General features: G+C 42.6%; 4 protein-coding genes and 1 long non-coding RNA gene across 5 annotated transcripts; 2 read left to right on the top strand and 3 right to left on the bottom strand.

The window, feature by feature from the left end:
- The first annotated feature begins 26343 nt into the window (after window positions 1-26343).
- On the top strand, window positions 26344-27898 carry LOC121772279. Its single transcript, XR_006044306.1, has 2 exons — window positions 26344-27457; window positions 27571-27898. It is a non-coding gene; the product is annotated as an uncharacterized LOC121772279 (long non-coding RNA).
- An 807-nt stretch (window positions 27899-28705) lies between these two features.
- Window positions 28706-29668, bottom strand: LOC121770421. Its single transcript, XM_042167151.1, has one exon. It carries the CDS (start codon window positions 29666-29668, stop codon window positions 28706-28708), a length of 963 nt encoding a protein of 320 aa, XP_042023085.1.
- A 16313-nt stretch (window positions 29669-45981) lies between these two features.
- On the top strand, window positions 45982-48548 carry LOC121770420. Its single transcript, XM_042167150.1, has 3 exons — window positions 45982-46330; window positions 46870-47666; window positions 47778-48548. The coding sequence occupies exons 1-3, from the start codon at window positions 45982-45984 to the stop codon at window positions 48546-48548; spliced, it is 1917 nt and encodes a 638-aa protein (XP_042023084.1).
- Window positions 48549-57748: 9200 nt separating this feature from the next.
- On the bottom strand, window positions 57749-60382 carry LOC121769979. Its single transcript, XM_042166764.1, has 5 exons — window positions 60177-60382; window positions 59486-59604; window positions 58516-58573; window positions 58301-58378; window positions 57749-58119 (listed from the first exon to the last, which is right to left on the bottom strand). The coding sequence occupies exons 1-5, from the start codon at window positions 60328-60330 to the stop codon at window positions 57926-57928; spliced, it is 603 nt and encodes a 200-aa protein (XP_042022698.1). The 5' UTR covers window positions 60331-60382; the 3' UTR covers window positions 57749-57925.
- Window positions 60383-68159: 7777 nt separating this feature from the next.
- On the bottom strand, window positions 68160-70168 carry LOC121770419. The gene is made up of 3 exons (XM_042167149.1): window positions 69425-70168; window positions 68662-69276; window positions 68160-68258 (listed from the first exon to the last, which is right to left on the bottom strand). The coding sequence occupies exons 1-3, from the start codon at window positions 70166-70168 to the stop codon at window positions 68160-68162; spliced, it is 1458 nt and encodes a 485-aa protein (XP_042023083.1).
- Window positions 70169-72089: the final 1921 nt, after the last annotated feature.

The following is a 72089-nucleotide window of genomic DNA, read 5'->3' as shown; positions in this document are numbered from 1 at the left end:
AATACATCTCCTGATTACTTGGTCAGCTCCCATCTTCCACAAGTAAGGATCGTCCCAAAAATAATACTTAGCCTCACTCTTAAGCTTCATCTTCGGGGCACGAGAAATTTCTTGTGAACTAGGCATTTCTCCTGTGACCAAGTAATTTGCTAGGTCTGCGAACCATGGTTCAGCATTCAGCTGACACTTCCCTTTCTCAGGATCTCCTGGACCTGTTATCGCCATTATTGCCTCCCAACTGATGGGTCTAGGAGATTCGCCTATGCAGTATAGGTGTTCCTCAGAGAAGGCCTCTGGTATAGCTTCCTCAGATTCTCCCTGGAAGATCCAACTCAGATGGTCAGCCACTTTATTCTCCGTCCCCTTTTTGTCTCTCACCTCCCAGTCAAACTCTTGCAGAAGTAACACCCACCGGATTAACCTTGGCTTTGATTCTTTCTTTGCCAGTAAATACTTTATAGCCGCGTGGTCGGTAAAAACTATCACTCTCGACCCCAGTAAGTATGGTCGAAATTTCTCAAATGAATACACGACTGCTAACATTTCCTTCTCCGTGGTGTCATAGTTTTTCTGGGCCTGGTTGAGTGTCTTCTATGCATAGAAGATCACGTAACTTTTTCCATCAATCCTTATACCTAGTACTGCCCCCACTGCGAAGTCGCTTGCATCACACATTATTTCAAACGGCTGACTCCAGTCGGGTGCCCTGATGATTGGGGCAGACACCAGTTTATCTTTCAATAATTGAAATGCCTTTTTACACTCTTCGTTGAAGACGAAATCAACATCATTGTGCAAAAGATGGGTAAGTGGCTGAGCAATCTTCGCGAAATCCTTTATGAATCTTCTATAAAAACCTGCATGCCCTAGGAACCCCCTGACTTCTTTCTGATTCGTAGGGTAAGGCAATTTCGAAATAACATCGACCTTTGCTTTGTCCACCTGTATGCTCTTCTCCGAGACTACATGGCCCAGGACGATTCCCTTGGGTACCATGAAGTGACACTTTTCGAAGTTAAGGACCAAATTCTTCTTCTAACATCTCCTCAACACTACGTCCATGTTTGCCAAACAGGAATCGAAAGAGTTCCCATATATAGTGAAGTCATCCATGAAGATCTCAATACAAACCTCCAGTAGATCTGAGAAGATACTCATCATGCAGCGTTGAAAAGTGCCTGGCGCATTGCACAGACAAAACGACATTCTTCTATAAGCGTGCGTGCCAAAGGGACACGTAAACGTAGTCTTCTATTGGTCTTCGGGATCTACATAGATCTGGAAGTATCCACTGTACCCGTCAAGGAAACAAAAGTACTACTTCTCGGCCAGTCTCTCCAGCATCTGATCAATGAAGGGTAATGGGAAATGATCCTTCTTGGTTGCTTCATTCAGCTTCCTGTAGTCTATGCACATCCTCCATCTAGTGACACGTCGGGTGGGTACTAATTCATTCTTGTCATTCTTAACTAACTGAATTCCTGACTTTTTGGGCACCATGTGAACTGAACTTACCCATTCACTATCTGGAATGGGGTAAATGATACACAGAGAAAGCAGCTTCAAAACGTCCTTTAGAACTTCCTCCCTCATGTTTGGATTCAGCTTACGTTGCGGGTCCCTATATGCCTTTGCACCTTCTTCCAACCTGATGTGGTGCATGCAAAGATCAGGGCTGATCCCTACTAGGTCTGAGAGAGTCCATCCTATTGCCTTCTTGTTCCTTCTGATTACCTCCAGTTATTCCTTTTCCTGTTCCTTGGTCTAGTTGTTGTTGACGATTACTGGAAAAGTCTCATTTTCTTCCAGATAGGCATGCTTGAGGCCCGGTGGGAGCGTTTTCAGTTCCTTCTTGGGGGTACTTGATTCCTGGGGCAAGGGATTTTTTTCTATCGCATCAGTTGTCATTCCCTTTTCAGACCCCCAAAGAATTTTCCACACTAGCCTCATGGGCTAATCCCCTTGACCTGGCTGACCTCGGATATTTACAAAACTCCGAAATAGCTTCGACTAGCTCCTCATCCGTTAATTCCTTTGTGTGCATTGCCTCACACCAACCAACTACCTCTCTGTCAATAGAGTGACTTAACTCCGAATTATCAATCTGCTCCTGCATCAACTCAGTCTCAAGATATTCCTGGACCAGGGGGTTAATAACATCGACAACATGCAAATTTTCAACATCTAATGGTTTCTTCATTGTTTCATCTATGCTAAATGTATATTTTTCCCCATTATAGTCCAGGCATATGGTTCCATCAAAGACATCGATAATGGTCTTAGCGGTACGCAAAAAAGGTCTACCTAGAAGCACGCCGCTAGACTCAGAGGATTCATTATCACTCATTTTAATAACATGGAAATCGGCCGGATACAGAAAATCATGGACCTTGACTATGACATTTTCTAAAACTCCCTCTGGACAAATGCATGACCTATCCGCTAATTGGATTACCACCATCGTATCCACCATTCCTACTCCTACCAACTTTTTGTATATGGAAAGTGGTAAAACATTTATCGACGCCCCTAAGTCACACATAACATGCTCAATTCTGACATCACCAATGAAAATGGGTAAGGTGAACATACCTGGGTCAGTGCATTTCGAAGGCATCCTGCGTTTCTGAATCACTGCTGACACGTTCTCTCCAATTAGGATCTTCCCACTAGGTCTTGTCTTTCCAGCTATGAACTCCTTAATTAATTTGCTGAAGACCGGCAATTTCAAAGCCTGTAAGAACGGTAGGTTTATCTCCAACCTTCCAAAGATATCCATAAAATCCACCGGTTCAACCTTCTTCTTCTTAGCCTCTCCACCGGTTTATCTCCAACTTTCCAAAGATATCCATAAAGCTCGCCCGTTTCCTTCCTCAATACTTTATTTTCTGCTTCTAGCTTTGGGTCTAGGAAAAATGGTTCAGCCACACTAGGTAGCGATTTTCCCAGGTCACCTTCCCGAAGGTCATCTCCTCTTACGGTACTCCCTATCTTCGAATTTACAGGTTCAGGAACTGAGTTCTTCCCTTCCTTGCCTTCCGCGGGAGGTGTTCCTTCATTCATCTTCATCACCGGACCTTCATAACCTCACCCAGATCTTAAAGTGATTTGACTGATGTTAGCTCTATCTGGTGGCCATACTGAGGCAGGAATCTTTCCTTAGTTCCCTTGCATCTCGTTCAAGGAGGTTGCGATCTAGGGCAATTGCCAACATGTCCATTGCTGCCTTCTGCTCCAACTGAGCATCCTGAAGCTTATGTACCACGTCATTGTTGGATTGCATGTTATTCTGCATATGCTGTTGAGAACTGACTAGATCATGCACCATTTCATCTAGATTCCTTTGTGGCTTAGAATTGGGTTCGCCGGGATTTTGTCCTGAACCCAGGTTTGGTCCACTCCCTTGGTTCTGACGAAAGTTTCCCTGACCTCCTGAACTGTTGTTGAACTGATTTCCTGGCTCTTGGTTCCCCTGATAACCGGGTTGGGAATTCTGATAATTTCCTGGGTAGTTCCTTTGGTGTGGAGTACATAAGAGCTCCCATGGTGGTTTTGATTCCTGTTCCCCCAATTAGAATGATCGCCGTGATTCCGGTTGTTCCAGTTGTTCTGCGCCTCCTGATTTCTCCCAGACCAGTTAGTCTGCCTTTCTGGTTGGTGTGTAAACTGGGTGTTCTATTGTGGAGGTGGCTGGGTCGGGTCATTGTCAGACCATCTAAAATTGGGATGGGTTCTCCATGGTGCATCCTTCTATTTCCCTTGATTCCAACTCCCATCTGGATTCCAACTCCCCATCGAATTCACCTGGGCCTGGTAATCCCCCTCTTGAGGGCCATAGTATTGCTGCGGTGGAGCTTCTCCTGGACCCTGAGTTTTCTCTTTCTCTCGTGAGGCTGGCGGGTTGGTCTTCTCGATTGCACTCAAGAGTGCTTTCTCAAGCATATCTATTCTCGCCTCGACCCTTTCGTCATCTTGCTCCCTCAGCACATTCGCTGACCCTCTCCTCATAATGTTCCTCGGGTTGTCGTACGCCTTTTTGGCCTCTATCAACCTTCCCAAGATCTCTCTTGCTTCACTTCCCTTTTTCTTTGTAAAATTTTCCCCGCTCGAGGAATTCATCAGATCCTTTGATTCAGGGGTTGGTCCTTCATAGAACAAATTGTAAATTTCTGCTTTGATCATTCTGTGATTCGAGCAAGCATCTAATAATCCCTTGAATCGTGACCAATATTGACTCAGAGATTCATCGTACTCCTGCTTACACTCCACGATTTCCTTCTTGAGGGCGTTTGTCTTGTTTGAAAGGAAAAAATAATCCAGAAACTCCAACTTGAAATCTCTCCATGTACGGATGAAATCCTGAGGCAGCTTCAGCAGCCATGTGTTAGCCTCTCCCCTTCAGGGCGAATGGAATTGCGCGTAGGCGATAATCTTCCTCCGTTGCATCGTTGGGCCTTTTCTGAATACTACACAGCTTACTAAAATCATTTAGGAATTAGTATGGACACTCATTCCTATGCCCGGAGAACGTCGGTAGAATGCCAAGCACATTTGTCTCAATATCGATGGACCTCTGATGCTGATTCGTGACTATAGCTTGGGCTGGCTCACCATCTAGATGGCAGTGAGAGAACCGATCTCAGGATCTAAATCGACTACCTGTGCCATGTCTCCGATCTCGTTCTCTTCTGTATCTGTTTCTGAAGACGACTTGGGATCCTCCCTTCCTGACGAACTCCAATCGTCGTTACTTCTTGAACTGAATGGAAATGGATCTCCCATAGATAATCCCGATCTGGTGGTGACCGTAGATGCTGTCTCCTTGACCTGCCAAGTAAATCGATCGTTCCTCCACCCAGATGAGTTACCCCAATGTCCAAACCGTGAGCTTCTGCTCATAAACTGAAAATAAAGAAAAAAGAAAAATCAAAACTATATACGCCAAAATCTCTAAACACAGTCATAAACTACGCCATCCATCCCTGGCAACGGCGCCATTTGAAAGCTTGGTATTAGAGAAAGTGTGTGTGCTTTTGTGCTAGGTCAAGCTTCTCAAGCCCAGAGAACCCGCTAGATCACTTGGTCTATGAATTCAGAGGATCCCGGGAGTCTCGGTCGTCGGACACACAATGATCCCACGAAGACGGATGCGTAAGAAGGCATTTAAGAGACTCTGGAAAGTGGGTTGGCTACTGCCACACAATTTTGGGTTGAGAAAATTATAACTAGGCTGGGGAATGAAAATTGGCTGACACTAGACCTAGGAAACAACGAACATCATGCAAACATGAAACATCGTCACGACTTCAATAACTCAAACGAACTTCCTCGACCTAGTAAACAACTTCCTAATCTAGCTAAACAGAGATCAAACGAGCAGTGGGGACCATTTCCCAAAACAGTAAAGTACGGATGAAAAGCTGCAAATAACTAATTCTGAAATTAACAAACAACGATCTGCATCTTATCACCTGATTCAAGCTCGAACATGGAGAAAACAGAGTAACAACAGATTCACACAGAACAACATAATTCGGACGTTGGAAACTGATGATTAATGAGAAATCGAACAGATCTACATCTACTAGACTAAGTAAACAGAAACACAGAAACGAGCCATAAGATTCATGCACAATCAACCAACTCTGCTTCAGATCCACACGTCGGATGCTTAATCCACTCCGAATCCAAGCAATCCGAACCCAACTACGATCAAATACAACTTCATGAACTACGATTCAACAAATCCACTCCGATCAACGACAAACCAACCACGATTCAACTCCAATTCACCAGATCAAGTGCGAACACGCTAATTAGTGCTTGAACTATTTCTCTTGAGAAAAGAATGCATGCATCCTATTGGGTAGCACTTATATCTTAGTCTCGGCTTATAGGATTTTCTAAATCCTACCTCAGGCTTCACTACTTCGTAGGATTTGATTATTCACTTTACTAATTCCGGGGAAATTCTGTTTTCTCAAAAATAACCACTTGGGAACTTAATTAATAAAGTATGGATTCATGGAAAAATCATTTTCTAAATCTTTTCTTTGAATTTTCTTAAGGCCGCCCATGGCGTCGCGGGGCGATTCCAGTCGGCCCTTCACGTCACTCGCTTCCACACTTTCCCATTTTCGAAACTTAGTAACTTAGTTGGGAATTAATTTAATTGAGCTGCAAGCTCAATTCCTTAAATCAATTCCGTTCCAACATGATTTATTTCCAAGCCCAACAATACAATCTCGGCCCAGCATAACAATAATTAAAATCGGTCCATTTACTAATTAGAGCTAAACCACTTAATTTGCATAGTATTTCTACACACAAGTCTCAGCCCACTTTTGATTAAGTCCTTGGATCAATCTAATTTATTTACTAAGGGACCACATATACTCCCATCCGTCGGACTCTCTTTCTCCCTCAACATCTTTATTTTCTTTTCCTCTTCTTCTCAATTTCAAATCCAATCTACTTTTCCCCAAATCACATTCTTCAAAATTCCTCAAAATCCTTCTTTCTCCACTATCGGTTTTCCCTCTCTAATACTTCCTCATTCAACAAAATTTTGGAAGAAAACCCCAAGTGAAGGGGGAGGTCAGCGGCACCGCTCCTCGCGCTACTCCGGCGAAATCGATAATCCTCCGCGTCGCCGGACCACTACTCCGGCGATTACTCCCTCCTCCACCGTTTCTCCTTCGTTTTACTTTTCCAATTTTCCCTAAATTAGAAATGTACAATAGGTTCTTCTCCTACCTTTCCTCGGCGAAATCGCCACTCCCGACGGTCTCACGCGGTCGTCGGCTCTGCCGGCGTCTTCCTCCCTGACGATTCGGGTCTCCTTTCTCTCACTTAACGCTACAATCAAGAATAGAGAAGCAGCGGCGTCCGCGCTCCACTTCGTCGCCGCACGCCTACAGCTGCTCTACGGAACCCGTTCAAGGTTCCGTTGATACTCGCCGACTTTGGTGTTTGAGAAGTATATGTGAAATCTTTTCTTGGCTTATTGGTGATGTTCAAGCTGTGATCTTGCGAGGATTTGCTTACTGTGTCAACTTATCGGGGTTTCGGCAGAAACTCTATATCGTGGTTCTTGGCAGAATGATTGTTGAGACTATGCCTAGGTGATACTTGCTCATGTTGTTGTGGAGGAATCGTATTGCTATCTTAAGTTCTTGCGCTATCTATTTGCTCTATATGCTCTATATGATGCATAGATGGTGTGGGGTGAGGTTTACCTTGCTCGGTGATTCCTTTCGGTTGCGGGGTGGTGGGCCTCGATAGGGGCGCGAATTCGGACCAAGTTATATTGAAGATAACCAAACCGATAAGATCAGTTAGCAAATGTTGTTGCCACTTGATCGATTCGAACTCGCTCTCGCTCGTTTCCTACCAATGTAATTTGTAAACTCCCAATTTTGCACTACTTTAACAGTAAATCGGCAAGTTCGGGGTCGATCCCACAGAGAAGTTGGTATGTAGAGTGTGTGAGTAGTGAACAGGGGGTTGGATGCTGCCACACTTTAACTTGGGAGTTTTTAACTGCTATTTTTACTCTAGACATAATTAAATTTTGCTAACTTGATCAAAGGAACTTTAACTACTGGGTCAAGTGAATTGCAGGTGACAGCGGAAAAGTAAATGCGCGGATTAAAATAAAACAACTTCAATTAAAATTAAACTAAGTACAGCGTAAATTTGAAACTAAGCTAATACTTCGGAAAATAAGAAAGCAAGGAAAACCGAGAAGAATCTCGGCGAGAAATTTAGGAATACGCCGACAGATAACAAGTATTCTGCAACGCTTCTTTGATTGCACTTTCTAACTACGCATTACTTTATCTAAGCTAAGCTATTCTAGACAACCGGTCTACTAAAACAAAGACTTAGACTTTGTTAAGTTTGTTAATACATTTAAATATGCAATAAACAACCATTAAATGTAAAACATAACAACATTATGAGAAAAAATAATCTGTTGCATTTATTGGAAAATAACAATTAGAGTTTTACAGTATCCAATCACTCGAAGGGTGATTTCTAGTATACACAACCCTAACAGTGTCCCCTTCTCAAAAAGTCGTCCTTGATAACAGATTGCTGCGCACCATCCAGCTCATAGCCTCGCATGTCCTTCTTCTGATACCCAGTGATACCCTCCTTAACTGGTTGACTACTCCCCTTGATCAACTTCCCCGATTTTTGGCCTTTTATCGCCTTTTGTACTTGCTTGATCAGTTCGGCCTTGCTGCCTTGGTCAAGCGGCATTTTTGCACAATTAACACTTGTTTTGCGCGATAAACCGATCAAGTAGTATACATTTTACCCTTAAACCGATGCATGAAATGAGCCTTATCAAACTGCTCACACTTAAAACATACTTGTCCTCAAGTATATAAAAAAAGAAAAGAAAAAGATAAGGCAAATTTCGGGCATGGTTTACTCATTTCACAAGTAAAAGAAGACGAAACAAAAAACAAGACTCAAAACCAAAAACACATATTTACATGTATGCATTAGACCGAATATATTTTCAACAATCATACCCGTGGTTGAGGTCAATTCATTTACCAGTAGCTTATGTTTCCTCTTTTTCGCGTTTGCTTGATCAAGGTGTCAGTTTGTCAATATTGCTCAATCTAAACCATTATTGGATTCACTCAGTCGCTCATTTCTCACCAGAGATGTTAGGACTGTTCACTCGGTATTGCCACAATTTTAATACCTTGAATCGGACTACACAAGATAGTTCCTTACGGTCTTTGTTTTTGGTTGTAAAGGGGCTTAAGGGTAGTAACGTATTAGGGTAGGGTCCTAGGGGTTCTATGTTTAAAATAAAAATTTTAAATTGTAAAAAGAAAAGACACATGAGTCAAAAGATCAAAGTTATGACTAGACTTGCTGGATCAAGTGGGGATATTTATTTTTCTACTAGATACTTACTTTGGTCAAAAAACGTCCTTTAGCCTTTTAAATTTTTGGCTTATTTTCTAACATTCGATTTCCCGGGTCAGATTACAACTTTTTCCTGCCCTTTTCTTTTTCTCAAATTTTTCTCGACATTTTTTTTTGACTTGGTCAACCTAATCCTCTAACTTGATCAACCCGGCTACCCTTTATTTCGACTATTCTATTGCTATCCCCTTTTGTTTCCTTTGAAAACCATCATTTCTTTGACCCTCTTTCCTCATGTGATATGAAACTTGAGTTCAGTTTTAAGGCTTCAAAGAACGGGTAAGAGTGTATGGGCTCAAAGTGGTTAACTAAGGGGTGCCTGATTAACGAGGCGGGTTCGTGGAACGAAGGAAAAGAAACGGCTCAAATGGCTAAGTCCTAGTGCCATTAGTCCTTACTACTTGTGCAATTTTCATCTCAATATTAAAAGTCAGCCTCTTGTAAAATTTTCTTTTGTAAAAATAGTAGAAAGTGTTCTAATTTTGGCTTATAACTCACATATAGAGAGGCTTCACAGTTGGTTTAGAAATTGAGCGTTTCATCATACTTGCGTCGTTCAAATTGATCAAGTTTTTGCAATCAAGTTTTTACATATGAGCATACTGAATCCTTTTTCTAACTCTTCCAAGAAGTAATCAAGTCTTCCATTTATCCAATTTCATGCATATTGCCTATTTCATTACTAACTGGAATTTGTAATTTTTTTTGAAAAATTTTAGCATGTATGATTCTACTGTAACTAACCCGTCCCTCGTCCCCACTGCATATGAACTCGTCCTCGAGGGACTGGATGCAGTGGAAAAAAAGGGTTAAGCACAGACAACGACACAATAATAACAAGGCAAAACAGACAATAACTTTCATAAACTTCTCACACTTAGTCCATACACAGGACTAAGTGTGAGAACGGAGTCAAAACAAAATTTACACAAAGAACTGAGTTAGGGGTGATACTACCGCCTTCTAGATGGTTGAATCAGGGGATGTTGCATGCCTTCCTTATTGCCTCCATTACACAGGCCTTCCTTATTGCCTCTAAGGCGGTTGCGTTCATCGGAGCTCCTCCTCCTTGGTATCTTTCCCTTTATCTCCTTTGCGCAGAGAAGCATGCTGGGCAACGTTTAGCAAACCCCCATACCTTGGTTGGTATGGTGGCCCTTCTTGGGGGGAGGAAGAATACTTTCTTCCCCCTTCCTCTTGCTCTCTTCCTCTGCTCTCGCCTGGCTGACCTCCACAGTCTTGCTTGCTTCTATGACTGCTCGGGTCCCTTGGGTCGTTTGTCTCTCTTTTTTTTATATCCACCTGCCGCCTCAAAACCTCAGCTTCCTTCAGCAGTTGGTCCATTGTCCGGCGGCGCGTCCTTCCTGGGGCAGAGTCATCCTCCACAGTCGAAAAGAGGTTCCATTATGCCTCCCTCCTTCGTAGTAGGTGATCACTGGGGGAAAAGAGAGAACCCTCTTCTGGTGGTGGCGAAGCGGGGTACTTAGACCGAGAAATTCCTAGGCGAGCCTTGAGGGCGGTGTAAACCTCCACGGGGTCAGTGCCGGTGGGAAAACTTCTGAGTACGGAGTCCACACGCCTTATGTAAACTGGGTTTACACATTGGAGCGGACCGATGAATCTAGGAGGCGGTAATGGGGTTCCGGTGGTTAGTGGGGTAAGGTTAGGGTTTCCTGGGCTGGGTGGTGACAAGGATCTCCGATTATAACTGTTGATACCGGCTCCTGAAGAAAAAGGGGAAGTATTGAGTTGAGTGTTCGGCATCTCTTTCTGGTGATTCCTTGGAGGTGATTTGAATTTGGAGAGAATTAGATGAGGACATCACAAATGTTCTGGCAACAGTTGATGAAAAGTGGGATCAGAGAGACCCCTTTTATTTTGAAGTTCCGACTGTTGAGATCCCTGCCTGTTTGAGATCTTTGCGACTCTGCGCATACGGGCGCGCCTTATCAGAATGCCAGGTGGCAAAGCTTCTCCAATACGCTTCCTCCATCTCTCCAAGTCTTCCCTTCATTGCGACAGTTTGCGCCGCCTGACACCTCTTCTACTAAATGCATACGTCCTATCATCAACTGCCCTTATCAACTCAATCACTGTACCACCAATTAAATTTAAATTGTACTGATTAAGAGGACAATTAAATCCAGATGAAAACTCTCATAATTCCACGTGATCAGTTCCTTCCTCTACTTTCGACTTTTAATTTTGTAATATAAATAGAAACAACATACGAAAAACTATTTACACTAACAAGGATTTGACCGACTCCCCCTGGGATGTCACTTGATCAGTTTAATAGATTCAGAATTCGTTGTTTGATCAAGCAGACTACCCATGAACACCCGATCACTCCTCTTACTTGTTCACTTGTGCGAGTTAGGCATGAGTAGTGGACTGTCGTCACCGTTATCTTCTTGTATAATTCGGCTCGGGTGATCAGCTTCCCAGTCAAACTCCTTGGACCTAAGCAGGTATGGTCTGAACTTCTCAAAAGCGCAGACTACCGATAGCATCTCCTTTCCAGTCACATCGTAGCTCCTTTGTGCTTGGTTCAATGTTTTTGACGCATAGAAAACGACGTAACTCTTTCCTTTGATTTTCTGACATAGCACTGCCCCCACAACATAGTCAAAGGGGTGATTCCAGTCGGGGGAGCGTATAATCGGAGAACTTACAAATCGGTCCTTCAGAAATGTGAACGCGGCCTTGCAGACATCATAGAATTCAATCTTCACGTCATTCTGAAAAAGCTTCGTCAGAGGCTGGGCTATCTTTGCGAAATCCTTGATGAATCTCCTATAGACCCCGGCGCGTCCCAACAGGGCTCTGATCTTCTTCTGATTGGTAGGGTATGGGAGTTTCGCCACCTGTGTGCACATTGCCATGATTGTTTGAGGGTCTACCCAGTTTGGATTTCGCTTTTTGGGTATCAGTTTGGGTTGACTCTGGAAGAGTAACTCTCTCCGCCCCACTATGAACTCTTCCTTCCTCAGAGTGGGGTCGAGCCTGCGTTGTCAATCAAGGTGGGGTGCCACTTCTTTTTTCTAACATGGCGGAATGCATGCACGGATCTGGGTCAATCTCCATCAGGTTTGCTTTTTTCCACTTGACTACCTCTTGACCCGGCCTCAGTTTATTTATCAGTTGTCCTTCCTGTCCTTGCAGAAATGGTTTGACTGGCTTGTGATACGTCTGGTTGGTCAAGTCCTTGAGGGTGGCTGACGATCCAGGTAAGGGTAGCAGTTGCCCCTTAGGTGAGGGATTATTCCTCAGCTTTCTTCTCAATGGGGCGGCCTGGTCAGGTGGTTTCTCAACCCTTCTCAGTTGGGTAATCTCTCTTACTCGGCTGGCTGTGACAGCTGGCAGAATTCCATAATTGCCCTTTCATTGGCTTGATCATCCATTTCCCCAGACATCGTTGTATCAAACCATTCAACTGCTTCTCTCTTAAGTTGTTCATCTTTAGTGGAACCAGAGGGTGGTTCTTTGAAGGATTCATTTTCCGGATACTTTTGTTTATGAGGGCTGATAGCGTCTATTAATTGAATGCTCTCGTTGTCCTGTGGCTTCCTCACAGCTTTATCAATTTTGAATGTAAGCTGCTCTCCATTAAAACTCAGCTTCATCGTTCCATGGCGGACATCAATGACCGTGCTAGCCGTGGATAAGAATGGCATTCCCAAAAGGATGCCAACAAACTCTTCCGCTCCCGGGTCTGTCGTCTTAATGACGAAGAAGTCGGCGGGATACATGAACTTGTTCACCTTGACAAGTTCATCTTCCAGAACTCCCTCGGGGTAAATGCAAGACCCGTCTGCTAGTTGTATCTCCATATCGGTTTTGATAAGCTTAGCATCTTTCAGTTTCTCGTATATAGAATATGGGATAATATTGATGGAAGCCCCTAGGTCGCACATTGCGTGCTCCATTTGGACGTTTCTGATGGAGATTGGAAGCGTAAACACCCCTGGGTCAGCTTTCTTGGGTGGAAGATTACTAGGTTGGATCACTCCAGTCACATTTTCTGTTTCGCCTATCTTCCTCTTCCCAGCAACCTGTTTACGGGTGCTGGACTCTTTTCCTTGTGTGACTTGATCAAGGGTGCTGGACTCAAGGCTTCCGTTATGATTGGGTCTAGGTGCTGGAAAACTCGCAGATGAGCCTTGACAAACTGTTTCCGATTTCAGAGAGACTGTATTGACATTTTCTCGCCCTGTAGGTTGCTGCACTGTGGCCGAGAGCTTTCCTTCATTCCCTCTTAGCTCACCCAGTGACATGGTGACCTGAGATAACTGCTTTGTAAGCATCTCGAGTGCAGCCCTCTGTTCTTTCCGAGTCTCTTGTATTTCTCGCATCGCATCTTGGGGCTGATGCGGGATCTTCACATCTCCTAGACCTTCAAATTGCTGTTTGTTATATCTCTGATTAAATCGACCTCCTCCATGGCCTTGCTGCTAGAAGCCGGAAGGTCCATACTTCTCCGGCTGGTTCTGGGGAAGATGATTCTGTTGGTTCCCTCTTTGGTACTGCGGGACATAGCTTGTGATTGGGGCATGCTTGAAGCAAACCTTGGAATCTTTCCCAGTACAGGCCTAGGGGCTCATCGTACTCCTGCCTAGCCTCTGTAATCTCCCTTTTCAGGGCACTTGTCTTCGATGCTGGGAAAAAGCGATCTAGGAATATCATGCGGAATTCAGCCCAGGTTCTGATGGATCCTTCTGGCCGCCTTGACAGCCAGACACTCGCATCGCCCTTCAAAACGAAGGGAATAGCTTTTAGCCTATAATCTTCGGATGTGGATCCAGCCGGCACGGGCCGAATATCACAGTATCGGTAGAATTCCTCCAGAAAAGCGTACGGACACTCCTTCAAAAGACCGTAGAAGTGGGACAAAACGGCCAATACTCCCGATTTGATCGTGATGGTCCGCATCCCAGGAGTAATGACAATGGCATGTGTGGGCTCCTTCTCATCATGAGCTTGCAGAAAGCCAATTCCTAAGTCATCAACGACGAGGGCCATCCCTGCTTGTTCGAGTGGTGGTGTTTGTGTGTTATGTTCAGCGGCTGCTGCGGCTTCTAATGCTTCTCTGTAATGAGTGGTGACGACGCCGGCTTCCTGGACCCTCCAATGAGCGTTAGTCTCTCTGTATAGAAAGGCATGATTCCAGTGTCCACCGCGTTGGTAACTTCTCATCAATAGTAAAAAAAAACAAAATGAGAAAACAAAGAAATAAGATTGTATACACCTACGCACTACGCACAAACATAAAGTAACACCATGCTTCCCCGGCAACGGTGCCATTTTAGTGGGCCTCGAGAGGGGCGCGAATTCGGACCAAGTTATATTGAAGATATCCGAACTGATTGGATCAGTTAGCAAATGTCGTTGCCACTTGATCGATTCGAACTCGCTCTCGCTCGTTTCCTACCAATGTAATTTGTAAACTCCCAATTTTGCACTACTTTAACAGTAAAGCGGCAAGTTTGGGGTCGATCCCACAAAGAAGTTGGTATGTCGAGTGTGTGAGTAGTGAACAGGGGGGTTGGCTGCTGCCATGCTTTAACTTGAGAGTTTTTAACTACTGTTTTTACTCTAGACAGAATTAAATTTTGCTAACTTGATCAAATGAACTTTAACTACTGAGTCAAGTGAATTGCAGGTGATAGCGGAAAAGTAAATGTCCGGATTAAAATAAAACAACTTCGATTAAAATTAAACTAAGTACATCGTAAATTTGAAACTAAGCTAATACTTCGGAAAATAAGAAAGCAAGTAAACCGAGAAGAATCTCGGCGGGAAATTTAGGAATACGCCGACAGATAACAAGTATTCTGCAGCGCTTCTTTGATTGCCCTTTCTAACTACACATTACTTTATCTAAGCTAAGCTATTCTAGAGAACTGGACTAAGCTAAACTAAGCTAAACTAGACGGAAAGTAAAGGACCGGTTCTTCTTCTCATGTGGTGGCACATCCTCTATTTATAAGCTCGACTCGGCCTCCAGCTGGATAACGATCTTGACAGGGAATATTTACTCATGTTGATATTGAGCGACTCATGGATTCCTATGTGCTCTTCTACTAGAATCTACGATGCTTTTCAGTAACAAATCCGTGACTAAGCTCCATCCTTGCATCTCATGTATCAGCACGTGTCCCCTTTTAGAACGTTGTCCTTGATAACAGATTGTTGCGCACCATCCAGCTCATAGCCTCGCATGTCCTTCTTCTGATACCCAGTGGTCCCCTCCTTAACTGCTTGACTACTCCCCTTGATCAACTTCCCCAATTTTTGGCCTTTTATCGTCTTTTGTACTTGCTTGATCAGTTCGGCCTTGCTGCCTTGGTCAAGCGGCATTTCTGCACAATTAACACTTGTTTTGCGCGATAAACCGATCAAGTAGTACACATTTTACCCTTAACCCGATGCATGAAATGAGCCTTATCACGGGGCTGCTCTTATCCCGCTGCCTCTCCTTCCTCCCTTGTAGCTCCTTTGTTCCTTGAACCTTTGGGAGTCGAAAAGTGGGAGGAAAGGGTGGTGTTGGGTGGTATTTATAGCCGAGTCCTTGGCGAGTGAGGGCTGATCCATGAGAGTTGGATTCTCCAAATCCAGTTAGGGGTTGCCTCCCCTTTCATATTTTCTTAATAGGCTTCCATACCTAAATTGGTGAAATTTTTGGGAGAGTGGCCCATGGCTGATCGCACTCTCTATTTTGTCACTGATGGAGGGATTTGTTTCCCCTTTTTGATCTCTTGATGAGCTCATTTCTCTTATGCCACTTTGTTTCTTCCTAAGATTGGAGGAGATACTTTCTTAAGATTTATTTCTTGCTTTTCCATTTTCATGAATAAACTTTTTCCTTGGGTTTTGTTGGTGGAGGAAACTAACCATTTTTTGGAATTTCCTTAGGACAACTCGTGCTATCTCTAGTAGACTACAAATTGACCTCTTGGCATAGAGTGGTGTATGGAATCGAGATTGGTGTGGAGGAAATCCTCAAGTAGTTCATAGCAATTGTTTCATTGCTCCTTTATAGTTCTCTATGTAGGATAGCTTTTGTAAAGTAGATATGTCTTCTTCCCCAAAATTCTTATGTAACATTTTTCCATGAAAGATGGACTTCCTCCTTGTAAAGTGTGACTCTTGAATTTCTTGTTTGGGAAAGAGTTAAATTATGACTTGCAAATTCCCATGCATACATAAACATTATACACGTCCATACATTCCCTTATGTATATGTGTAGTATATCATTTGATAACTCTTAGCATCTTCTCTTACTTCTATTTCCAATTGGAGATCCTTTTGACTTTCTTTAAATTGTAATTTATTGGGGATTTCCTCTCCCAACGTTCATATTTTCCAAGGTGATATCTTGATTCACAAATTCCTAGTACTTTGTCCAACGTGATAAAATGAGATGCTACTTAAGTCATCCTTTGAAATTGAATTCAACTAGTTGCTTACTAAAAAAAATCCATTGAGCTCCATGTCGAAAATTATTATCTCCAACTAAAAATATTTCCTTCATTTCCATAGAAAAAGAAATTATGCTTCAAATCCTGGCGCGAAATTTCTGTGGCGTCACATTCCACCTTCCTTAAGCAAATTTTGTCCTGAAATTTGCGCGGCTCTACTTGTATGATTCTAGATATTCCTCCTCCACATTGCCCCTTATTTCCTCTATGGTGTTTACCTAACATCTTCATCAAAAATAATACTTCTCCCATTATTGTATTCTTTGAAATTGTTTTTGACTCCTCCTTGCAATTCCTAGTCCATATTTATGACTATCTCTTCTCGATGGAAGACACGTATTAAATTAAACTCGTACTTTCTAGACAAGGGCATGTCGCGAAAATTTTCAAGTTTAGTGGTGCCATTTGATAAATACTGCATCTACTTTCTCGAGCATTTCACTAGACCCTATATATTGCGGTCGAAGTTTCCCTTGGCTTCGAATCTAATTATCTCTTTGAGGGAGATACTCTTCAATTAACCTTGTTTTTCCTTGTTAAACTATGAGTCTGAGATCCCTGCGGGACTTCCATATGTCCTGACCTTTTTCTTCCCTCTAGGATTCTTGAGAAATCTCTGGTAAACTTGTTCCCAATTGTCCTTCTATACCGATCACCTTGGCTCTCGATCGTGTCTTCGAGCGTTTCTTATGCCCGCTTTGACACTCCATCACCTTATCGGTGGTAATAAATCCTTGAAACCAATCATGTAGATTCTTCCAAAATCTAGTCGTAAATCTGTCGTTTTGGTCTAATGTGAAAATTATTGGTATTTTACGAAGATGCATACAGCTTAACTAACTTGTCTGATGGTCATAAAGTGGCTATGCATAGTGAGGCGATCAACTGTCACCCAGGTTGTATTATGCTTGTACAACCATCGATGTATCATTCTTAATCATTTGTTCCTGGGATTTTCCTTCTCCCAATCCTAACACATCTAGATACTTCCATGATGACTGGGCGTCGTGGGATTTCCTGTGATCTTATCCTTGACGTCTCATTGTTCTGCCACACAAGATATTCCTTCGAATGTGAGATCTTCCTACAGTTCCTTAGGGTAACTCCTTCATTCGCTTACTTTTACTTCCGGGTGTAACCTTTTATTGCCATACTCTGTTTTTATGCATTTACGATCTTGATCCTGAGGTTGGCGCTTCTACCGAAGTGGAAATTCTCTCTCCCACATTCTCGGGCACTCGCTCTACTTCTAGGCTCAATCTATCGAGTCCTTGTAGTATTTCTCTTCCTTTTAACCATGTTTGAGTTTTGTGGTTCAGCGTATCAGCCACTACGTTAGCTTTGCTCGGATATTAATTATGCTGCATTCGCAAGTTTTTTTTACTAACTTTAGACATTCAATCTATCGTATGTCTAAATCCTTCCGTTTGATAGTGCACGAGGTTCTTGTGGTTAGAAAAATTTACACCAAATTTCGCAGGTTGGTGCCTCAAATTTTTGGTATGTAGATTATGTCAGCCCATTCTAGATCATACGTTGGGTATTTCAGCTTATGCGGCCTGAGCTGCCATGATGCATAATTAATCTCTCTACCCTTCCGCGACTAGCCATGGCCAGGTCAACCCCTTCAGTGCGTCGGTGCAGACGATGTAGCTATTTCGAGTTTTGCGGTAACTAGTGCTAGCACCATAGTTATCTTCTCTTCTAGTGGTTGCAAGCTCACTTTGCTTAGGGAGTCGTGAAATCTTGACCCTTTTCTTGAGCTTTTGAGTCATTGTGTAGCACCCCGAAAAATTGTGACTTTTTTTATTATTATTTTTATTTGATGACTTATTTTATTTTAATTAATGTGGATGTTGAATGAGAATTTCTTTTGTGGAAATTGAGTCTCTATGTGTTTGAGTTAATTATGTGAAATTAGTTGTTGTGAGTTATGTGAGTTAATGTGATTAAACTTCCAATGTGTGAATTAAATTAAGTGGGATCATGCATAATCATTCTAGCCATTTTATTGGAATTTTCGGCCCTCCTATTTATTGGAAATAATACTTTCTTTCTTGGATTTAATTAATTGCTTTGGGATATTTGTCCAACTTAAATCCAAACCAAATTGTCCCTATGTTATTCTACATGATTTTCGACCCCTTGTTCATCCCTTGAAATTTTCGACTTCTCCTAGTAATTAGGAGAAGGAATTATTTTGTGGATTTAATTGGTATCTTGTTTGTCTCATTCCTTTATTTAAAATCCAATTAAATCTTACCATATCTTACCAAATTTAAATCCTATTCCTATTTGATTTGAGGATTTAAGTATTTTTTTTCCTTGATCTCTCCCATTCCACACGCCTACTTTCATTTTTAATTGTGAGATTTTATTTTATTCCCCCACAATTTAATTATTTTATTTAATTGTGGGATTTATCCTAGACTATAAATTAAAAGAACCCTAACCCTAGCCCTCATATTTTTCGCCTCCCTCTCTTCTCTCCTCCCACACGTTTTTTTTCCTCTCTTCCTCTCCTTCTCCACCAATTATTCACCAATCCTTTGTTCTTGCATCAATTTGGAGTTGGAAATTCAAGATTCATCGAAGAATCACATCAATTATCTTTCCTACCTATTGTTTTTGAACAAGAAAGGTATATTTGAATTCTCTTTCTCATCCTTTCCATTGAACCCATGTTTCGTGATTCCCTCATGCATATAGTAAGTGTAGAAATCATAGATCTAAAAATTAATCGGTTGGGATTGATGTTTTGCATGAGAAAGTATGTGGATATGCGTTTATGTATGTGTATGTGTGAGGTTGTGGATGATTCGTTGGTGAATGATGTGTGAATATATGAGAACTTGGTTGTGAGATTATGTGTTGGAAGCATGAATATATGTGTTTGGATGAATGATAGATAAACCCTAATTCGAATTTGTGAAGCATGAAAACTGTGGTGTTCGGACAGTAGATTCCGACGTGTGTTTGACCGACCAAATGATCTTATTTTGGCACGAATTTTTAACTGAGTAAATTTGAGAAGTCTTCTATGTTGTGTATAAATTTCATCCTCTTTTGACTAAAGATGAATTTTAAATGAATTTGTAAAGTTAACTGCACAGTTATGTCAGAATTTGTAATCTCGTCCAGTAAGTTTCGTTTTTTATTTGACCGACCTAAAGATGTGATTTTGATGTTAAATTTTAACTGCATGATATTAGATGTGTCTAATGTGTTGTGATAAAATTTCAGCCCCAACGGAGGTCGGATGGATTTTTAATGATTTCTACAAAACGACTTGCCAGATTTCTGTCATGTTAAAATAATGCTTGTTGTCAAGTTTTTAGTGAATAAATGATACATGTGTGAATATGAAACGTATCCTATGATGTGGCTATGTGTCACACGTTGATGTATGCTTGAGTGTTCGTTTCGTTTTTGTTGATGAACGTTTGGGGATGGGCAATCTAAGAAAATGATGAAAGGAACGATAGGGCATGCATGAGAATTGAGTTGATAGAAAACCGATTGTGTTGTATTATGTGGTTATGATGTTGATAAGGGTTGTTGTGCGTACGTGGGTTCAAAGAGCAAGGATTTCAATAAAGTTGTGAATCGTGTTTGTAAGCAATCGAGGTGGGCTTTCTTTAACTAAACTCTTTTATTTTTCCAAAATATGATTGTGGAGCTATAAGGGTGGTTTAAAGTGTTATGTCATGCCATGGATTGTTTTGATTAAGATTGTGTGCTTGATGCCTAGTTCGTCTGAGTTTACTCCGTTAGGCTATATGGCTATGTGTGAAACGAATTCGGGTCTGAGTAGGGCTGCAAACCCTATCAGGCTGTGTACACTGGTGGGATCGGGACCCGTCCTTGCTAGTTGGCCGGTCTCGTGGGCGAATAGTGTGGCCACACTTTTGTCGCACTATGGAATGATGATGTGATTGTTGGATTGTTGAGAAAGTGGGGAGATTGATTGTCTGGCCAGACTATGAAACTGTTTTTGTGATACTCGTGATATTTTCTTAAATAATCGTAAAACTCGAGTTCACTGTGGTATGGATGACATAACTTTTATCAAATATTTTGGTGTGTGTCCACTGAGTATATCAAGTACTCAGCCCTGCATATGTTTTCTTTATGTACAGGTTGAGCGGGGTGTTGTGATGGATGTTGAGTCGGCTTAAGAAATTTGGATGCGTTGTGTCTCATACATAGGCGTCTCCCTATGACTCTCTAGATCTCTTTATTCCGCTGCCTTGTTTCGAATCGTTTTTGATAAAGTCTTTCGTTTTGCTCTACACTACTTTATGACATTAATTACCTTGAGATATTAACCCGCTGCTTAATTGTTTAATCGATTAAAACTTTTCTTTTGAATCTTTGTTTAAGATGTTGTCTTTCATTGTTTTCCCCTTCTTCTTCCCCGCTCCTTAGTCCCTTCCCTAGTCACGATTTCCCCGTGTTTACTATCCTTCGTAAGGGCGGCCATGACACATTGTTATCGCAATTTCAGAAGATCCTTTGATAACCTCCTACAGTGGTCTGTTACTGTGGCTCTACCCAGATTCCTTTCCGTTGCTACCATGTGTTCGAGGAAATTTGCTTTGTTAAGCCTGAACTCAAAACTTGCTAATCTTTGCATAGAGCTACTCGGCTATTAACGTTTCGAGCGTACTCATCTATTGTCCTTAGTGTTTTCTCGCGTCCTTCAAATAGACGAATCTGTCACACAAAGCTAGAATAGGTTCTTTTTCAAGCTGGTTAAACACACGATTCATTAGATCTTTAAGCGCAACTGGTATTTGGTAAGGTGCCCTTGTTATCGAGGCGAATCCGGGTTCTAGGTCTATTGTGGATTCCATTTGTCTGTATTGTGGTATTTTTGGTGGCATATCTGGAATTTACGGCGACGTCTACCATTTCCAACTTCCCCTTTGTCTTTCTATAATCATTCAACGACTTAAAGCATCGAGATTATAGAATTTCGTCAGTGCGTGGGACCGTGGCGTGGTCTTCCGCCAGCCTGTCCATTTCTAGTATTATGACAACGTTTCGAAATTGTGAACCCTTAACTTGGAGTCTCTCTAGGTGAATTCTATGTTCAAGCAAAATTGAGTACTAATTATAAGGCCTGCTATGGTGAGGACACCTTTATCTTATGTTTAACTTGATCGGTGGATATCTAAAGTGTCTACTCAAAACGCTGTTATGAAATGCATGTAACGTACTTGTATCCAACAGTATGATAACAGGTAAGTCGAGGGAATGTCCATACCTGCCAGGCTTCTCTGATTTCCCTCTAGCCACTCCTATGCTGGGACATACTCTCGAGCCTGTGATAGGAGACCTTGCGGCTGCTGATAATTTGGCGGTGGCACCTGTGGATTTGCTCTAGGTCGTGCATGTAGTGCCCGTAGTTCTGAACGCTACGTTATCTGGTGTGACCTTGTGTCGGTTTTTAGGGGTTTTGTTGGGCAATGCTCCTTAAAATGTCCGCGCTTCCCACAAGCAAAGCAAGCTCATGTTCTTGCCTTGCATGTCCCATAGTGTGTTCTATTGCAGTCTGGGCAAATGGTTCCTCACCCACATACATTGAAAAGGGAAAGAAGGCCTGACTCTCGGGCCGGGGACCCGACACACTATCAGAAGAGGGCAGTGATCAGATAGGATTCTAGGAATATTTGTCACTTTTGTAGCTTCAAAAAGATTTGCCCAACCTTCCCCAAGAAGGACACTGTCCAACCTTTCAAAGGTGTCCCCTCTTGCCTAAGTAAACTTAGGTCCATCAGCACCCACATCCTGGAGCTGGTAATCACAGATAGTCTCTGCAAACTCCATCATTTCCCTAGTTCTCTTCTTCTTGCCTCCCTGCCTTTCCTCTTCAGACACAAAGATGTTAAAATCGCCTCCCACAATCCAAGGCAAACCGTCCAGCTTCGCAGCAAGTTCTCGAAGCTTGTTCCACATCCCAATCCTTCCTTTTCTAGAACATTTCCCATATGCCACCGAGACAAAGAAATGAGCAGGAAGCATTGATGTGGTAAGACGAACATGTAGGATCTTATCAGAATCATCCCACTCATCTACTTCTATTCCTTCTGCTGCAAACACCCAAATTTGACCATTATAGTTAAACCCCTTAAATTGCAAACCAAAAAACCTACTAAAGAAATCCGGCTTCGGCTTTATCAAAGGTTCAATGATAGCCAAAACCAGAATCCTATTATCTTTTTTTTTTATATATACACCAACACTTTGACTAAATATTGAAAAAAAATTATTATGTTGGCCAAATTTAAGCATCGAATATAGTAGTCGATATATTATTTAAATTTAACAATAATAATATTAAAGTGATGAATAGTGAATCTAGATAATCTCTAGTATTAATATCAAAAAGACATAAAGTATAAAAAGTGGAAGGAATAACAAAACTCGTACATCCATCAAATATTAAATTAGGATAATAATAAAAAAAAGTTCTCAAATCACTCAAGGTGACAAAAATAACACCTCCGGTGTGACTCTGTGAATTAAAATCACCAACTCACAATGATTGGTTTACAAGGATAGCAGGACTAAGCTCAAGTAACTTGAAGATTTCTCTGGTTTGACTCTGTGAATTAATCACATTCTTTCAAAAGACCACACTGGTTAAGAGGTTTCAAGCGAACCCATAGAACTTGGGGATTTCTTGAAAGAAATGAAATGTGCCACGAAATAGGACGAAACTAATTAAATTGGAGTTCTCATAGTATGCATCAAATAGTATGGTCCAATTGACCATTCAGATTCAAGAGGATCTTGCTAATAATGGATTGATGGCTCAAATGTGTTAAAGCTTGGAAGAGTCGGTCGCAGTAGTACATGAAAGTGTAGGCAATTGCCACGAAGTCGCGCTGACCATCCTCTAAAAATGTCAAAGCTAGTGAAAATAGAATCACGTTGAAGAATTCGCATGTTGTCAAGAAAATTCTCAGGAAGATAAACCTCTTGGGTAATAGCCAAAGTAACTCGTTAAGAAGGAAGTGGGCATGCTAGTCTTAACGAATATTGAAGACATAGTAAAAATTCCCTAGATGGAACAAACGTGTAGTGGAATTGAACATGAGAAAATCTCATTCTTGCAAGAAAGAATTTGTCATATACATGTTTGCAAAATAACAAGAGTTGACAGGAGTTCCAAGAAGAATACTTCATTCATTAAGGATGAGGTCTAGGAAAACGAGCTTAGTCTGAAGGTTCTGAAGACAAACAACTTTAGAACAACAATGCGATTGGGCCTGCGAAGTCAAAATACTGCTCATACGAATGATGAGTAAGAAAAGTTGTTGTCAATCGACATTTCTGAGAATAAGAGAGCAAAGCTCGTGCTCATGCAACTGAAAGTGAATAGTGATCTGGTGTGCCCAAGATAAGAAGTGGCACATTGATTTGCATTGCCAATTGCTCAAAGTGTCTGAAATTTGAATTTTTAACCATGATCTGGAAATGGGTCACAACTTTCATAGAAAAAAAAAAGAAGTATTGACACTCTGCTTTGTAAAACGCAGGTCGATCAATAGTGTTAAACAGACAAGAAGGCATTTCCGTTAAGGATGTTTAAAGAAAGAGATTTTCTGGAAATCCAAGTAAGTACTGCTGATTAAATTTGTCTATGTCATCCATGTGGTGGGGATATCTTGAGTCCGTCGAAGGTATTCGAAAGAAAACGAATCGATGCACGAAAATCCATATAGGGAACGTCATCAACTAGAGCCACTTATTGTGTGATATCGTCATTAGACTAAGTTCATATCTCAGATCGAGCGTTTCTATAAGGTCTCATGAAAAGTGATGGGATCAACACTTGCTTTCGGATCTTACATGAGTGGCTTGGCCACAGTGAGGATCTATCTTGTGCTATTCCCATATAGCATCGTTCCTCGTCTTTCTTTTCAACAGTTGCCCCTCTCGTGCTCTTATGCATTCGACATTGGCTCTTCTTGTGCAAAAAGTCGTGTCTTCTTAGATCCCGCATTCGTGCTTAACTCTTATCTAGCATCGTCTCAAAATTTGTTGCTCGGGAAAGCAATAATAGGATTTATGGTTCATCCTTCGTAGTCCCAGTTTGAACTACATTCTTTAGGGAGAGTACTTATTCCCTCTCGGTTCTTTCTATTTTCTTAACTATGTAAAACATTATCGTCACACTTTATTTTAGTTATCTCAAAATTTCCCACTTCTTCATCTTTCAACTTGTTTGGTTGAACGTCTTGGAGTATTGATCGAGTCGATTACTTGGAATGATCTAGTGAACAAGTCTAGATTCTTACTGAAAAAAAAGGTGTGGATCTCATAGCAGGAAAGAAACTGAGGCTCTGATACCACTCTGTCACGACCGCACTTTGCTAATGATAGCAAAAGTAGGAAATCCGTGACTAATAAGCGGAATTAACGAAATGAGGAAAGAACTCAAGGGACTTGTCGAAAGGCCAATCAATTGATACCATAAATTAGAAGCTAAGTATTTGATTACAAGATCTCAAAATAGAATGATTCATCATATCAACTAAATCAGAGTTCGAATGTGAGACTTTGAAATTTTCACTTCACAAAACTACAGCGGAATAGGTCCTTACTAAACGATTTCGTGTATGAAGACACGAATCGTAGAGAAATCCACTTGATTATTTAATAGCATCGTCTCCGATCAATATTCCTTCCTTTGGACGTTCAACCTGCACATTTATAAATACATGCAGGGCTGAGTACAGGAGTACTCAGTGGACACGTGGCGAAAATAAAACATATATAAGTTGTCATCCATCAATAGTGTCGCACGGGGGTATTTCTTAAAAAGGTCGGAGCATACTAAATTCTTTTGTGATCTTAAAAGTCCGACTGATCAGTCTAAGTTCTTCAAATTTCCTACCATGTCTGAGAAACTCGTGCCGTGAAGGTGGCCACCTTCAACGAACACCCTCACCGGCCAACCTCTCTCTAGGATGGCTCACAGCGCTCGCGCACGAAATTCCAAATAGGATTTGCGGTCCTATTGGGAACCGAATTCTTTATCAAATTTTTGGCATCGCCAAACTTTCGGCATATAGCTCTCACAGACAGGTCTCGAAAACAAACATTTTATGGCATGACAACAACTTTAAAATAATTCACATCTCCATTTTTTAGAAAAGATGATATTTCATAACTTCAAAATATTTGCTTTATATCCACACTATAGTGCTGGATATTTAAAAGAAAGCCCACCTGGTATGCTTATCTCCAATTAAAATCCTCGTTTGACCTCACTTGCCCTTGAATAGATTCTCCTTTAGAAATAAATAGCGCGACACGCTAATTAGTACTTGAACTATTTTTCTGAAAAAGAATGCATGCATCCTATAGGATAGCATCTATCTCTTAGTCTCGGCTTATAGGATTTTCTTCCTTAAATCTTAACTCGGCTCCATTTCTCAGCAGCATTTAATTATTCGTTTTACTTATCTTGGAGGAATTCTATAATAAAATATGGATTCTTAAAATCCCTCTTTAATTTCCTTCTTCTACAGATTTTTCTTAAGGCCGCCCATGGCGTCGCGGGGCGACGCCGGTCGGCCGTCCGTGTCTCCTACTTCAACATTATTCAATAACCGGAACTTAGTAAATTATTCGGAATTAATTCATTAGGCTCCGAGCTCACTTCTTAATTAAATTCCATTCCAAGAATTCCAACATTTCGGCCCAATTTACTAAATAACTGGAGCCTCTTCTTATAGTCCATTATCAACATAGAACTAATACTTGGTCCAACACCCATTTCATTCATGCGGCCCAAAATCATTAAAGTGGCCCAATTCCATCATATTATTCACCTCTGGTCCAATAAACAATTTAATAGGAGCCCAACTAATTAATTAAAATTGGCCCAAATATACTCCATTTTTCCCTCTTCACCGAGATTTTACTTCTCTCCATTCCAATCTTCAATTCATTTGAGAAAACCCCAATTGGAGAGTGAACAGCGGCGCCCATCTCTCTCTCTCGTCCTCGCGCTCGCCGGCAATCGCAATCTCCAGCGTCGCCGGGACTCCCCCCTCTTTCGCACTCCCCATCTCCGACTCCCTTCCGACCGGCGTCGGGTCTTCTTTCGCTTCGCATCAGCAGAGATCACCGATGCTGCTTGCGTCGTCGAGGCTGGACAGCGCCGCTGCTGTTCGTCACTCCTCAACACCGCCGTGCATCGCCTCGCAGCGCGGCCCTCTGTCGCCACTGGTTCGTCGCTGCCTCGTGGTGATTTTCGGGGCTCCGTCGTCACTCGGCTTCCGCCAACAGCCTTACGCACTAAGCTAAGTCCTCTCCCCCATTTCCCCTTCTATCAAGTCGTGATTTAATTCAGATTTCGAGTTATGGCAGCATGATCCGTCGGAAACTGTGACTATGTTGTTTTTCCTCATGTTGTGATATTGTTGGGAAGGGTTTGTTCTACAGTTCAATCACCACTTGGGTGTTTATTGCTACTGTTCTCTTTTCAAACTTGGTGTGAGGATGCTATGGAAAAGTTCTAAGTTCTTGTGTTCCTTAATCGTCCTGCATGATGCATATATGGTGTTGAGGTGTTTACCTTGCTTGTGAATTCTTTCGGCTTGCCCTTCCTACTGCTGCCGCTCCGCGCCGCCGCTCCTCACTCCGTCGCACTCCTTGCCTTGCAAAAATTTTGACAGAATGTAGTTGTGGAGTGGGGAAGGGGACGGTGGTATTTATAGGCAAAATACTTTGGCATCTTGTGGCAGAATCTTGGGCCTTGAGCTCCTAATTTTGGCTACAATTTAGCTCCCTTTTTGAGCTTTATAACAATGTTGATCATGCTAAATTGGTGTATATTTGGGGCTGCTCTCCTCGGTTGTCCTTCCAGCCTTGGTGATGAAATTTCTCTTGCTCCAATGAGCTTGGTGGTGGAGCTTACTTTACTGGGGCCTTTCATCTTGATCCCCTTTTGATGATACTTGCAACAAAACAGATTGGCTGACTTACAGCCTTGATTTAGGTCCTTGGCTATCTTGTTTAGCTCATCTCGTCCTTTTCTACATTTTGGTTGGTCTCCCCCCAATTCCCCTACTATGAGTCTATTCTAATCTCCTTTCTTGTGTAATTTTGCAGGATCCTCAAGATGTCCTTGGCTGCCACAAAATTTTTTTTGGAGTCTTATGGTGCCAAAACCGAGAAGGAAGGAGATGGAGAAAGGGGAAGAAAATCCATCCTTGTGCCGCCTTGGTTTCTATACCAATTTAGGATATTTTCTAGAATTCTATTACTAGAGGTGGAAGAAGGGATGATGTAGTGTAGACATGTGAAGTCTCTTTCACATATGAAAACTTGTACAACTTGTATTGTCTTTTTCATGTATTATTAGCATTTCTAGTATCCATGAAATTGTATTTCCAACTTGCTTTTCAAATAAACATGACTTACTCTTTATTCTTGAAAACATTTCCTTGCACTTTGTTTCCTTCAAAAAACTTGTTTTATTCCCCGATGGAAACTACAACGGAAATTTCTACGTTCTCACGCCCTCCACGCGAGGATTAATTACACTAATAATTCCAGCTTATCCAATAATAAAGGGAAACGAAATTCCGAGGTGTCACAATAAGCCTATCCAATTTCTTAGACAAATATTCCGCACCGAGAATGAAGAGTGATGATGAGAGAGGGTCCCCTTGTCTGAGGTCTCTGGATGATTTGAAGAATCCGTAGGGAGAACCGTTGATAAGTACTGAGAACCAACATGAGTTTATGCATCGTTCGACCAAGCTAATCCATGCTTCCGCGAATCCCATGCCACGTAAAATTTTGACCAAAAACAGCCATTGAACCCCATCGTATGCTTTAGCCATGTCAAGCTTAATGGCCACGTTTGGTGTAGGGGAGCAATGTGGTAGGTCTCGGATAATCTCTTGTGCAAGAAGGACGTTATCGCTCAACAATCTGCCTTTGATAAATCCGCTTTGATTGGGGGATGTAAGAAGCGGAAGGAACTGTGCTAACCTTGTGGATATGATCTTGGAGATGATTTTATTCGTCACGTTACAGAGGCTAATCAGACGATAATCTGACCACGAGCTAGGATTATCTTTCTTTGGCAAAAGCACGATCATCGTGGCTGTGAAGCTTCTCGGCATGAATCCGCCTGCAAAAAATCACCGACCGCCGCAACCACATCGGCTCCGACGACCTCCCAGCATGTTTGAAAGAAGAGGGAGGAGAAACTGTCAGGTCCTGAGGCGCTATTCGCCTAGATGCCGAATACTGCTTGCTTGACTTCTTCACAATTCGGGGTTTTGCACAAATCCCCTGCATTAAGCTCATTCGGTATCCCTTGGATGAGATCGAGTTGCGGTTCTTCCAGCTCTGCAATATCAGAAGAAAAGAGGTTTTGATAGAAATCCACCGCCGATTGCCGTAGTTCTTCTTCATTCGAGATGAGTCTGCCCTCCACATTGATCTCATGGATTTTTGCCTTAACCCTTTTTTGTCTCACCCAACCTTGATAGAACTTTGTAGTTCGTTCCCCTTCGACCACCCAACGAATGGCAGCCTTTTGCCTCCAATATTCCTCCTCGATCCGAAGGCATAGCAGGTATTCTGCAGTGCGTCTATTATGCGTCTCTTTGTTAGCTGTTGTCGGCTCTGCTTCAAAGGATTGTTTTGCCTCAACTGCCATTGCCTCTTTATTTCGAAGTCGGACGAAGATATTCCCGAACACTTCCTTATTCCAACTTTTTAGACCCTTCTTTACGTTACCAAGTTTTATATGTAGCTTTCTCATGCCCTGTGCCTCAGTTTCCACACTCCACAACTTCTTAACTTCCTCAAGGAAAAGATGGTGTCTAATCCACATATGTTGAAACCGGAAGGGGGCGTGAGGCCTTGTATCCGATTCTGAGCATCTTACTAACAATGGTCCATGATCCGAGGCCACCCGCGGTAGAACCGTGACCCTTGTAGTTGCAACATTGGATGCCCAACCTTCATTGATTAATATGCGGTCAAGTCTTTCGAAGAGATCACCTCTTGCCCAGGTGAATCGAAGTCTGACAGATCTTGGGTCAATAAGATTGCAGTCGTTGATGACCTCTGCAAAATCAAGCATTTCCCCTGTTTTGTTGTGTGTTCCATTAGCTGCTCCTCCACTTCGCTCCTGGTCATTTAGATAGATGTTGAAGTCCCCTCCGGCAATCCACGATGATCCCTCCATGTTGTCCGCAATGTTCCTTAGCGTTTCCCACATAGGATATCTGCTCCTTCTCGAGCATTTGCCATACACCACTGAGATGAAGAGATTGTGTTTTAAGGCGCTAGCTGCAACCCGAGCATGGAGGACCTATTCCGAGTTGAGGCATGTCTCCACTGACCAAGTGTGATCTGCAAAAATCCAAATTTTATTGTTGATGTTGCTTCCTCTTAACTCCAACCTCACTAACCTGCAGATTTCCGGCTTAGGTAAGGTCAGTGGTTCAATGATAGCAATGAAAGACAATTTATATGTTGCCAATACGCTTTGGGTGTTGGCATTCGCCATTCCCCGCGCATTCCATATCATCATGTTGTACGACATGGAGGATCATGTCCCGTGTAGGGTGGATACCCCCTCTTCCCCTTGTGTGCTACCTTCTCCTGCCCCCTTAATGGGATCCGAGGGTTTATCAGGGGGTCTCATAGCGTGTTCCCCTGTCTCCCGAGTCATGGCCTCCTCTTCCATATCCACATCGACCTCATGCATATCATCTGTGAAGGCCCCATGCTCAAGCTCAGTAAGGTAGCTCGGTTTAGCATATTGTTGTAGTGGTCGCTCATGGATTCCTATCTGCTCTTTGCCCCCGGGTAATATGTTCTTAATGACCTCAGTAGTCATCGTCGGTTGACCCCTTTGTTTCTCCTGCAAATCGAAGCCAAAACACCCCATCATCTTTTTATCAGCTGAGTTGGATCGTGGGAGCTGGCCTTTTGATGTGGCTCCTTGGTTTCCCTTCTTTCCTCGGCGCCCCTGCTTGATGAACCCCTTTGTATTCAAGAAATCTGCAATCATCGGCGATGAAGGCCTAGCCGAGCCGTTGGGGTCATCTCCTTGTCGAAGACTGTTTTCCTTACCTGGCATGTCAGCCTCTCAGTATCCATACGGCTTCCCCTGTTCTCCAGCAACACCTTTATTCTTCATCTCCTCTCTTTGGTTCTGTTCCTTTCCTTTTTTGGTATAATATTGTTGTCTATGAGGAGCTCTCTTTTGGTAATAATGGCTGGTGTTATCCGGTGGTGCAGTCATGTCTTTCTGGCCGAATGCTCGGCAGTTTCTTCTCGCGTGCTTGACATGGCGACAATCTCGGTAATATAGTGGGATCCTATCCCATTTAACCTTTAGACAAGTCTCCTTTCCCATTATATCTAAAATGATTTCCTCTGTGGGGGGTTTGGAGATGTCAATTCCCACGCAAATCCGTGTGAATGATTGCCTCATTTTGTATTCCGTAGCATGATCAAGCTGAATAGGGTTCCCTAAGAGAGAGCCGATAGCAAATAGTGCCGACACCTCATAGAGGAGTATTGGGACCGCGATAACGTTGCACCATACCGCTGCAATGGGGGTTTCAAAGAATGAATCAAAGGCTGGTGTCCATTTGAAAACTCGCATCGGGTGGTGTTCAATGAACCAAACTGGGGCTCCATTCGGTCCATTCAGCATCATTGCACAGTCCTCAATGGCTTCGAATTGAATTATGATGTGTTTGCCATTGATGTAGTTCCACGAGAAGAGATTAGAAAATTTCAAGTTGCTCAACATTTTCTGCACTTGACTGTTCGAAGGTATGGAGTGTGAAAATTTACCTACAATGGAGTATCCCATCTTCTCTTCTAGGAAAGCCGTGTCTTCACTTGAGAAATATAAAGACGACCGACCCTCGCTCAAGCCGATACTGCCAATCTTAGTTATTTTATCCAGTTGCAGCACGAAAGGTTCCTTGTCCTTATTTGTGTGCTCGCCTTTCTTCGTCCAGTTACCCATGGTCACTCTTTCCGTCTCCTTTGGAGGAAGTGGTGCTCTGATATTTATTGCTGTTGATTGTTAATGTTTCCCATCGGCAGCCTACCGTTGACTCCATCCCTTTGATTGCCTTCCGATGCTTGTGCTCCATTTGGCCTGACTTGGTGTATCCAAGGGTTATTCTCTTGCTGCAATCCTTCAAACTTTTGTCTAAGTAGATTCGTACTCCCCTGAGTCAGCTCCGGGAAATCAAGTTCAAACGTAGGAGGAGCGGCTGGCTGGATCACCTGTATCATGTCCATGTCAGTCGGATTGTCCGGATGACTCTTCAAAATTGGTTGGAATTGGTTAAGGAGAGGTTGGGATGCTGATAGGTCCAGCTGGAAGTCATTATCTATGCAAGGAACAAAAGGTAAAGGTGGGGTTTGACTGAGGAACCTCTAATTTTGACTTTAAGGTTCCTTCACTTTTGGCGCCTTCGCCCAAATGTATCCCAAAACGGCAACCTGATGGAGATTCAGCCAAAACAATGGCTTGATCGTACTGTGCCCCCATTTTGTCTTCATCTTGCAGAGATCCCTGCTCCCCAATGGTCACAATCTCCGTCGCCGGTGGAGGCAACTCCATTTCGGATTAGGGTTCCAGGAGCGCGCCATCTTCCACTCTTATCCTAGCCGCCTCGTTTCGATTCCCTCCTATCTCCTGCTCTTGTTGAGGAGTTGCAGCAGTCGTTTCTGCCTGCACCAGATTGTTTACATCGGTGGTGGTGCTCTCCTCTGCATTCCGGGAACTATCCCCATTTATTCCGGCACCCTTCGCTACCATGTCTAGTTCCACAAGCAGATTTCTCTTGTGAATGTTCTTACCTGCTCCTTCTTCCCCATCAGCGATGGACGAGGCTCGCTTGGAGGCTGGTGTGGAATTTGGCGAAGGAGAGAATATGAATCTCTTTTTGCCCGGTCCCTTCAAGGACGGACGTGGGATGGACATTCACATTTTCAAGCGTTCCCCCGCGCTCCCGCGCGCCTCTTTTTTGTCCGATGCTGCGTTTGTGATGCATTCTCCGGCTGCCTGAAACTTCATCTCCTTGCCGGAGTCGGGTTCCTCCATTGGCGAAACCGCATAGTCTCTGGCCACCAATGGCGCGAGTGATTTCCTGTTATCTTGGCCGACGGGGAAGCCACCGGTGACCGTTAGCGTTATAGGACGAAGGTTAACTATTAAAGAATGCTAATATGATACGGCAATCGCAATTGGTGTGCTTTGTAATACAATGAATTGGATCTAACAGCGAGACAAGTTTTTATGCTATCTACTGAAAGACGAGGTCTTGATAATTAATTTCTTAATCAATGTACGTTAGCATTGAGCATATTGTATTGATTATGCACTACTTTAACTTACCAAATGGTGCGGGTTTTTCGCAACCCAAGAATCCTGGTATATTGGGTAGTGGTGATTAATATCTAGCGGTGCTAGGATTGCTACTATATTGAATCGTGCACGAGGTGGGTCTCGTTTGATAACGTCCACAAGAGGAGCTCGAAACAAGGTTTTATTATTCGGAACCTAGCTAGTTGGAGTTTGATTATTCTATGAATAATAAATAAGCGTTTCTTGCTAAGTCCACTCTTGGAGTTAATAATATGATAATTAATTAAGTTCATAGTAGACATTAATTAATTAATGGACGTTTCTATCTTAATCACGGGAAATGAACGACAAATAAATAGAAACCCAGAATACTTGTAAATTCGGAATTGGATGGGCAGTGCAGTATTACTTCTGTAGTGGCTGCTCGTAATATTCCAATATAAGCTTATATTAAATTGTGGGTTCAATTTAATTAGTAAGAAGCTAATTAGGGGAGGTCATATCCAAATTGTTCTATAGATCCCTGTCTGTGCCTAATGTGTGACTATAGGAGAATAAAGGAGACAAAAAATACACAATATTATTTTCATTAAAATTTTCGTCCCCCTCTCTTTCTCCAAGAGGGACGATTTTCAGCTCTCTCCGTGAGCGGTTTCCGTCTTCTTTATTTAAGTCCTAGTACTCTGGTGAGATCAGCCCACACTGATATCAGCGTACAGTCCGGGAACCAGTCAGAAGATCTGTGGTTTAGTACTCAAGATCTTCACGTGGAGAAGGAGCTAGCCAACTTCGATTCTTTGGAGAATCAACGAGGTAAATTGGCTAACTCCGTAGTAAGCATGTTTTAGGTTTTAATTAAGCTAAAGCATGATTAAATTCAAGTTATGAGTATGATACATGTGAGAATTACTCGAATAGATTTTGTCTAAATAATTTGCTAAATAGATTAAGATATTATGTGATCAATTTGAAGCACACTTCCGATGCCAACCCCTTCACTTCGGTAGGCAATCCAGTTGATCAACTTCACATGCTTCAATCCACTTTGGCTCTATTGAGTGTGCGAACGGAGAGACGCGAGAGATCTTTCAAAACCTTAACACACAGTACTACTACTTAGTAAAGGAAAGTAAAGATCGAATCACGCAAAGAGGACATGTTCTACATTTATTGCAGACAAGTTGGGGATGGCTGCTGCCACACTTCACTAAAGTGGGTTAAGTAGAATTACTAAGGATATTAAACAAATCGAGAGATTAACTACACTGAACTGATCAACTCATTCTAATTGAAAAACTTGTACGACGGTTTCCTGAAATAGCCAAACATAATAAAAGTGAGCTGTGTCAGTCAGCAAAATGTACGATAAAGTGAAACTTTACTAACGAACTCATCTTCCTCATACAATCAAATAAAAAACAGAGTAAATCAGATCTGCAGAAAATTACATCGTAACAACTTCGACTGCCGAAATTAAATCAGACACGATCACATCGTAAAAAACTTACAAAACCAACACATGAATCAGAGTAAAGCAGAAAAGGACGATTGTAAACACGTAGATAAACTGACCGATTCATACTCATGCAGAAATCAAAACCTAACCATCAGATCTACGACTGCCGAAATTAAATCAGACACGATCACACCATTAATCAACGTAAACTCAAGCAGATCTACTCTACCATACTGTTAATAACCAGATCTAAACATCCTAGCATGTTCCCTTCAAGATTTCTTTGCAACCAAGCAAAATTTGTAAGTTAACGACTCAGATCCAACAGATTTAACATTGACAAGAAACATAGTTGACAGACTCGTCGTAAAATGGAAATCAGAGATGATTCAGAGAATTCATGCATGGAATGGAACAGTACGAGGGAAACGGAAATGATTTATCGGATTTACTTCGCAAAAAAAAACACTAGAGTTAATATCAGCAAGAAAACATAAAACAAGCGTAGATTGTATTGGAATGGAATTACAGAACCAGAATGAAAGTTTTAAAACCAACACCCAACCCCACTCAAACTAAAACTAAAACTGAAGAACCAAATGTGTGTGTGGCGGAAATCAGGAATTTGGAGTGTTGGGAGCCCCCATTTCAACCCTAGGAGAGAGCCGAGTCTGTTGAGTGCTGCCTCCTTCCTCCTTCTCTATCTCCATTTAAATTTCCGTTGGTTAAATTCTCGTATTGAAGTATTCTCTAGTTTTAAACTTCGTAGTCGGGAAGCTAATATTGAATCAGTTGTTTGAATGGAAGTTTTCTGTTGCTTTTCCTTACTTCTCTTGCTGTTGATGTTTGGATTGTGCTGTTTGGATGCGTTTAGCAAGTGACTGGTTGTCGGAAATCGGAATCGGTTGTGTTCGAGTTGGATTTGTTGGATCTTGATTAAAACTATTTCGGAATTGTTTTCTATCAATTATATGTGGAGATTTCGTTGACGGATGTTTGGATCTAGCTTACGAATGATTTTTGTATGTAGAAGTTATAGGATGTTTAGATCTAACTTATTGACGTCCGATGTTGCCGATCTAAGCTTGTTTGCGCTTAATGATGGGAGATTTGTGTTGGATTCGAGTTTGAGTTCGTAGATCTGGATTGTTATTTTTTCATGCTGCATGATTATGCCTTGATTCTGCTTTTACGTAATTCCCAGTTGATCAGCTAGATTAGATCTGCAGTTTTAAGTTTTATTCTTCGTGTTTACGTGTTTTCTGAAGTGTGCTCTGTTCTAATGATGTCTGAAATCCTGTTTATGATTTGTTTCTCGTTGATCACATGAAGAAGATAAAGCAGTTTTCAACCTTTTACTTTACGACAGCTTTTGCGGGGATTGTTAGTTGAGGGGATTGGTCCCCACTTTACTTTTATCTTTTGTTTGGCTATTTCAGGAAAGTTTCAGTATGAGTCTCTCAGTTTAATCCAGTTGATCAGTTAGGAATAGCAAGTGATGAATCAGTCTTAGCATAGTTTAGTTTAATGGATCAGTTAGTTTAGTTTCTTTGGTCCGCTCAGTCAAGTAGGATAGAACTTAACCCACTTTGTATGCGTGGCAACAGCCATCCTGAAATGTCCGCAACACATGTTTACACTCTCATCTCTGTGGGATTTGACACTTACTTCACTTTGCTAATTAATAGTATTGTGGGTTAAGGTCTTGAAAGTCCTGGTTCTGGTTCGCGCGCTCAGCGGCACATAGATTGGCTTCGTAGAATCGTCTTGATCAACTAGATTTCTGCTGCTTGATCCGTCTGCGAGTTCTCGCATAACAGTTTAAAGCACTTCTTCTGGATCAGTCGGCCGTTATCCTCTTGATCAATCTGCGTTAATTTTATTTCATTACATAGCATGCGCGGTCGATTCGAAATCGTACTTTCAACTTGGCCAACAAGCAAACCATTTTAATCCAATTGACCTGCAAGCTTTCATTGTATCAAGATAGGATCAAGATAGGATCATTTTGGTCGATATAACATCATAGTAATTATCATATCTTAAAAGCTTATTTGAATCATAATTTTGGTGTAGATTAAGTTTCTAAGGACTTCGTTGGATTCAATTAGGCTTGGAGCAGGGATGTCTCTGATTGGATATCGAGAAAACTTATCTCTGGATTTGTTTGGATTTATCTCAGTGAGTTTTATTTTAATTTTCCTTCTTGAAACATATTCTATTTTGTATAGTAAATTTATTTGCTTTTGTTGCTCCACATGAAGCTTCCTTTAATTTATGAAGTTGAATTGTATTCATTTTTTCTATGTTTTTCTTTTGTTGCTTGTTTTATTTTTTTGTTTCTTAATTTCTTTTGATTTTTATTTAAGTTTTCTACTAAACTGTAGATCAATAAACCTTTTTTGAACATTAGATGAATTCCAGTTCTATGTCTTAAATCTTGATTTTGTAGCAGGCCTTAAGCAAAAAGCATTATTTTTTTTAATCAAACACCTTTACGGTGGAGGGTTCGTGGGTCCCTCATCCCTATATATAAAAAAGGACCTGATTACAAAGTTGTAGCCACACCCAAAAGTGATGTGCCGACACAAAAAAATAGGAGTAGTAAGCGGTCCAGAGCCTGTCCTCGGACCTCATCATACTCCCAACAGTAATCCTATCATAAGGTCTAACCATATCAGACCTATTACAAATCTTACAAAGCCAATCATACAAAAAAATCTCCAGAATAAAATTAGTCGAGCCAATCACAAGCAATCCTCTTCTAATTTCTTTCTTTGGTTTGGGCTCGGACATTGGGGATCCCCATCTGTTCCTGTCGGATGATGTCTGATAGTTCTCTCGGCATATCCTGTTCCACAAAGATTCGGCTGTGGCTCATCTCAGCACCCGTCTTCGCCAGGAGGTCGGCTGCTTTGTTGCCTTCGCAGTGGATGAAGGAAATCCGAAGGGTAAGGCGCCGCTTGTGTAGAGCCAAAAAAGCCATTGCTTGGCGAATATGGGCAGGCCCCCAATGATTTCCTCGGACCAGTGCGACAGCTTGTTCGACGTTCGTTTCGAGCTAAATTGGCCTCGCCAGCTCCGCGGCCATCACCAATCTCTGTTGCATGGCGAGAAGCTCAGCTTCGAGGGGTGAGTGTGCATGGAGAGGTAACGCAAAGGCCTTGAGCACCCTACCCGTGTAGTCACGAATAAGGCCCCCTCCCCCAGCTTTTCCTGTTTCTTCGAAAATAGACCCATCCGTGTTGAGTTTTAACCACGATTGGTCCGGCGGCTCCCACTTGATCATCATCGTGAGCCTCATGGGTCGTTGGGCCTTGGCCTCGTTCGGGATAATGAATCCGAGCCGAACTCCTCTCCAATGCTTCGGCCTTAGCTTCCCATTAATCATATTATTTCGGACAAAGGTAATGACCTGCCATATCACATTACTCGCCTTAAATTGAGTTCCATGATGGCGGCTTCTATTTCTTTCGGCCCACAAGAACCAGAATATGATATATGGCAAGGCTCTACTAAGGTGCTTCCTTCCCGGCTGCTGCAATCTGGTCGCCCACACTTCGATTCTTGATGGGATGGTATCATTCAGCCCGATAGGAGGGGAATTTCCTTCGAATCACCCATCAAATTCCCTCCACACCCTTATCGCCCCATCCCCTTGTATAAAACGGTGTTGAAGAGACTCGGTATCTGGTCGTCGGGGGCAGCATTGGCATTTAGATGCAAGCTCAATTTTCCGCCATTGTAGCTTTGAGTCAACGGGGATCCGGTTGGATAGAAGTCTCCAAGTAAAGATAGCAATAGTAGCCGTAACGCCGGCCTGCCACAGGTCCTCAAGTCCCTGTACAATGGGCCTAGATGATCTAATCGTGTTCCAAGTCGAGGCAAGCGTAAATTCACCTCTCCGTGACATCGTCCATCTTGGGACATCCGACTCCCCCGGTAAGATCGGGAATGTACAGATTCGGTCAATGATATGCTGTGGGAGTCCCGCTTGATCACCGAGCACCTGTAGTTTGGCACCATCCCAGGTACCATCTGTGAGCAACTCCGAAACAAGCATCTCTGGTCTACCCCGTTCATCGAGACAAAGACCTCTGAGGGGTTCATCCCCAAGCTAAATGTCATCCCAGAAATATATATTTCCCTGCCCAACGAGCCAACGAATATGTGGATGTGCATGAATCCACGCATGAGCAAGTCGTTTCCAAGTTGGACTATTCTTTCGCGAAATTCCGATAGATAGCGGTGATGTTGAGGCGCAGTATTTCTGCTTCATATATCGTGCCCACAATGAACTCTGTTCCCGGAACCGCCACCACAGTTTGATATTAAAGGCTCGGAGTACCTCGGTGAACTTGCGAATACCAAGCCCCTCTTCATTGGTGGGGAGGCATATCTGCTCCCAACTAATCCAGTGAGTCCTTTTTCTTTCATTCGTCGACCCCCAGAAGAAACGCGCCAATTGTTGATCTAGTAACTTGAGTGCACCAGCCGTCGGCTCAATAGCCTGGAAAATATGAATAGGAACCGCCTCAAGCGTGCTCTTAATGAGGGTGAGTCTCCCCCCAAAAGACAGATGCCGATGCGCCCATACCGAAATGTGACGAGCGATTTTCTCCCAAATGAACATGAACATTTCCGTGCGCTTGGCTCCCCTATAAATTGGAACTCCTAGATATAAGAAGGGGAAGGTACCCCGGGCGAAACCTCCATCTCTGTGTATAGCTTGCGCCCATTGCTCGTGTGCTTCGGCAATGTAAAAGTTACTTTTGGGCAGGCTCACCGACTGTCCCAAAATTCACTCGTAGTCGTCAAGGCATGCTCGTAGACGACGTAATGGAAGAGGGGCTGCTTGCGTAAATATGATAATGTCGTCCGCATAAGCCAAGTGAGTGATTTCCATGCATCTCCTTGAGGCATTAAAAGTCATCTCCGGCTTGCCAAGAATGAGCTTATCAAGGGCTCGGGATAAATAATCAGCAACAATCACAAATAGCGCCGGGGAGATTGGGTCGCCTTGTCTAAGGCCTCGAGTAGAGTGAAAGAACCCGGCAGGTGCCCCATTAATTAGAACTAAGAACCAACAAGAGCCAATGCATCTCTCAATGATCCCTATCCATGCTTCCGAAAAACCCATCCTCCGGAGAACCTTAAGCAAAAAGCTCCATTGCACCCGATCATATGCCTTAGCCATGTCAATCTTAATAGCCACGTTTGGCGCTGGGGATCACCGAGCGAGCTCATGAAACATTTCCTGAGCGAGGAGGACATTATCATGTAAGAGGCGGCCCTTTACAAAGCCGCTTTGGTTCGGAGAAATAACCTTGGGTAGAAAAGGAGCAAGCCGGCCCGTGAGGACCTTTGTGATGATCTTGTTAACAACATTGCATAGACTAATCGGCCGGTAGTCCACCCACGTGACGGGTGTAGCCTTATTCAGAATGAGTACAATATTAGTAGCCGTGACGCTTCGAGGGAGGAACGCACCAAAGAAAACCTGTCGGACGGCATCAACAACATCCTCCCCAATTATTCCCCAACATGCTTGGAAGAATAAGGCCGAGAAGCCATCCGGCCCAGGTGCACTATCCCCAGATATATCGAACACCGCTTTCTTTACCTCCTCGGTGTCCGGGGCCGCGTGTAGGTCATCAAGAACCGCTGAGGGAGGGAGTTGTGGGATAATCTCGAGGGCCGGTTCCTCAAGCTCAAACGAGTCCGGGGCAAGTAGGTTTCGGAAAAATTCAACCGCTGAGTTCCTAATCTCACCTTCTTCCGTAATCTCTCGACCTTCTGACATAATAGAATGTATACGAAGTCGCACTCTCTTCTGTTTTACCCAACTTTGGTAGAATCTTGTGTTTTTGTCCCCATCCGCAAGCCACCTTAATGACGCCTTTTGTCTCCAGAAATCCTCCTCCATCCGAAGGAGTAAGATGTATTCGGCAATTTTCTTATTGATCTCTGTCCTGTTTTGGGGCGATGGGTCAGCCTCAAAATTGGTTTGAGCTTGCGCAATCCACTCCTCCATCTGTTTGAGGTTGGCGTGGATGTTGCCAAAAATCTCTTTGTTCCAGGCTTTGAGTGCTTTCTTAGTCCTTGCGAGTTTGATTTGAAGGTTTAAGAGCCCAACTGCCTCGGTCGAATGGGCCCAGACATTCTGGATAATCACCTTGAACCCTTCGTGCCGGACCCACATATTCTGAAAACGGAAGGCACTACCCCCTATCGTAGTCTTTGGCATCTTGCATCTAGCTAAGATCGGCCCATGATCCGAGGAGACTCTTGGGAGGTTAGTCACCCGAGTTGCCTCAAACGTGCTAGACCAAGCTTCACTAACGAATGCCCTGTCCAGTCTTTCAAACAGCCCATTCTTCGCCCATGTGAACTCCACACCATCAGCCCCCGGGTCAAGGAGTCTACAATCTTCAATGGCTTCAGCAAAGTCAATCATCTCATTCTGCCTATTCGTCTCACTACCGATTCTGTCTTCATGGGAGAGGATCGTGTTAAAGTTCCCTCCAATCAGCCAAGGCGTGCCATCCACACAATTTGAGATCTCCCTCATTTTATCCCACAGAGGGTGTCGTTCCATTCTAGTGCACTTGGCGTAAACCGCCGAGATATATATAGGATGCGCAATGCGGTGCGAGGTTACCCTGTCGTGCAAGACTTGATCCAAATTTTCTACAATATCAAAGTCAGTCCCATCTTCAACAAATCAAGATACTTTGAGCAAGAGAGATTCTAGAGAGAGACGCTCCACCTTCTCTCTAGCAAATCCCACCCCTCCAACGGTTACAACGCCTTCCTCCTCCGCCCAATTCGCCCCCACGCCGAAGTTCACCACCACACCCCAACTGCACGCCACCCCCATCATCACTTGCACTCGACCCCCAACCCTCCTTCGAACGCCACCCTTGTTCCATCTCCCACTGTAACCTCACTGGTCCGGCCATGTCGGACGGCCCGCCGAGCGACCCTCCACTGCCGGATGAAATGCGAACCCTCTCGGACCAAACCATGACATTTTGCTCGGTGGGGGCTTCTTCCCCGAAGCAAGCATCTAAGAAGGCTGCAATGAAGCTGGCCAAAGCTAAACTTAAGTCACGGAGGAGCACTCCGGCACCACCAACCAAAGAGAATGGCCGGAAGAGATTCATCCCGTCTCCACTTCCCGAAGACAAGAAACTCCGGAAGAAGATAGATTTTGGAGAGGAGGAAGGTACCCCACTTGAGAGTCCCAAATGCAAAGGGGCAATATTTCTGGCGATTTCAAACGGAGAAATCAGGGTACCATCCGGCCAAAGATGGGCGAGCCACGTGACTTCAAAGACGAGCTTGATTTGGACAAGCCAATCAAGGTATGTGAAGCTCCTCCTAATAACTCGCGTTTTTCCGATCAAGATTCCGACCGGACAGCCGGAGAGGGGACGGTCGCCGATGAGGTAACGGTCATCCAGCCAAGTCATGACAATACACTTGTACTTGTTGCTGCAAAAACAAAAGAAGTGTTGGAGGAAGAGAGAGTCAAACTTCTTGAAATGAATATGGGTACAAAAGAGCTTTTGGAAAGTGGTTTGGTCTCCTACCACAATGGTGACTCATGTGATGCACTAGACTTGGGAGCCCATGTGCAGCCAAATCCTACCAACCTCCTCCTTGTAGCCTCCTTGGACTTGGCGGATACACTTGACGCCATGGAGACCCAACCGCTCATCGACGCCGGAAAAGTGGACATGGGGCGACCGGCGGCCGAGCCGAACCGGATACTTAGAATTCGTAATGACCCCTCCCCCATAACACCCTCGTCGGCCTTCAAGAACTATCATGAAGAATTCTCACCTTTATAGAAGGGTCGCACCCTCAAGCTTCGAGACTCCTTTGAGAGTGGCCGGCCAAGAGGGTCGCAACCGCCACCAAGCTCCCAATCAAGCCAAGATGTGCTACAAAATGCGGGGGCGATGGCGCATCCCCAAGAGTCACCCACGAACCCGGATATCACCCCTAATGTTGTGGAGCAAGAGGAGATCATTACGACAACTACCATGGAGGGAACAATGTCCAGCCAATTTAAAGTGAATCCGTCAACCGCAATGAATGCTACCCACAATAGGGTCGAGAAGGGAGTTGGACCAGACCCGGGTGTCCCCAAACAGGCCGGTGGAGCCGCGGTGGGGACGGAAAACACTAATGCATGGCGATCTATGGCTGATATGATCAAGGAGGTCCCGGACCCGAACGGCCCACAAGTTTTCGCACCCGATAAGCTCCAAACCATTGGTCTCGCTACGGTTTCAAATGGGATTCCGGCTATTTACTTTTCGGGAGTGGAGATTCGGAAGCTCACCGAGAATATGGGACATGCTATCGTAGGTTAATTCTCCCACTCTATACCATCAGCTGGTCAAATACAAAAAGCTCTCAATAACATTAAATTTCAATGTGGATTTACTTGGAAATATATTAATGCCAAACATATTCTCATCCAATGCGAGGAATTGGCGGATTATGCTAAGATACTTAGTGGCCCAAAGGGGACGCCGGTGTGGTTTATTGACCGCCACCCGATGAGGGTGTTCAAATGGACCCCGGATTTCGATGCATATTGTGAGTCGCCAATTGCAGCGATATGGTGCAACCTAATCGGGCTCCCTATTCATTCGCCATTGGCAAGCTTCTCGGGACCCCAATCCAAGTGGATCGAGCCACCGTGAACAAGACTAGGTTGTCCTTTGCGTGCATTTGTGTTGAGATTGACATCACAAAGCCCCCCCGAAAGAAATAATATTGGATATTTGCGGAAGAGAGACGGTGCAACAAGTCCGGAGGGACAAAATTCCAGCCTATTGCCGCGAATGCAAGCACGTCGGGCATGCAAGTAATGTGTGCTACGCAGCCGGCAAGACCGAACGGCCGGCAAAGAGGAACTGCAATAGCGCCAACCCTCACAAAGCCACTCAAGATGGAAATGATCAGACCGAAAAGCAAGTCAACTCAACGCATAACCCAACTGACACCAACGAATAGAAGCGCCAAGGAAGAAACAAAGGCAAAGGTGCGCAACCGAAAGCCAAACCGAATCGGGAAGTGAGGATTGAACCGGAGTGGGAGGGTCCGGATATTGTTGGTAACCTACACGGAGAGATTGTGCTTGTGGAAGACGAACCTATCATTTGTGAGCCTCGAAGAGAGGGGACGAGAGATAAATCCCCAAAGGGGTCGGGACGAACTGTGTTGGCAAATGCGGATGAGGTAATGGTTGACAATTGGGAACAAGGTGATTCTTCTCGCCAAGGCACACCAAGCTATAGAGCGGGCTCCCGAGGGCGTTTGAGAGGGGGTTGGCGCCACCCTTCGTCAAATGGTGGTAGGAAGGGTGATGATTGGATGGGAAATGTCGGACGGCCCGCCGAGCGACCCTCCACCGCCGGATGAAATGCGAACCCTCTCGGACCAAACCATGACATTTTGTTCGGTGGGGGCTTCTTCCCCGAAGCAAGCATCTAAGAAGGCTGCAATGAAGCTGGCCAAAGCTAAACTTAAGTCACGGAGGAGCACTCCGGCACCACCAACCAAAGAGAATGGCCGGAAGAGATTCATCCCGTCTCCACTTCCCGAAGACAAGAAACTCCGGAAGAAGATAGATTTTGGAGAGGAGGAAGGTACCCCACTTGAGAGTCCCAAATGCAAAGGGGCAATATTTCTGGCGATTTCAAACGGAGAAATCAGGGTACCATCCGGCCAAAGATGGGCGAGCCACGTGACTTCAATGACGAGCTTGATTTGGACAAGCCAATCAAGGTATGTGAAGCTCCTCCTAATAACTCGCGTTTTTCCGATCAAGATTCCGACCGGACAGCCGGAGAGGGGACGGTCGCCGATGAGGTAACGGTCATCCAGCCAAGTCATGACAATACACTTGTACTTGTTGCTGCAAAAACAAAAGAAGTGTTGGAGGAAGAGAGAGTCAAACTTCTTGAAATGAATATGGGTACAAAAGAGCTTTTGGAAAGTGGTTTGGTCTCCTACCACAATGGTGACTCATGTGATGCACTAGACTTGGGAGCCCATGTGCAGCCAAATCCTACCAACCTCCTCCTTGTAGCCTCCTTGGACTTGGCGGATACACTTGACGCCATGGAGACCCAACCGCTCATCGACGCCGGAAAAGTGGACATGGGGCGACCGGCGGCCGAGCCGAACCGGATACTTAGAATTCGTAATGACCCCTCCCCCATAACACCCTCGTCGGCCTTCAAGAACTATCATGAAGAATTCTCACCTTTATAGAAGGGTCGCACCCTCAAGCTTCGAGACTCCTTTGAGAGTGGCCGGCCAAGAGGGTCGCAACCGCCACCAAGCTCCCAATCAAGCCAAGATGTGCTACAAAACGCGGGGGCGATGGCGCATCCCCAAGAGTCACCCACGAACCCGGATATCACCCCTAATGTTGTGGAGCAAGAGGAGATCATTACGACAACTACCATGGAGGGAACAATGTCCAGCCAATTTAAAGTGAATCCGTCAACCGCAATGAATGCTACCCACAATAGGGTCGAGAAGGGAGTTGGACCAGACCCGGGTGTCCCCAAACAGGCCGGTGGAGCCGCGGTGGGGACGGAAAACACTAATGCATGGCGATCTATGGCTGATATGATCAAGGAGGTCCCGGACCCGAACGGCCCACAAGTTTTCGCACCCGATAAGCTCCAAACCATTGGTCTCGCTACGGTTTCAAATGGGATTCCGGCTATTTACTTTTCGGGAGTGGAGATTCGGAAGCTCACCGAGAATATGGGACATGCTATCGTAGGTTAATTCTCCCACTCTATACCATCAGCTGGTCAAATACAAAAAGCTCTCAATAACATTAAATTTCAATGTGGATTTACTTGGAAATATATTAATGCCAAACATATTCTCATCCAATGCGAGGAATTGGCGGATTATGCTAAGATACTTAGTGGCCCAAAGGGGACGCCGGTGTGGTTTATTGACCGCCACCCGATGAGGGTGTTCAAATGGACCCCGGATTTCGATGCATATTGTGAGTCGCCAATTGCAGCGATATGGTGCAACCTAATCGGGCTCCCTATTCATTCGCCATTGGCAAGCTTCTCGGGACCCCAATCCAAGTGGATCGAGCCACCGTGAACAAGACTAGGTTGTCCTTTGCGTGCATTTGTGTTGAGATTGACATCACAAAGCCCCCCCGAAAGAAATAATATTGGATATTTGCGGAAGAGAGACGGTGCAACAAGTCCGAAGGGACAAAATTCCAGCCTATTGCCGCGAATGCAAGCACGTCGGGCATGCAAGTAATGTGTGCTACGCAGCCGGCAAGACCGAACGGCCGGCAAAGAGGAACTACAATAGCGCCAACCCTCACAAAGCCACTCAAGATGGAAATGATCAGACCGAAAAGCAAGTCAACTCAACGCATAACCCAACTGACACCAACGAATAGAAGCGCCAAGGAAGAAACAAAGGCAAAGGTGCGCAACCGAAAGCCAAACCGAATCGGGAAGTGAGGATTGAACCGGAGTGGGAGGGTCCGGATATTGTTGGTAACCTACACGGAGAGATTGTGCTTGTGGAAGACGAACCTATCATTTGTGAGCCTCGAAGAGAGGGGACGAGAGATAAATCCCCAAAGGGGTCGGGACGAACTGTGTTGGCAAATGCGGATGAGGTAATGGTTGACAATTGGGAACAAGGTGATTCTTCTCGCCAAGGCACACCAAGCTATAGAGCGGGCTCCCGAGGGCGTTTGAGAGAGGGTTGGCACCACCCTTCGTCAAATGGTGGTAGGAAGGGTGATGATTGGATGGGAAATGTCATGACCACTAACAAGTACTACTCGCTCATGGCCAATGGGGAGTTTGACGTCGATGGATGCGAGGAGGAGGACATGGCTGCGATGGACATTCAGCCACTTAGCGAGCACGATAATGAATCCCTTCCGCGCCTTGAAGACAAGGAACAAGCACGGGACAAAGAACAACAAATTGTCTTACTTCAAGGAGGGCCTTCACACCTTCCGGGTACGGACTCTCTTTGTTAATTATGTCTTTCAATATCATGTTTTGGAACGTTAGGGGCGTTGCGAATGCGGCAACCCAAAACGTTGTCAAAAGATTAATTAAGCGGTATAATGTTACTTTCCTTGCAATAATGGAGCCTTTTACAACTCCCGATCCGGATCGCTTCTCCAAGGCATTCGGGCACAATTTCTAAGGAGCAAACACATCTGGGAAAATATGGATTTTCTGTGAAGAGGGAACCACTTTTGATGTCGAGATTGATGCGGACCAAATTTTACACGGACGGCTAATTACATACCGAACGTCAAACCACATCTCCATCTCGGCGGTTTATGCTAAATGCTCAAGGTCGGATCGTTATCCCCTATGGGCCAAAATGAGGGAGATATCAACGCGGGCTGTGGGAACTCCTTGGATGATTGGTGGGGACTTCAATACAATCCTCACGCTTGAAGATAGGGTTGGAAGTGAGACCAATAGGCAAGCCGAGATGATTGACTTTGCCGAAACCAGTGAGGATTGCTGACTTCTTGATCCAGGGTATGATGGAGCAGACTTCACTTGGGCCAAGAATGGGTTATTTGAGAGGTTGGATAGGCTGTTTGTTAATGAGGTTTGGTCCAATGCCTTTGAGGCAACACGGTTGTCTAACCTACCTCGAATCTCCTCGGATCATGGACCGATCCTCGCCAGATGCACGATCCCGAGGCCTCCAACACGGGGTAGCGCCTTCCGATTCCAGAATATGTGGGTTCGACACGAAGGCTTCAAGAGCCTCATTCAAGATGTTTGGGAAGAACCGACCGGGGCGTCGGGCCTGCTCAATCTCCAAATAAAGCTAGCCAGAAGTAAAAAAGCACTTAAGGCTTGGAATAGGGAGGTCTTCAGCAATATCCATTCCAATCTCCAAGAAATGGAGGTGAGGATCGCACAAGGCCAAGCCGATTTTGAGGCTGATCTAACCCCCCGGAATAGAACCGAGATCAATAAAAGCATTGCAGAATACATCCTCCTATTGCGTATGGAAGAGGACTTTTGGAGACAGAAAGCAGCCCTAAGGTGGCTTCCGGAAGGTGATAAGAATACCAAGTTCTACCAGAGCTGGGTGAAACAGAAGAGAGTTAGGCTTCGTATACACTCCATACATGCGAATGGCCGAGAGATTGCGGACGAAACAGAGTTGAGAAATTCGGCGGTTGAGTTTTTTCGGAGCCTCCTCGCACCGGATAATCCGACACTCGTGGAGCCGGATATCGACTTAATCCAAGAGCTCCCTCCTACCCCGGCCTTAATGGAGATCCATAAGCCCCCAGATGCCGAGGAGGTGAAGAGAGCGGTATTTGATATCTCCAGGGATAGTGCTCTGGGCCAGGATGGCTTTTCGGCGGTCTTTTTTTAAGCTTGCTGGGGGATCATTGAAAAGGATGTTGTGGATGGCATAATGCAGGTCTTCCTTGGAGCATACCTTCCCAGAAGTATCACGGCCACAAATATTGTCCTCATCCTGAAAAAGGCCTCGCCCGGGACGTGGGCTGACTTCCGCCCCATAAGTCTTTGCAATGTCCTTAACAAGATTATCACAAAAGTCCTCACTGCTCGCCTCGGCCCGTTCCTGCCCCAAGTAATTTCACCAAACCAGAGCGGCTTTGTTAAGGGACGACTTCTACATGACAACGTTTTGATGGCCCAAGAGATGTTTCACGAAATAGCAAGGTGCTCCCCCGCACCAAATGTGGCGATTAAGATTGATATGGCTAAGGCCTATGATAGGGTCCAATGGATCTTCCTAACTAAGGTTCTTAGACGCATGGGCTTCCCGGATGCATGGATAAGCCTTGTCGAACGATGTATAGGCTCATGCTGGTTCTCAGTTCTCATTAATGGCGTTCCCGCTGGGTTCTTCAAATCAACCCGAGGGTTAAGGCAAGGAGACCCCATCTCCCTAGCTCTTTTTGTGATAGCCGCGGATTACCTATCTAGGGCACTCGACAAGCTCATTCTTGGCAAGAAGGAGATGGTATTCAAGACCTCCAGGAAGTGCATGGAAATCAGCCACTTGGCTTACGCTGATGATATTATCATTTTCACCCAAGCAGCTGCAGCCCCAATGCGTTGGCTTAGAGCGTGTCTCGACAATTATGTGGAAGTTTCAGGGCAACAGATCAACCTTGATAACAGCAATTTCTACATTGCAGACGTGCACGAGCAAAGGGCATGAACAATCCAAGAGGAAGGAGGATTTGCTCGGGGTACGTTCCCTTTCCTATATTTGGGGGTTCCTATATACCGAGGGGCCAAGCGGACGGAAATGTTTATGTTCATTCGGGAGAAGCTAGCTAGAAGAGTATCCGGATGGGCGCATCGACATCTATCTTTTGGAGGGAGGCTCACTCTTATTAAGAGAACACTTGAGGCGATCCCCATTCATATCTTTCAAGCCATTGAGCCAACGGCCGATGCCCTCAAGCTACTAGATCAACAATTGGCCCGTTTCTTTTGGGGCTCGACTAATGAAAGGAAGAGAACTCATTGGAAGAGATTGACCAAGGCATGGGGTCATGCCCACCCGCACATTCGATGGCTTGTGGGAACAGGAAGGATTTATTTTTGGGATGACATATGGCTCGGTGATATCCCCCTTAGGGAGACTTGCATTGATGAGAGGGGCAATCCCATGACAACCGTTTCGGAGTTCTTTACTAACGGCACATGGGATGTTCCTAAGCTTCAATTGCTTCATGATCAAGCTGGTCTTCCGCAACCAATCATTGATCGGATCCGCAACACCCCAATAATAACCGAAGATCCGGACGTCCCGAGATGGACCTTGTCCCGGCGAGGGAACTTCACCTTAGCCTCAACGTGGGAGGTGTCGCGGTCCCAAGGACCAATTATCCAGGGACTCGAAGACATATGGAAGGCTGGTCTCACAACTTCCATGGCAATCTTTAATTGGAGGCTCTTATCTAACCGGATCCCTGTTGATTCGAAACTGCAATGGCTCAAGATCGAGCTCGCATCCAAATACAACTGCTGCCCCCACCGGCCGAGCACAGAGTCCCTCCAACACCTTTTCATCCAAGGCATAGGGGAGAGAAGAGTATGGAAAGAATTTGATGGATGGTTTGAGGGCCCCTCTTCACCACTTGGGATAAACGACACCATACCCACACGAATTGAAGTATGGGCGAGAAGAATGCAGCAACCAGGTAGGAAACATCTGAGCCGAGCCTTGCCTTACATCATCTTTTGGTTCCTCTGGGTAGAACGAAATAGAAGCCGCCATCATGAACTCCAGTTCAGGGCGAATAACGTTGTGTGGCAGACCATTACCTTTATCCGTAACAACATGGAGAATGGAAGACTCAAGCCAAAACATTGGAGGGGAGTTCGGCTTGGAGTCGCCATCCCTAGCCGTGCCGAATGCCTAAGACCACTTCCGCTTGCAATGATGATCAAATGGGAGCCTCCGGATCAGCCTTGGATCAAACTAAACACAGATGTATCATACTTCGAGAGGGCTGGTAAGGCCGGGGGAGGGGGCATTATTCGGGATCATTTGGGCACGTTGATTCTAGCTTATGCCTTACCCCTCGAAGCACAATCACCCCTCTAGGCCGAGCTGCTTGCTATACAGCATGGATTAAAGATGGCCGAGGCCCTTGCGAAACTAATTTGGCTCGAGTCGGATGCCGAGCAAGCCATTAACCTTATCAAAGGGGCACAATGGGGCCCTGCCCATACTCGCCACGCCATGGCGCACATTGCCTTGCTAAAGCGTAGGCTCACCCTCCGAACAACTTTCATCCATCGGGAAGGCAACAAGGCGGCCGACTTACTCGCGAAGATGGGTACGGACATGATCTGCAGCCAAACCTGGTCCGAACAAGATGCGCCGGAGGCCCTTACAGATATTGTCCGGTTGGAGCAGAAGGGGACCCCGAATATCCGCGTTCGTGAAGATGGAGAGACTTAATTGATCACCATAGAGTATGCAGGTGTCGAGCCAGCCATGACAGACCCCGACCTACTCTTAAGTGCTTAGAGCCAAATTTGATGTTTGTGAGTTGCATTTGATAGCTTTTGTTCTTGAGTTGGTTGTAATAGTTTTGTATTTTGGCTTCGATTAAGATCATTTGTAACCGAGAACTGTAACTGAAATTGTTGGATGATATGTAGGGATGAGGGACCTCAAACCCTCCACCGATAAGGTGTTTTAAAAAAAATAAAAAAAAAGTCCCATCTTCAACAAAAATCCAGATCTTACCAGATATGTTTGCCCCCTTAAACTTTAGCCCCAGCACGTTGGAGTATCGGTCCGGGTCAGGGGTGGTAAGAGGCTCCATAATGGCAAGAAACATAATATTATAACATTTAATTAATCTCTTTAGAACGTTTTGGGTCGGCGTGTTAGCGACTCCCCTAGCGTTCCAAAACATGCAATTGTACGACATGATTAACAAGATTGGATCGTACCCGGGGGGGAAGAAGGCCCTCCTTGGAACAAGACGATCCGTTGGTCAGTTACCATTGAGGGATCATCGACATCGGTTAGGTTGAGGGTATCCGCGGCATGTTCCCCAGGAGGTTGGACGTCCATTTCCACCGCATCCATTTCCCCACATCCATCCACGTCGAACTCCCCATTCTCCATAAGCGCGTAGTATTTATTTGTGCTTATAACATTCCTCATCCTTTCATCCGCACTCCATCCATGATTGGCCATGGAATGTCGCCCTCCCCCTCTCGAACCCCCTCGTGGACCTCCTCGAGGCCTAGCGTCCACCCGACGGGGTGATACACTATGCTCTCTTCGAGCATCTCTATATTCCTTTCTCCCCTTGGTGGCTTCCCCCGGCCCCATCGCGTACCTGGTAGCACATTCCTCGTTTCGCACCAATTGGGTGACATGTTGGCCCTCTTCCATAGCATCATCCTCATGAGATTCGCCTACAATATCCTGACCCTCCCAATCCGGTTCTTCCCTCTTGTCACCAAATGTCTTAGGTTTCGGGAATGATCCTCTACCCTTACTCCTCCCTTGACGCCTCCATTCATCGCTATCATTTGGTGTGGCTTTTTCGTTTGGTTGCTTTTCGGTTGTACCATTGACTCCTTGAGTTACGTTTGATTGGGGTGCTCTATTGTAGTCCCTCTTCAGGGGTCTCTCGGTCCTTCCGACGGCATAACAAACCCTGCTTGAATGCCCAACGTGCTTACATTCCCGACAATACTCCAGAATCTTGTCCCATCTCACTTGTTGGATCGTCTCTCGGCCGCAAATATCTAATACAATTTCTTGGGGGGAGGCTTAGTGATATCAATTTCGATGCAAATGCGGGCAAAGGATAATCGTGATTTATTTGTTGTGGCACGATCTACTTGAATCGGGGTCCCAAGGAGCTTTCCGATAGCGAATAATGCGGATTGATCATACAAGTGTATCGGAAGACCAATCAAATTACACCATATCGCTGCAATTGGTGACTCACAATAAGCGTCGAAGTCCGGTGACCATTTGAAAACCATCATTGGGTGTCGATCAATGTACCACACCGGTGTTCCCTTCGGCCCTCCGAGCAGCCTAGCATAGTCCGCCAAATCCTCGCATTGAATGAGTATGTGTTTGACGTTAATGTTTTTCCAAGTAAAACCACATTGGAGTTTAATATTATTGAGAGCCTTATGAATTTGTCCGGATGATGGGATGGAATGGGAGAATTTACCTACTATGGCGTGTCCCACACTTTCGGCAAGCTTCTGAATTTCCATCCCCGAGAAGTATATTGCCGGCATTCCGTTCGATACCGTTGCGAGACCAATGGATTGAAGTTTATCGGCCATGAACACTTGCAGTCCATTTGGATCGGGGACTCCTTTGATCATATCCGCCATTGAGCTCCATGTAGTCGCATTTTCGGGGTTCTTGTTGGTCTCGGAACCCGATGCGGTGCCACTCAACCCTGGTCCGGTTCCCTTTTCTTCCCAAGGCCGTGGTCCACTCGGCGTTGTTGTCGGCATAGCTTTGGGTTGGTCAGCCGTTGTCTCCGGACGGGGGGTTTGTTTCGGGTGCGCCTCACTCCCCCCTTCTCCAAACGTGCTAGCCGAACCCGCAATGGGATCACCTCCACCACCGCCTCGACTTGCATGGGTTGTTGGTGCCACGGCCACTCCTTTCAACCGGCCACTCTCAAACGAATCCCGTATCTTCAAGGTTCGACCTCACCCCAAGGGAGGGAATTCCACTTGGTATGACTCAAATGCGGAGGATGGCGATAACAGAGGGGTGTTCTGGCCTGAATATAATGGCCGGTTCGACTCAACTAGTGCACGTCCGGTCTCCATCGCGCCGGCGGCGAGAAGTGGCTGAGCCACCACGGCTTCTACCAAATCCGCCGATTCCAAGGATGCAACATGGATGAAATTGGTGGGATTAGGCAGCAAATTGTCTCCAACGTCTAGTGAGACATGTGACTCTCCATTTTGGCAAGGCACCAAACTACTTTCCAAAAGCAGTTTTGTTCCCTATATCCAATTCGGGTAAGTTGACTAACTCTTCACCCAAAGCCCCTTGTCCTTTTGCAGCACCAAGGACGATGGATTTGGCATGGCTCGGCTGGGTTTGCGTCTTTTCGAGACCAGCCATCTCATCTCCGGCAGCGTGGTCGGAATCTTGGTCGGCGAGAGACGGAATATCATGGGAAACCACTTGAACCTCCTCCAAAAGCGTCATTTCTTGCTCCTTTTCACCACCATTTTGCCTCTTTTCCTCCTCAAGAGAATCCTCCCCTTTATCATGCTTCGAGGTCGACGGAAAAATGGAGGCTTTACACTTAGGACTTGCGATTGGGGAGCCGTCTTCCTCACCGAAATCGATTCGCTTCCTTAGTGGTTTGTCTTCGGGGAGTGGGGAAGGAACAAATCTCTTTCGACCGCTCCCTTTAGTAGCCGGAGTCGGGGTGCTTTTACGCTCCTTAGTCTTTGATTTGGTAGCTTTCATGGCCGATTTCTTGGGGGGTTGCTTCGAAGGTGTCGTCTCCTTCGAGCTTAACGTCATTAGCTGGTCTGAAAGGGTTCGTTCTCCCTCGGGGGGTGGTGTATCATTCGGCGGGTCTCCCTCCATGGTCGGGGTTCCAACTTGGTTGGAGGTAGACAAATCCACGACGAGGCCGACGGAGGGTTGGTGGTGCGTGGCTCGTCGGGTGGCAAAAGTAACCGATGTTGTGTAGTCTTGGGGTGCGGTGAGATTTGGGCGGGAGGTGGTTGCGGGGATCGGTGACGGTGGGCTTGGGGTGAGGGGATTGTTAGAGAGAAGGAGGAGCATCTCTCTCTAAAAAGACCATAAGGCGTCTTGCCTTAAGCAAAAAGCATGTCGATGTATGTTGTAAGAACTCAACAAAACTAGCTTGATATTTCACTTCTTATTGGTTTCTCTACTTTTTGGACTGTGATTTTTTAGAGGAAACTCATTCATGATGATTATGGTTTAGAAAAATGTATGATACTCTAAACTACTTAGCTCGATCATTGGCCTTAAGTTAATTTCAAAATTAGATAATTGATTTCACATGCTGGGATACAAGATAGATTGTTGAATATTCGGATAGGTCATGAATATTTCATAGTCGGAGTACTGTTTCTTTTGGATTAGCTTTTGAATAACAACTCTATGATTGATTTAACTTTGTGATATCTAGCAATAGCATTTGGCTATTGATGGCTGCATATTTGATTACACTACATATATGCAATGAAAATATGATGTGTTCAGGAGAAATGTTGAGAAAGACAACTGAAACTGAAGACTCTGTCAACGATGATTGACCTCATCATGTTGACGTAATATATCTTGACAATAAATTAGTAAAATTCAAAACGTTTATTTTTTTTAATTTTTATTATTTGGGTTATAAAAGACAACCCTCCTCCAAAAATAAGTGTATGCCGCTTAATAAGTAACGAGCACACGGTAACATGTTTCTATTTATTAGTTGCTCTATTATTCTAAAGTACGAGATGATGACTGTTTGTAGCAAAGGCTAATCTTGCATCTTTGATGCTATGATGCATTCTCTGAGCCACTTTTTGTACAGTAGAAATCAATATTAAGTGTTTCTGCTTTTCAAATGATTCTTCATCTTACTAAACTGCCGCCACTTCTTGTGAATGTAACTTAGTGAAAAAAGGGTCCACTCGTCCCCATCGCTTTAAAGCTGGATCTTTCAATTCCCCTGTATGTCTCTCTATGTGCTTGATTGAGTTATATATTGCATATTAAATTGAAGGTGTACATAATTATTAATTTATTTTTTAATTGCGGCTTCTAGTGTCATTGATGAGAAATGGCCGTTATGCATTAGTTTTGGACAATGACATATATTGCAAAGACCGCGCCACTTATAAGCAAGCAATAAGATATTTTGTCCCCATATGTCTTCACTCATGCATTCAATTCCATTAGAAGATTTGCATTGTTAGTCAAAATGAGATCTGTGATTAGATACTTTACATTTTTATATGTTCAAATTTGACGTTTTGTTTGAATAGAGTTCTTTTTGAAGTTTTGTTTAATGATTAATAATATGAATTTTGTTCGTTGGAATAAAAATATGTACTATATATTTAATGAAAATTCTAATTCATAATTAATTATGGATGAATACGTAAATTACAGAAATTTGTGGGTTAAAATATACATTACAAACAATTATAGGAATAATTGTATTTATTAATATTTATATGTGCTATTTTGTAAATTACCACTTGTATTATGTTAGTGTAGTTTTAGATGGTATTTAGTGTCACGTTGAAGTGTCATTACAGAAATGTATGTTATGTCATTTATGGGCGTAATTGAGGCTCTCTCCTTACACTCGATCTATTATTACATCTACTGGCATGACACTTAGTTCAAGTGCCATTATAGATAAATTGTAACGTTAACATATTTCTGGTGGCATTTTGAAGTGTAAAAAGCCAATTTCCTAGTAGTCTGAAATTCATCGTCCAAAACCTGTAGTCAAAACAAGGATAACGCTATTATTTTCAAACCCAAAACATTCATAAATGAAAACTAGGCAAATAAAAAATAAGTCCCAAAAATTATAAATTGTGTTTTACGCCCCTAAATGATGTGAGGTGACCAAAATCTATCTTTTGAAAATATAGTCAAAACAAGAACATAGTTATTTATAAGTGTTTAGAAAACACTAAAAAACTCAATAGGAAATAAAACAAAAACTAGAAAATTAAAAATAATCCAAAAAAATACTCCCTCGGAAGATTAAGAAATTGTGTTGAAAAATAGGAGAGAATAATAAAGTAGGAAAGATAAAGAGAGAGTAAAGTAGGTGAGGTAATAAAGTAAGAATGATTGAATGTTTTATTTTTTGTCAAAAAAGAAAATGACTCAACTTAGTTGGGATGGAGGGAGTAGTAAATTGTATTTCCCGCCCCCTAAACGATGTGAGATGACCAAAATTCATTGTTCAAAAAATGTAGTCAAAAAAAGGACAACTCTTTTTATAAGCGTTTAGAAATCCCTAAAAACTCAGAACGAAATAAAACAAAAACTAGGAAATTAAAATTATCCCCAAAAACAATAAATTGTGTTTTTTGTCCCTAAATGATGTGAGATGGCCGAATCCATTGTCTGAAAAATATAAACAAAATAAGGACATCGCTATTTATAAGTGTTTAGAAAACCATAAAAACTCAAAAGGAAGTAAAACAAAAATTAGAAAATTAAAATAATCCCAAAAAACAATAAACTATGTTTTACGTCCCCTAAACGGTGTGAGATGGCCAAAATTCATTGTTCGAAAAATGTAGTCTAAAAAGGACATCGCTTTTATAAGCGTTTAGAAAAACCCTATAAGCTTAAACGAAAATAAAATGAAAACCAGAAAATTAGCCAAAAGCTATCCTCCAAAAAATATAGTCAAAACAAGGATACTGTTATTTATAAGTGTTAGGAAACCCTAAAAACTCAAAAGGAAATAAAACAAAAACTAAAAAATAAAAAATAATCCCAAAACACAATAAATAGTGTTTTTCGCCCCCTAAATGATGTGAGAAGGCCAACGCGTTGTATAAACGTTTAGAAAACACTATAAGGGTGTGTTTGAATTGGTAGATAGACACATTTAAAATATATTTAATGGTCCAATCTAGTGTTTGATATGTTGGTTAAATTTTTTGTGTGACCCTTTCAATGGGCAAGATACCGTTGAATTAAGGCTGAAAAGGGGTGTTTTATAATCATGGAAAATTGAATGATAATAATATGTGCAACACTATATCAATCTTAAATTACGTGAAATTTACTAATATACCCTCAGCCTTGGAAATATAGAAAAAGACAGAGGATAATTTTGGAATTTCTTACTGTAGTTTGGTTTTAAATAACAAAACAAACATGTGATATTAAGGACTATAGATAACATACCATCAATTCAAACACTACAAATAGAAATGGAAAACTAAGAAAAGTATTTCTACAAAATGATTTTGTTCTTATCTAAATGAAATATAAACTTCAATTCAAACACACCCTAAGTTTAAAAGGAAATTAAATGAAAACTAGAAAAATAGCCAAAATCAATCGTCCGAAAAATATCGTCAAAACAAGAGCATCATTATTTATAAGTGTTTAGAAAATCATAAAAACTCAAAAGGAAATTAAACAAAAACTAGAAAATTAAAAATAATCCCAAAAAACTGTAAATTGTGGTTTTCGCTCCCTAAACGACATGAGATGGCCAAAATCCATTATTCGAAAAATGTAGTCAAAACAAGGACAACACTTTTGATAAGCGTTTAGAAAACCCTATAAGTTTAAAAGGAAATAAACGAAGACTAGAAAATTGGCCAAAATCAATAGTCCGAAAAATATAGTCAAAACAAGGACATCGCTATTTATAAGTGTTTATAAAAACCCAAAAAATTCAAAAGGAAATAAACGAAAACTTATAAATTAAAAATAATTCAAAAAAACAGTAATATATTTTTTATTTCCTATACAATGTTAAATGGCCAAAATACATTGTCCGGAAAATTTTGTCAAAACAAGGACATCAATTTTTATAAGAGTTCTAAAAAACCCTAAAACGTTAAAAGGAAATTAAATGAAAACTAGAAAATTAAAAACAATCCCAAAAAACAGTAAATTGTCTTTTTCACCCCAAATGATGTGAAATGGCCAAAATTCATCGTCTAAAAACTGTAATCAAAACAAGGACAATGCTATTATTAAGCGTTTTAAAAACCATAAAAACTCGTAAGGAAATAAAACGAAAACTAGGATATTAAAAATAAGCCCCAAAAACAATAAATTTTGTTTTACTCCCCTAAATGATGTAGATGGCCGAAATCCATCTTCCGAAAAATATATTCAAAACAAGGACCCAAACAAGTTGATAGAAGAAATATACACATAATTTTAAACACAAACAAGCTCTGTCGTAACTCAATTATTCCTCCATAGTAGTTTGATAAGTGGATTTGGTAGTTGGTTGCTTAAATCAAAATGAAAAACAATTTCTCATAACTCAGTGACATTCCGGAACTCAAAACTACCTTCCACGGCCAAAATTATTATAGAGGCAAAAGCAAGACCGGGCAAGGGATGAACTCCGCTAAAAGATTTGCGTCTACGTGTTTGGAGTGGATGGCCTCCATGCTCAAAACCACCAGATCCATATTCATTTCATCAGCAACCTCACCGATGATTGCAGTCGGCTTGTTTCCTCCCCCAAGTCGCTCTAACAGCTTGAATTCTTGGAAGCCCCCTGCATTGTTTGATGATAAACAAGTCAACCAACATTTGTTTATCCAACTGAAATGTATGAACTCAACAATACCACAAGATATTATCAAACAACAAAGTTCTCACAAAGAATATTTCATACAAACATAATAACAAAAACATACTTGATGCAGTGAAGCATATCAACCTATGGACAATTTTACCTTCAGCTAAATGCCAGCGAATACTAGCTAGTTGAGTATCATGCTCCGACAATGTTTCCCTCTCTTTTTCATCGATGACTGCAAAGAACATTAAGTTCCATATTTCTTGAATCCGGTATCAAAAAGTTCTGAAGCATGTAAGTTCTCCCCCCAACCACATCCCACCAGTTAGTTTTGCAGATATTTATAAGAGAATGGTGGAGTGTTGACCATACCTACAACTGTTACTTCAGCTCCATATTTCTTTGCCAGAGCAGCAATCGTCGATGTTGCCTATTGAAGCAATGCTAGTTCTATAAGTATAACCACAGATACATAGGCGAATCACAAGGTAAGTACTAAGCGAAAAATATAGCTTTATCCAACAATTTGTAGCCGGCAGAATGGGTATGTAGCCTGTATACATTTACTCAATGTCTTATAGTAATAGTAGAGATGTGGAATTAATGACTTTTTTTTTCTTTTACACCGTAAAAGCAAGGCTTTACTATCTCCTATAGGCCTATTAGTCAATGTTACCAATATCGTATGGCGGCTTATGGCGGTTTGCCTAAAAACCGCCACAGGGATATGGCGTATTAGTATGGCGGATATGGCGATCAAAAATTAAATAAATAAAATAATACTTATATATTTATATATAATTCAAAAATTAAAAAATATTAAAAATATAACATCTAAAACAATTTAAACATTTAATAAAGCATAATATACCACTCAAACCACCATGTTTCTTGCATAATGCCTTATTCCTAAATGCAGTACACACGCAATGTTGTCAAATGTCGGATATGACGGTGCTATAGTAGCCACATGGTGCTATGGCGTTTCCACCACCGAACGCCGTGCCATAGCGCCATGGCGCCGCCATATCCGCTATTTGATAACATTGCTATTAGTCGAAGGAGTTCAAATGATAATTAATTAAGAAAAACAACAAACTTTGATACTGGATGAATATGAGTGACAAATGACAAAAGACTATACTACCATGCAAGCATAGGATATCTAGGAAAAGTAAAAGAAAATTTGGGGGCAAACCTATTGCAACTTAATACTAGTATTTAACAAGGATTGTCTACAGTTCAACAGGTTGCTAGAGTCCTCCAAGTCTACACCAACATACAATGGCGACCATAATATGCAATTAACTTTCTCCCGAAACAAATCAAAAAAGGAACATACCTGCTTTGTACCGTCTGTAAGATAAGGGTTCCGGTCTATGACTGGAAGGAGCAACTGCTTGAATTCAGTAAAGGTATATGCAAGAGGAATTGCTTCTGCTTCGTTTGGTTTAGATTTCACTGGAAGGAGAAAAGATGCAAGAAATCTTCAGAAATTGAAACACATGCTCACAAACTCATGCTTTAGAATTAAATTCATGATGGGCATTGCAACATACTAGTCCATAATCTTCAGAGAACAATAAATTCTAAATTAGTGATAACTATCTAGATTCAAAATTACAAAATCAAATTCCAAATAATAGGCTTAATTAACCAAACTTGAATATGAAAAATGAAATGAAATTAACCTCCTATTCCTTTTAAGCTTTTGTAGTTACCCTAAACTAGTAGTGTTGTGTTGTAACTATAACTTGGAGTAGAGAACTTATTTCTACACATTCAAGAAGCAACTTTCCCAGTTCATAAGAAATCACAAATAAGAAACTATTCCAAAAATGCTTGAAATCACTCCTACTCCTAATTGCACCAGGTGATTATCTAATTGGAAGCATCCACAACAGAAAATATCATCAACAGCTTAGCACAATCACATAATTAAAAGGGAGAAAGAGAGCAAACGTCCGCAACAGCATAGTTAAAATTTCAAATTGAGTCAAATTTAATGTGCAGAGGCTGATGAAATGAATCACCTCGAAGCAGGGAGGGAGAGGGTGGGGGAGGAAAGCAGAAATTGCGTCGCCGCAGAGGTCGGTAGGAGAGAGCCGAAAGGGGTGGTGTGAGAAGAGACGCAGCGGTGAAAAGGGGTTCTGCAGTCTGCAGCGGAAGTGCAAGCGAGACGGCCATTGAAGAAGAAGATTCAGGAAAGTGCTATAGAGATTTTGTTATTTGTTTCATTTATAATCGAAAAGTCTGAAGCCTATTAATATAATACTATTAAAACTAAAAGTCCACGACCATTTTATGATTTTGTTATCGAACATTATCTTTTAAATTATTCGATCTTTCACAAATAAAAACGGATCACATTTACTTCGAATTGGACGGAATTATTAAAATTTATCAGTCAACGAATTTTAATTCGATTTTGACCATATTAAGAGTTAATAATTATATTTTATTAATGTCTAATATCTAAAAACTAAAAAATTAAAAATATAAAATAATTTAACAAAAATCAAAACATAAATTCAAAATCAAAAATCAAAATTAAAACATGAAATTGTCGTCCATAACATAAATTAAAACATAAAATCAAAATTAAAAAATCAAAACTATAATTCCTACATTCCAATCGACGCATATTTCTTCACAAAATTAAAACAAATCAGCTTCTTTCTTCAATCTCGTCCATCTCCCCAATCTCTCACTTTGAACACTTGAACCCTAGATTTCACCGGCGATTCAACCCAGGTTCTCGCCGACGATTCCAACGTAGTTTGCGGTGGCGATTCAACCCTAGTTCTCACGAAAAACCCTGGCTCTCGCGAAAAACCCTAGTTCTCCATGAGTTGGTTCGTGTATGACTCCTATCACCGTTGCTTCGGCGATCCTCGTGATAACAATTACACGTTTGAGAGGAGGAGGAAGGCGATGCACAGTCAACCAACTCCGAGTGAAAATCGAGAAGGTAAGCTTTGCTTCATGTTTCATCTCGTTTCGAAAGTGGTTCCAAATTTTTGTGTCTTATTTGTCTTATTTTCTTAATTTGTGTCAATTTGTCTTGATTTTGTCTCAATTTTGTCTTAGTAGGAATTGATTTGTCTCGATTTTGTCTTATTATGCGATTAGGGTTTTCATATTTTGGTATATGTCTGGAGTGAGTGTGCTGAGCATGTGGGTGTGGTGGACTGATTGTGCTGAGCATGTGGGGAAAATGTTTTTTGGAGTATGTGTGTATATTCTGTGATGTGTGTTGGTGGGGACCAAGGTTGGTGATGGTCAACATGTGGGGTATAATCTTTGATGTGTGTTTTGCTTTGGATTTTAAATGCTTATGGTCTGGTGTTGGAGAACAATTTTGGTCGTGGGGACCACACTTGTTGACATAAATATTTGATTGTTTAAAGTAAATGTTTAGGACTGATATGATTCTTATTTTTTTTATAGAAGATGGTACATTCACAACAAGAGTGCATTATTCTGGTGAGATGGATGAAAGTCGTGGAAAACAATATGTGGATGGGATGATTGAGTACATGCACAGATGTGACCCAGACAAATGGTCGAAACTTGAAGTAGATGACCTTATTGATAAAAAGCTTGGTCTAGATGTAAGTGAGTTGGAGTACTTTTACCTGAAGACTGTGATGAATTTAAAAGAAGGCTTGGTCCGATTATTTGACAATAAATCCTCCATGGATATGGCTGAAATTGGAGTAAAAGCAGGGGTAGTTGACCTCTATGTTGTGAAAACAACTGGGGTATTGGTCAGTCAAATAACACAAGACCATGGAGAGGCTACTGTTGATGATGGAAAGTCCACTGACAAGGGAAATGGAAGGCTAGATGCGGCTGTTAAGGGGAAGATCAAGGTTGATGTTGCTGAGGAGGACAATGTGGAGGTGCCTCCATTTGTTGATAGTGACTACGACCTTAGTGATATGAATGAAGATAATATTATGGTGGCCCAAGTGGAAGGGTCGAAAAGGGTTGTGGATGTAATGGCAAGGCACCCTACTGATGATACTAGTGACAGTGATTAACTTCCTAGTGACTAACCAAGTTCGGGATCAGAAGATGAAGAAGAGAAAGAGCATTATGACGATACAAGACGTTTGACTAGAAGATATAAGGCTGACACTGATCGCAACGACCCGAGATGGGAAATTGGGTTGCGTTTTAATTCCAAGGCAGACTTCAAAGACTAAATTCGTCACCAAGGAGTATTGTTGGGGAAGAAGCTGCGGTTGAAAAAAAATGTCAACATTTGTTGCATAGCTCACTGTCGAGGGGTACTAATAAGCAAGAAGAATACCGAATGTCCGTGGCTCGTGCAACTGGCTCATAGGCCTGCCCATGGGTTTTGGCAGGTTTCACGGCTCCACAATAAACATAAGTGTGGTGGGGATTCCTACAACCATGGATGTGCCAATGCACGGTATCCCGCTAAGAAATACAAGGAAGATATTCGAGTCATCCCTGGAATGACTGTTGGCCAATTTATAGAAAAAGTGCACTGTGACATGAAGATCACCATTTCTCCAGGAAAGGCCAAGAGAGCTATGCAACATGCACGAAGGCTGATAGAAGTCGACTTGGTGAAGCAGTACAAGTGCCTACATGACTACTATGCTGAAATTCTCAGGACTAATTCGTGAAGCACGGTTGTCTTAGCAATGCAGCGGCTTGAGGATGGAAATGACAGGTTTAAGGCCATTTACATTGCTTACGAAGCATGTAAAATTCTTTCAAACGTCATTGCAGACGCTTGATAGGCCTAGACGGGTGTCATTAGAAGGGGTAAGCCAAGGGAATTCTTTTGACAGCCATCGGATTGGATCTGAATGATCAGATTTTTCCCATAGCTTTTGCCGTAGTTCGCATTGAAAATACTGACACATGGAATTGGTTCCTCGGGCTGTTGGTGCAAGATTTGGAAATTACAGATTCTAGCAAGTGGACTTTCATCTCGGACAGACAAAAGGTACATTATGCCAACATATTATGCTTAAAGTTCCTAAGTTTAAGCATAAGGTGTGGAATTTGTAAAAATGTGTGAAGAAAAAAAAAATTAGATTTTGGTTCTTTGGCTGAGCATAAGGTCTGGACTTTGTATAAAGGTGTGATGAAAAAATAGATTTTTGTTCTGTGGCTGTTCTGGATTTATACTCTTACATAAGTAGGATGGAATAAGGCTATTTTTTGTGATTGAACAAGAAGCTAATTAGTGTGTGAAGCTTGCTGTGTGTGTGTTGTGTGGATTTCAGGTATGCGTATTAAAAATATTGAAACATTCATAAAAAATTGTATCTACTAACAGATCTTTTTGTTAATGGCAAGGGCTAATCAATGCTAGAGGTCTCCAAACGGAACTGAACCGGACGAACTGGCACGGAACCGTCACCGGCGGTTTCAAACCGGAACCGGAACCGTCGGTGGCGGTTCAAACCGTGACCGAAACCGGCGGTTCCACCGGGCCGGTTCAGGTTTCAATTCTTGGCAAACTATAACCGGCGGTTCCGAACCGCCGGTTTGGCCGGAACCACCGGTTCGGCTGTTCCCGACAAGTTTTCAGGCCTACTCCTAGCCTTTTCAGAAACCACTGCCGCGACCACCGGTTTTCGTCAGAAACTATTGATGAAACCGACGGTTTTCCGCCTAAAACCGGCGGTTGCGCCAGATTTTCAAAATTTTGAAATTTGAATTTTTTTTTAAAATTCAATCACAATTTTCCCCTTTAAATACCCCTCCTCTTCATTTCTACTCACCCCATTCTTGTGTTAATAAGAATTTCTCTTCTCAATCTCAATTTCTCTATTCTATCCTCATTCTCTCAAGTTGTTTACGTTATTTGCGCTCATAATTTACTCACGTTGTTCACGTTATCATCTTCACACAATCACACTACTCTCTATTCTATACTTTCAATTTCCATAAATATCATGTCTTCATCTCGTCGTGGTGGTGATCGGGGCAAGGGAATTGCCCAAGATCAAAGTGATACTCGTCGACGACGTGCCCCTACTAGAGCACAAGTTGAGGAGGAGGTGGGAAGGCGAGTCGCTCTTCGAGCTCAAGTAAGTTCTAATATGTTTTATTTTTTTGTTAATTCATTTTTATTAAATTCATAATTTCATTTTTCAACATCTATGTGTCTATGTGTTTTATTTTTGTGTTAGTATTTTTACTTAGTTGTATAATTTTCGTAGGAGGAAGAAGATCGAAATGCGGCCTTGTTACTTGCCCTCGCCGACGAAGACCAACAAGGGGGGCATTCACATTCGGCTTCACGTTTCGAGTACGATGTGAATCTATCGTCAGACGAAGGCGATGATGGATCGCATCAATTCCCCCCTTCTAGCACCGGCCAAGTTGGCGAAAATGATGAGGAGGCCGATGCTCCTCCTTCCGCAGGACGACAAAAGAAAAAGATGCCTCCCAAGTTGAAATCCGATATTTTCACCAAACATTACAAGAAGGTCCCGGTGGTAATTTCAAATCCTAATGATCCGACCACTACCGTGGAGACAAGTGAGTTCAAAGCATATTGCAACTATTGCGATAAAGTCTATCCATTTGGAACAGGTGAGGGATATGGTACTCTCCATCGCCATTTGAAGGCAAAACACCCCATGGAATATGGGCATACTAAGTCCCAAAGCCAAATAAACTTCCCCGCTGGCTCATCGTCTCAAACAGGAACTCCTCTATTTAAATATGATCCCAAAAATGTTACCAATGCAATGGTAAGATGGGCGGCAATGAAACATTTTCCGTTTAATTTTTTTAATGACAAAAAATATGAAGTTACTATGCAAACCGCTTTTAATGTTGCTACAAAAAGAATTCCCCCCTCTACTGCTCAAAGATCTTACAACCGTCAGTTTTTTGATAAAAAAAGAGACGTTGGAAAATTTCTATCCAACTTGGGGCACAAAGTTAATATTTGCTCCGATGTGTGGACGGATTCTTTCCAACGAAATTCTTACATGGGAATTTCATGTCATTTTATAGACAATAGTTGGTCTTTAAATAAACGTTTAATTGGTTTTAGACAATTTCCTTTACCACACACCGCACAAGCAATTGCATCTTTAATTATTCAAGTTTTGAATGATTATGAGTTATGCAACAAGATATTTTTGGTTGGTTTTGATAACGCAACCGCTAACACCGCAAGTATACCCGATTTAATTGCGGCTTGCTCCCCGGTGATAAGTGGTAAGTATTTTCACCAACGATGTATTTGTCATATATTAAATTTATGTGTACAAGATGCTTTGTCTTTATGGCAAAGACATATTGAACCTATTACAACAACTGTATCCTTGATCCACCGGAAGCCTCAAAATGGCAAGGCGTGGAAGAAGTATTGCCACTCGAAGAAAATAAGGTACACAACTTTTACTTTAGACCTGTCTACTAGATGGAACTCTACATATGATATGTTGCATTCTACATTAGAGCATATAGAATATTTGGTTGATTTTGATAGAACTTTCCCTGTTGCTGATTTATATCTAACCTCTTCTTGTTGGGATCAAAGCATGAGCTTATTTAAATTATTCAAAGGTTTTCGAAATGCCACCGTTGAGTTATCGGGTGTGTATTATTGCACATCCGTTCGTGTTTTAGAACATTGCATGTACATATCACTAGGTTTTAAAACTGCAATGAAAAATTCCACAAAGAATCTTGAGTTAATGTGTGATTTATATTACATGGTTGAAAAATGGCTCAAGTATTTCAATGAGATCCCAATGGTTTTTTTGCTTGCCAAAGTTTTGGATCCAAAGTGGAAACTAGTTGGTACTTTTAAAATTTTAGAATTTTATTACAACAATTTGGCTTCTATTGATCTTGAACCACTCTGAGCTTTGCACAATGACGAGGACGACGACAACTACATAAACCTAGCCCAAACATTCCAAATAAACCTCCCCCACCTCCTAACCCTCTAAAGAAGTTTTGAGTTCGACTTGCAGGCTCTCTTTCACGATTACGAAGCCAAGTACAACAGTACCCCCCAAGTGAGACCTAGACCCCCCCGTCAAACACATAACTTTGGCTTCTTCCAAGTTGATGACCCCGACGCCCAATCCCAATTGGCGGACCTATACGGCTTCAGCAGCGGAGGAAGGACGGAAAATTCGACAAGTGAGTTAGATTTATATTTTGACTCACACTTTTCATTCAATGAGGAAGAAGGAGGTCCCGTTCCCCAACAAACCGACGTCCTAGATTTGTGGGGATCACACGAGAAAGATTTTCCCATCCTTGCATCAATGGCCAAGGAGATCTTTTCGGTTCCGGCTTCCACTGTCGCCGTCGAGTCTGCCTTTAGTGTTGGAGGCAACGTCTTGAATGACAAAAGAAGTAGACTCACCGGGTAAAACATGGAAGCCACCATGTTACTTGATGATTGGTGCTCCGCCGAAATTAGAGACCAAGAACCGGATTGGGACAATCAAGTAGTACAACCCGACCAAGACTACTTCCCCGACGAAGAAGAGTAGGCGCCAATTCCTCCGATCAAGCCAAATAGGTAAGGAAGGTAAGAGAACTACGTGGACTTTGATTCCAAAATGCAATTGAGCATTGAGGATACGTAGACATCTCAACTTAAATTTTAAATTTAAGTTGAGCTCAAGTCCTTTTCCTTTATTTCTTTTTTCTCCCCTTTGTTTCGAATATGTAATTTGTAAATTATAATCAAGACTTTAAGTCTTTTGTAATTTATAATTTTTAAGTTGTAATTTGTAAATTTTAAGTTGTAATTTATAATTTTAAAGTTGTAATTTGTAAATTTTAAGTTGTAATTTGTAATTTTAAAGTTGTAATTTGCCATTTTGAAGTTGTAATTTGTAATTTTGAAGTTGTAATTAGTATCAATAAAATTGCATTTGTACATCGCTTTATTCTAATTTTATTTATGCAAGTATATTTACATTTTTTACTTGAATTACAATGTAAAAAAAAATTAAATTAACACGAACCGCCGAACCGGCCCGGAACCAGATATGTACCGGCGGTTCACGGTTCAGGAACCGGAACCGTCCAAGCTTGGCCGGGCCGGTTCAGGTTCATGCTTTTCTTGAACCGGAACCGGCGGTTCCGAACCATGAACCGCTGGTTCCCGAACCGTGGTGACGTCTAATCAATGCCATGAGAAACTGTTGCCCGCATGCCGAACACCTGACCAGCAGGGCAGGAATCTCGAACTGAGGAAGAGTCGATCGCCGCACCTCTTGAGGGCGAGATATCGCATGAGATCCCAGAGGAGGTGAATGATGGACCTTAGAAGAAGGAAGGAGAGGTCATCGATCGTTGTGCAGAATTTGGCGCTACCTTATTCTACCTCCAAGCAAGAACAGTGCATGAATTCGAACGAAAAATGGAGAGATTGGTGTCTGGAGTGGAAAAAGATAATGTACCGGTAGAGAAACCACCTGCAGTGATAGACAAAACAAATGGGTGCTGTGAAGAAGAAGGGCCGAGCTCGGAAGATGAAAAAGCTGGAAAAGGAGTTGCGAAGCTAATCTACTGTAAGCAACTGAGGTCGTGGCCTAAACCGCCTAAGAGGAGAGACCCTTCTTACCATGGGTTGGGCCCAAAGGAAAATAGGAAGATTCAGGGAACTTACAACAATCATAACAAGAAGCAGGCAACCATGATGGTGATGTACTCTCAGAAGAATAGATGGACAGGAAGAACTGCTAGAAGAGAAATTATCTCAGGATCTCCAGTTGAGGATGATTTCCCAAATAAGTAGCCGACCTCTAAACTGATCAAGTTGTAAAAGAAGTTAAATCCACTTGAGAATCGATCCACCATCCCCTGGGAATTGCAAAGTTTCAGGGAAGTGTCCTAATCCATAACTATTTCTTAATGATCCATCTGAAGGGGGTAACGATAAATAAGTCTGCAATGTGAGCTGCAGGAGAAACCCCGTATGCATATTCGGCTTGATCAAGTAAATAAAATGTCTTGAACAATTCTTCAGATTCACTTGCTCAACTCAATACATTGTTTGAGCCAAGCACTGGATCAAGTGAATTCCGGGAATTATCCACGACATGCGGGCAATAGTTTCTCATGGCATTGATTAGCCCCTGACATTACAAAAAGATCTGTTAGTTGATACAATTTTTTATGAATGTGTCAATCTTTTTAATACCCATACCTGAAATCCACACAATACACACAACAAGCTTCACACACTAATTAGCTTCTTGTTCAATCACAGGAAACAACCTTATGCTATCCAACTTATGTAAGAGTATAAATCCAGAACAACCACTGAACCAAAATCTATTTTTTCACACATTTATACAAATTTCAAACCTTATGCACAACCAAAAGAAACAAAATTTTTTCACATATTTATACAAAGTTCAGACCTTATGCTCAGCCAAAGAACCAAAATCTAATTTTTTTTCTTCACACATTTTTACAAATTCCACACCTTATGCTTCAACTTAGGAACTTTAAGCATAATATGTTGGCATAATGTACCTTTTTTCTGTCCGAGATGAAAGTCCACTTGCTAGAATCCGTAATTTCCAAATCTTGCACCAACAGCCCGAGGAACCGATTCCATGTGTCAGTATTTTCAATGCAAACTACGACAAAAGCTATGGAAAAAATCTGATCATTCGGATCCAATCCGATGGCTGTCAAAAGAATTCCCTTGGCTTGCCCCTTCAAATGACACCCATCTAGGCCTATCAAGCGTCTACAATGACGTTTGAAAGAATTTTTACATGCTTCGTAAGCAATGTAAATAGCCTTAAACCTGTCATATCCATCCTCAAGCCACTGCTTTGCTAAGACAACCGTGCTTCCCGGATTAGTTCTGAGAATTTCAGCCTTGTAGTCATGTAGGCGCTTGTACTGCTTCACCAAGTCGACTTCTATCAGTCTCCATGCATGTTGCATAGCTCTCTTGGCCTTTCCTGGAGAAATGGTGATCTTCATGTCACTATGCACCTTTTCTATAAATTGGCCCACAGTCATTCCAGGGATGACTCGAATATCTTCCTTGTATTTCTTAGCGAGATACCGTACATTGGCACATCCATGGTTATAGGAAGCCCCGCCACACTTATGTTTGTTGTGGAGCCGTGAAACCTGCTATAACCCATGGGCAGGCCTATGAGCCAGTTGCACGAGCCACGGACATTCGGTATTCTTCTTGCTTCTTAGTACCCCTCGACAGTGAGCTATGCAACGAATGTTGTCATTTTTTTTTCAACCGCAGCTTCTTCCCCAACAATACTCCTTGGTGACGAATTAAGTCTTTGAAGTCTGCCTTGGAATTAAAACGCAACCCAATTTCCCATCTCGGGTCGTTGCGCTCAGTGTCAGCCTTATATCTTCTAGTCAAACGCCTTGTATCGTCATAATGCTCTTTCTCTTCTTCATCTTCTGATCCCGAACTTGGTGAGTCTCTAGGAAGTTGATCACTGTCAATAGTATCATCAGTAGGGTGCCTTGCCATTACATCCACAACCCTTTTCCACCCTTTCACTTGGGTAGCCATAATATTATCTTTATCCTTATCACTAAGGTCGTAGTCACTATCAACAAATGGAGGCACCTCCACATTGTCCTCCTCAACAACATCAACCTTGCTCTTCCCCTTAACAGCCGCATCTAGCCTTCCATTTTCCTTGTCAGTGGACTTTCCATCATCAACAGTAGCCTCTCCATGGTCTTGTATTACTTGACTGACCAATACCCCAGTTGTATCCACAACATAGAGGTCAACTACCCATGCTTTAACTCCAATTTCAGCCATATCCATGGAGGATTTATTGTCAAATAAGCGGACCAAGCCTTCTTTTAAATTCATCAGAGTCTTCAGGTAAAAGTACTCCAACTCACTTACATATAGACCAAGCTTTTTCTCAATAAAGTCATCTACTTCAAGTTTCGACCATTTTTCTAGGTCACATCTATGCATGTACTCAATCATCCCATCCACATATTGTTTTCCATGGCTTTCACGGCTTTCATCCATCTCACCAGAATAATGCACTCTTGTTGTGAAGGTACCATCTTCTATAAAGAAAAAAATAAGAATCATATCAGTCCTAAACATTTACTTTAAACAACCAAATATTTATGTCAACAAGTGTGGTCCACACTACCGAAACTGTTCCCCAACATCATGTTATGGTTTGTATACTGGAAATCACCTTTCGAGTGATTGAATGTTGTAAAACTCTAATAATTATTTTCCAATGAATGCAACAGATTATTTTTATCATAATGTTGTTATGTTTTACATTTAATGGATGTTTATTGCATATTTAAATGTATAAGCGAACATAACATAAATCTAAGTCTTTGTTCTAGTAGACCGGTTGTGGGCTGCGCTTAATTTAAGGTACGCGGTCAGCTCTGAACAAAGAAAAATAAGAATTTCACAACCCAGATAGACCTAGACTACCTATCGTGAAAGGTTGCAATGTCGGTCTGATTATTTCTAAGCCTTATTGAAATATGATGACGTTGGTGAGGTATAGCACTGAATGGATCTAACAGCAAGACAAGTATTTATGCTATCTACTGAAAGACGAGGTCTTGATAATTAATTTCTTAATCAATGTACATTAGCATTGAGCATACGATATTGAGTATCTACTCCTTTGACTTACCAAAGGTGCGGGTATTTCGTCACCCAACGATCCAGGTATATTGGGTAGTGGTGATCATTGTCTAACGGTGCTAGGATTGCTATTATATTCAATCGTGCGCGAGGAGAGTCTCGTTTGATAACATCCACAATAGGAGCTCGAAACGAGATTTTATTATTCGGAACCTACCTAGTTGGAGTTTAATTACTCTATGAATAATAAATAAGAGTTTCTTGCTAAGTTCACTCTTGAAGAATAAAATATGTTAATTAATTAACTCCATAGCAGACATTAATTAATTAATGGATGTTTCTATCTTAAGCGCGGAAAATGAATTAAACAAATAAAAGGAAACCCGAAATACTTGTAATTTCGGATTTGGAAAGGCAGTGCAATATTACTTCTGTAGTGGCTGCTTGTAATATTCCAATATAAGCTTATATTAAATTGTGGGTTCAATTTAATTAGTAAAAAGCTAATTGGGTGAGGCCATGTCTAAATTCTTCCTTAGATCCCTGACTGGGCCCAATATGTGACTTTATAAATAGGAGAATAAAGGAGACAAAAAACATAATTGTAAAAGCAAGAATTTTCGTCCCCCTCTAGATAGAGAGAGAATTCGAAAATTGCTCACTCCGTGAGCTGAGTTATGTATTCGTTATTCGAGTCCTAGTATTCTGGTGAGATTTGCCCACACAAATATCAGCATACAGTCCTGGCCACCAGTCAGAAGATCAGAGGTTGAGTACCGAAGATCTTCAAGTGGAGACGGAGCTAGCCATCATCGATTCTTGATTGAATCAACGAGGTAAATTGGCTAATTACGTAGTGAGCATGTCTTAGGGATTTTATTTGCTAAAGCATGTTTTAATTCAAGTTATGAGCATGATACATGTGATAATTACGCGAATAGAATTTGTCTAAATAATATGCTAAATAGATCAAATTTATGTGATCAGATCTCTCGCACGCTTCCGCTGCCAACCCCTTCAATTGGTTCTGATTATTTGGATTTAAATTTCGCGAAATTCATGTATGCATGTATTATTTGATTTCGAAGCATGTTCTTGGTGTTTTGTTTAATTTATTATGCATGATGAACTCAAAGAACTATCGAATCAAAGAACTTGAATTACTCGATCATGCGAGACGTGCGATCCGTTGGCGCTCGCGCTGAGACAGATTGCACCACGCACGATCGTGAAATAGGGTTGTCGATTGAGTGGGAGCCGAGGGATCGTGATCATGGGGCGACGCGCAGTCGAGCGTGGGCTCAAGCTCGACGCCGGCCGAGACCGCAAA

This window comes from Salvia splendens, chromosome 16 (genome assembly GCF_004379255.2).
Source record: "Salvia splendens isolate huo1 chromosome 16, SspV2, whole genome shotgun sequence".
Lineage (NCBI taxonomy): Eukaryota > Viridiplantae > Streptophyta > Magnoliopsida > Lamiales > Lamiaceae > Salvia > Salvia splendens.
Note: the sequence above shows the minus strand (reverse complement) of the source record. Positions and strands in the feature narration are given on the sequence as shown.

Coding starts and splice junctions, on each gene's coding strand:
- LOC121770421 (XM_042167151.1), bottom strand. CDS start 29,668: ATGGAGGGATCATCGTGGATTGCCGGAGGGGACTTCAACATCTATCTA.
- LOC121770420 (XM_042167150.1), top strand. CDS start 45,982: ATGGTTGACAATTGGGAACAAGGTGATTCTTCTCGCCAAGGCACACCA. Junction 46,331..46,869: donor AGGGCCTTCACACCTTCCGG/GTACGGACTCTC, acceptor TTCTTGATCCAG/GGTATGATGGAGCAGACTTC. Junction 47,667..47,777: donor CCGAGGAGGTGAAGAGAGCG/GTATTTGATATC, acceptor GGCATAATGCAG/GTCTTCCTTGGAGCATACCT.
- LOC121769979 (XM_042166764.1), bottom strand. CDS start 60,330: ATGGCCGTCTCGCTTGCACTTCCGCTGCAGACTGCAGAACCCCTTTTC. Junction 58,574..59,485: donor TTACAGACGGTACAAAGCAG/GTATGTTCCTTT, acceptor TTGCTTCAATAG/GCAACATCGACGATTGCTGC. Junction 58,379..58,515: donor AGCTGAAGTAACAGTTGTAG/GTATGGTCAACA, acceptor TGTTCTTTGCAG/TCATCGATGAAAAAGAGAGG.
- LOC121770419 (XM_042167149.1), bottom strand. CDS start 70,168: ATGGATGAAAGCCGTGAAAGCCATGGAAAACAATATGTGGATGGGATG. Junction 69,277..69,424: donor ACTTAATTCGTCACCAAGGA/GTATTGTTGGGG, acceptor GGGTTATAGCAG/GTTTCACGGCTCCACAACAA. Junction 68,259..68,661: donor TCATCTCGGACAGAAAAAAG/GTACATTATGCC, acceptor TTGTAATGTCAG/GGGCTAATCAATGCCATGAG.